The sequence below is a fragment of the Mustela erminea genome, chromosome 9 (assembly GCF_009829155.1).
Source record: "Mustela erminea isolate mMusErm1 chromosome 9, mMusErm1.Pri, whole genome shotgun sequence".
NCBI lineage: Eukaryota > Metazoa > Chordata > Mammalia > Carnivora > Mustelidae > Mustela > Mustela erminea.
Window position 1 is genome coordinate 60,224,907 of NC_045622.1, and position 72,089 is coordinate 60,296,995.

At 40.6% G+C, this 72,089-nt stretch overlaps 4 protein-coding genes across 4 annotated transcripts; all 4 read left to right on the forward strand.

The window, feature by feature from the left end:
* The first annotated feature begins 9,993 nt into the window (after positions 1 to 9,993).
* On the forward strand, positions 9,994 to 10,932 carry LOC116600236 (olfactory receptor 52H1-like). Its single transcript, XM_032360370.1, has one exon. The coding sequence runs from the start codon at positions 9,994 to 9,996 to the stop codon at positions 10,930 to 10,932; it is 939 nt and encodes a 312-aa protein (XP_032216261.1).
* A 13,046-nt stretch (positions 10,933 to 23,978) lies between these two features.
* Positions 23,979 to 24,929, forward strand: LOC116600152 (olfactory receptor 52H1-like). Its single transcript, XM_032360275.1, has one exon. The coding sequence runs from the start codon at positions 23,979 to 23,981 to the stop codon at positions 24,927 to 24,929; it is 951 nt and encodes a 316-aa protein (XP_032216166.1).
* Positions 24,930 to 35,743: 10,814 nt separating this feature from the next.
* LOC116598166 (olfactory receptor 52D1-like) lies at positions 35,744 to 36,694 on the forward strand. Its single transcript, XM_032356505.1, has one exon. The coding sequence runs from the start codon at positions 35,744 to 35,746 to the stop codon at positions 36,692 to 36,694; it is 951 nt and encodes a 316-aa protein (XP_032212396.1).
* Positions 36,695 to 46,464: 9,770 nt separating this feature from the next.
* On the forward strand, positions 46,465 to 47,442 carry LOC116599804 (olfactory receptor 52E4-like). Its single transcript, XM_032359777.1, has one exon. It carries the CDS (start codon positions 46,465 to 46,467, stop codon positions 47,440 to 47,442), a length of 978 nt encoding a protein of 325 aa, XP_032215668.1.
* Positions 47,443 to 72,089: the final 24,647 nt, after the last annotated feature.

A 72,089-nucleotide genomic window follows, 5' to 3' on the forward strand; every position in this document is an offset into this window, starting at 1 on the left:
GTAGCAGAATGGGAGTACTAGGTTTTGAGGATCAACAAATAGGGGAACGACCTATAGAGTGATGGGTGCTGAAGAGGTAAGAGTAGGAGTGGTTATTTCGAAAGGGTGAGAGCTATACAGATGAAGCAGTGGACAGGTTGCCCATACCAGAAATGTTAGTTAGAGTAAGACCTTGTTGAATCAGTTTAAGCCAGGAAAATGGGTCAGAATCCTGAGTAGGAGAGGGGAGTAGGACACATCGGATTGTGTGTTCCTGGGCCTGGATGGACCGTGACTGGCTCTGGAGGTCCTGAGGATTTTGGGGGAGTGTTTCTAACATAGGCCCGGTAGATGTGCAAGGAGGCCGTTGGATATGAATCAGAGGGTCATGTGTAAAGTCTGGCCTCAACTCCAGTAGCCCGTTGTGGATCCCAAGGGTTGGGGATGGTGAGGTACCAAGCACTACTTCCATCAGTGGTGAAGCGATATTGGGAGCACTGGTTTCCATAAATATCTAGTCAGGCCTTATGCATTTTGCAGTAGGTATATGGGCAGCCCCCGTTTGTCTGGACCCAGTATGTTCGGCAGTTAGGATGAGTTTGGTCATAGACGAAGCAGATAATGGGGTTGGAGTGCCCCCTCTGAATGGAAGGAGGGCATGAAGTTGATAGAGGCCTGGCACCCTCCAAACTGGCAATCGGTAGTAGCTAGGCTAGACCGGGTAGTCTCCCCATGGGTCCAGTTTTCCCTCAGGTAAAAGCACCACCTGAACTCAGGTGTGATGGACAAGTGGCTAGAGAGGGTTAGGAGGAAGGGGAGAGTGAGGAGAAGAAGTGCGGGAAATCTGCATCTGCATTGACCCCAGGGTTTGGGAAGTCCAGCCATCCTGTGGTGGGGCTGGTTTTAGATTGGAAATGTGTACCCACCGGTGGTGTCCTAGGAGTTTTGCCACTGTGGGAATTGTGAGAATAACAGTATGGGGGCCGGTCCACCTGGGCTGTAAGGACTTTGGGTGAAGTTCTCATAGGAGAACTTTGTCCCCAGGATTTAGGGCCTGGGGGAAGTCTCCCCCCAGGCTGTCAGGGGCGCCCAGGCTGTCAGGGGTGGGGATGGTTGAATCTGCAGGAGCCCTTAGGAGGGCTCGTAAGAGGGTCAGATAGGGGAGGGGTGGAGGAGAGGCAGGCAGGTTGTGATTAAGCAGGAAGGGCCTGCCGTATAGGAGCTCAAAAGGGCTGAATCCTGATGGGCTGCGAGGCAAGGCCCTAAGGCAGGTGAGTGCTAATGGGAGAAGGGTTGGCCAAGAGAGGCAGGTTTCAAGAGTGAGTTTGGTGAGTTGTTCCTTGAGGAGACCATTGGCCCTCTCCACCTTACCCGAGGATTGGGGGTGATAGGGGATATGGAGTTTCCAGGTGATGTTGAGGCTCTCGGAGATCTGTTGTGTGATGCTGGAGATGATGGCTGGTCCATTGTCTGATTGTAGGGTTCGAGGGAGTCCAAACCTCAGGATGATGTGCTCAATGAGAATGGGGGTGACCACGTCTGCTGTTTCCCTAGCGGTGAATGCCTCGATCCAGCCTATGAAGGTGTCCACAAGAGTTAGCAGGTATCTGAAGGTTTTGTGTTGAGGCATGTGAGTGAAGTCAAGTTGCCAGTCCTAACCTGGCTGATGCCCACGGAGCTGGTGGATGGGTCCCGGTCTGCGGAGGCTGCCCTGGGCATTGACCGTAAAACAGGTTCTGCAGGCCTGGTGTACCTCCTTAGTGGTCTTTTGGAGGAGGGGGTGGTGAAGGAGAGGTTGGATAAATTGGTATAGGGCCTTTGTACTGATGTGGAGAGACTAGTGGATGTCAGTAATGAGGGTGTGGATTAGGCTGTTTGGGAGGGCAATTTTGTCCTGGACAAAATACCCTTCCTTGTCATCCAACCTGCCACCTTATGTTTTAAGGGCCCGAGTCTCCTCATCAGTGTACAAGGGACTGTGAGGAGTTCTGAGAAACAGGAGAGGGGCTGGAGAGGAGTTTAAGGCTATCTGTCAGGCAATAGAGTCGGCCTTGTTGTTCCCCAAAAAGATGGGATCATTGGAGGCCTGATGGCCATGGCAGTGGACAATAGCCACCTCAGTAGGGTAATTGAGAGCCTCGAAGAGTTTGACAATAAGAGGTCCATTGACTATGGGGGTTCCGTTGGTCGTGAGAAATCCCCTTTTCTCGCCAGAGGACAGAGTGAGTGTGAGTAATAAGGAAAGCATACTTGGGAGTCAGTATAGTGACCTGTTGGCCCTCAGATAAGTGAAGGGCCCTGGTAAGAGCCATGAGTTCTGCCTTTTGAGAAGTAGTCCCAAGGGGAAGGGGGGCCACTTTTATGACTGCGTCCAGGATGACCACTGCATTGGCCGCTTGTCGCCATCCACCTGGAGCTATGAGGGAGCTCCCATCCACGAACAGAGTGTGATCAGGGTCAGGCAGTGGCAGGTCCAAAAGTCCTGGATGGGAGGGAGAGAGTTCTTCCAGGAGTTGAGAGCAGGAATGGGAAGGAGTGGGGGTAGATGAAGATATCGGCAAGAGAGTGGCGGGATTTAGGCGAGGGGAGACAGAGAGTGTGACCTGGGAGTATTCTATGAACAGCAGGTGGTAGAGTTGGAGATGGGAAGGAGTGAGTTGTGCCAAGGATTTGTGGCTAACTAAGTCCATAAATCGATGCGGGGAGAAGACCATGATGGGCTGTCCTAAGGTAAGTTTGAGGGCTTCTTTTGTCAGAGAAGTGGCTGCCGCTAGGGCCCTGAGGCAGGGCTGCCATCCCTGGGCGGTGACATCTAGTTGCTTGGAGAGTTAACGGGGATAAGGAGACCCTGCTGCAGGAGGCAGTCAATGATGGGCTTAAGTCCTCGCGGATGGGTTGCTACTATAGATCAGGAAATGTCCCATACCTGTGGGTCTACGGAGGGGAGACAGTCTGGGATAGAGGATGAGTCAGAGGGGAGTAGAGGGAGGATGAGGTGAGCAGAAGTCGAGGGAGGGGGAGAGAGACGAATGGTGGCCTGAAGTTTGTGGAGGATGTCCCTGCCTAGAAGGGGAACAGGGCAGGAAGGGATGATGAGGAAGGAGTGTGAGAAGGGCAACCCATCCAGGCTGCATGTAAGGGGTGGGCTGGCCTTTGGAGTGGAGGAAGTACCGTCAATTCCCATAACAGCAACTGAGGAGGGATGAGCAGGACCCTAGTAGGAAGGCAGGACAGAATACCCCCGTGTCCAGCAGAAAGGAAATGGACTTACCTGCTACCTGGAGCATGACCCTGGGCTTGGCATGGGTGAGGGGTGTCTGAGTCTGGGCTCCATCAGTCATCCTCCAATCTGAGAAGTTGGAAGGCAGGACTTACCATCTCAGGGTCTCCCCCACATGGAGGCACCAGGAATCCCCCAAGGCTGGGGCAGTCCGATTTCCAGTGGCCCATCATGCAGCATTGAGGGCAGGGCCTAGTAGGCGCTTTTGGATTGGGGCATTGATGGGGCCAGTGTCCCTCAGCTCCGCACTTGAAACAGGCCCCTGGAGGGACGCAGTTAGGTGCTCCCTTTTTTTGACCCCTAGAACCTGCCAGCCTCAGGGCTGCTACCAGGGATTGGGTCTGCAGTTGGACCTTCTGTTGGAGTCTGGCTTGGCGCTTAAGTTCTGCTGCCTCCTCTTGGGAGTTAAAGACTTTAAATGCCATTTTCACCAGATCAGAAATGGGAGTTTGAGGGCCCTCCTCCACTTTCTTTAATTTTTTTCTAAATGTTGGTGGCTGACTGAGAAATGAAGTGGGTAGTTAAAACAGTTGCCCCTGCCAGAGAGGCCAGGTCTAGGTGAGTGTATTGAGTCAGTGCCTCAGTAAGTCAGTTAAGAAACATGGCCTGGTTTTCATTGTGTTCCTCCTGAATGATTTCCCTTCACAAACCCTCTACAACTTTCCTTCACATTCAGGTTTTGTCCCAAACAACCATCTCATTTAGGACAAAATTATCTCCTTTTACTTTCAATAAAATGTACTCCCATTCCTTAAATCTTTCTTATATATCTTCTACTTTCCTACATACAGAGTGGCTTCCTTTATTTCCATCACTCTTACAGTTAGCAGAATTTTGTACTCTTAGAAATACCTTTAGTTATTAACCTCCAGTCAGTTATTAATCAATTGTGAATGGTTATAACAGAATTCTTTAGATGCCAATTTATGAATCAGTTAAGCACAAACCATGCTTACTAACAGATTTAAATATTCTTATTTTCTTTGCTGTAAGAAGTCAAAAGCACAAACCTATGTTCAGTAATCAATGACTTGGCATTTTATCCTCTTTGAAAAAGAATTAAATGTCCAACAATTTAATTCCATTTGTCATCCAAGAAAAAGTTTAAACTTTCAGGTTACCAAAGACTTTGAAAGCTATCTCAGCAATTACCCATTAAAACTTTGAGACAGACAACTAACCATCAGTTTAGTCATTTCTTTGCTAACAGATTTTTAACAAATAACATGAGTTTATTTGACCTTCAGTAAACTTTGATTGAAGTTTCATGTTTACTGTGGATAACTTTGTCAGGAGTTGGGATAGGAGTGGGGAAGGGGAGGGGGAGGGGTAGACGAGGGTGCCGGGTCAGAAATCCTGAACATAAGGGACCTTGGCCCATCTGCCTTGGTGTCTGCTGAGGTTATTTAAGTCCATGAGAATCTGATAATTAAACGTGCCTTCTGGAGGCCATTGGGACTGATTGTCTAATCGGTATTGTGGCCAAGCTACAGTACAGTAACGTCATTTTCACAGGTCCTGGTTTTGTTCCAGGGTTTTAAGATTGGCCAACAAGCCTAGAACACCCCCGGGATGTTTTAGGGTCGAATTTGGATTGGGAGGTCCCCACGATTCGTTGCCGGGCAACCCAATTGCTGGAGGAAGGCGTCCCCTCATCTACCACTGGGTTGAAGAAGAACTGTTGACTGCCATAGAGCTTAGGACATCTCCCAGACTCCCGGAGTCACAGAGGTCACCTGGTGACCGGCGGGGTCTGCCCTGATGTGGCCGTGATTAGGGCAGGGCTTTCCAGAAGGAGGTGAGGAATGGGGGGGTGGGCGGAGAACTCACCATGGCTTCAGAGGTGGCGTTGGGAAAGGCAGGTCCAGGTCTGCTAGTGGGGAGAGGAGAGAGCCTTCCCACTGGGGTGGGGGCTCAATCTTCTCCCGGGTTTCCGGCACCAAATGTAAGGTTTTGTAGGCGAGATAAACACGACACCAGGCAAAGTGGGTGCAAGGCAAGATTTATTAAAGGCACTCTCCAGTGAAGTTTCAGGGCTCAGGAGAAGGGGAGCCAGGAAAGTTGTGCTGGGAGGTGGGCACCCTCGGGCGAGGTTCTGGGACTCTGGAAAGCAGGGTGGGGGAAGTTGCGCTGAGAGGGAGTTGGCGGTGGGGGGTGGTGGTGTGTCTTTTATCTGTTTCCTGCATAGGTATCAGGTTACCTATGGAGACGTGACCTGGGCATACATCCTTTTGGTGGGAGAGTCAACGGTTAGGAGGGGGGGTAGGCTGGAAGACGGCAAGACCCTGTGGCGGTGAGACCCTGCAGTGGTCATTTCCATTGCTCTTCCTGCACTCCAGGAGCCTCCGGAGCAGCTGGTCATTTCTATTGTTCCTCCTGAACTCCCGGAGCCCACCGACCCAACAATAAGAAGTGGTTTACTTAGGGATGTTACAAGATAGAGACACATTCTGCCCCAAGGAACCGAACAAATCTTCCATCTGTCCCAATGACCATCAGTGGTCTCCATGAAATGATTGCTGATCAGGATCAGAAGACAACACACTAAACTTTGGCTTAGGACAGAGTGTTTAGGAGAGTCAAATGAGGTAACTAGAAGAATGAGCACACCAAAGAGGTCAAAGAGAAAGAGAAGAGTCAGAGGGACTCTCCCCCTCAGAACCATGCTGCAAACTACCAGGACTTGTGAAAAGAGGCATTATATATACACACTACAATATCCCCTCAATATGCAAAATACTCACTAAGAAGCAAGGAGAAATAAACAAAACAAAATGAGATGTTTAAATGCATCTATTATTGTCAATATAACTAGATATTAAATTAATCAAGAACAGTAAGTTTGTTTGACAAACATAATTTGCAGATTCTGAAGCTTTGTGTGGTAGATGTCCCCATCTTAAACCTCTGTGATTATGTTAGGTTACATAGCCACGAGGAATTAAGATGACTATCAGATGAAACTCATCAGTAGACCTTAAAATATGGAGATCATTTCAGAATATGTAGCTGGCTCAAATGGGAACATAGAGATTCTTAAAAGTGGAAGAGGAAAGCTCAAGGGGAGAACCGGAGGGGAACTGAGTACAGCAGAAGGGCAGAAGTAATATTGCTTTCTTTAAAGACGGAAGAAGGGGGCTTCTAGATACCAGAAAAAGGAAGGAAAGAGTTTCTTTTCTAGAGCTTCCAAAAAGAGAAGCCGCCTTTTCAACACCTGGATTTTAGCTCAGTTAGACCTAGGCTGAAGTGAGCTACAAAACTATAAGATAATTACTGTGATTTGTGGCATTTTAAGCCATGGAATCTGTAGTAATTTTTATAATAGTATAATAAAGAGCAAATATTCTGCATTCTGCAAGAAAAGAGTATATGTATTTTTAATTGAGTTATAATTGATATATAACATTGTATCAGTTTCGAGTGTACAACACAATGATTCAATATTTGTATACACTGCAATTGTTCACCACAATAAGTCTAGTTAGTAATTATAATTATGTCACCTTGCTGTACCTTACTTCTTACTTGAAGACTTATTTATTACATAACTGGAAGTTTGTATCTTTTGACCACTTTGCCCATTTTGTGCACCCCTCCCTCCTTGCCTCTGGCAACCACAAGTCTGTTCTGTGTATTTATAAGTTAGGTCATATAATATTTGTCTTACTCTGACATATTTTACACTTTCTGACATATTTCCGACATATTTCATCATGCCCTCGAGGTCCATCTGTGTTGTCACAAATGGCAAGATTACATTATTTTTCATGGCTGAATAATATTACACACACACACACACACACACATGTTCCATATCTTGGCTGCTTTGAATATTCCTGCAATAAATATGGGTATACAGATATCTTTTTGAGTTAGTTTTTAAACCTATTATTAGGGAAATTAAAAGACTACATGAATAACATAGTATATCATATTTATAATATAATGATACAATATTATAAAGGTATCAGGTATTTCCATATTGATAGACCGATTCAATGCAATCAAAACAAAAACTCTAAGTGTGTGTGGTTATAAATCTAGAAACTGCTTATAAAGTTTTGGGAATGCAAAGTGCAAAAAACAGTTAAGTTTTTTTTTTTTTTTTGGATGGGGGAGAAGGGCAGTGAGAGAGGAAAAGAATCCCAAGCTCACGTGGGGTTCAATCTCACGACCCTGAGATCATGACCTGAGCCCAAATCCAGAGTCAGATGCTTAATTAACTGAGCAATATCACATGTACAGGAACATTCTCAGGCCTCTGAGAATTCTGTCTCAGCCGACTGGGTCTAAATTGTCTAGACGGACTCTCCTAGGGATCCAATATCCACAGCTTACTGAAACCACCAAGCTATGTTCCATCTCAGAGGAAAAGAGGTAATATGATTGACCTCATCCCTTCTCTGGGGATGGAAAAAAAATGGTGGTACCCACATAACATGAGTTCTATCTTCTGGGAATATAAGGTAATGCATAAAAACTTTCATCTCACTTCTATGGAACATGTCCCAACCTAAAATTTTACTTGTTTCCTTCTAAACAGATATTTTCCACTACTCATGTAAAGCAAGAGATAGAAGACAATTTGGTGAGCTGAAAACTACAGCCATTTAGGGAAGAGAAAAATGCTACACTGGTTCTTTGATTTTTATCAAACAGTGTAGCCTTGGGTCTGCTCAGTGTCCAAGTAGGGTCTCTGTGCTAGAGGACATGAATCTGGGAGAAAGGAGTTCTGCTGACACCAGTGATTCCATAAGAAGACAGCTCCTCACAGAAAACGACTGACTTCATGAGCAGACCAACTAATGTGACCAGGAATACAGTGGGGAACCCAGAAGGAAAGAGGAGCTCTTTGGGTAAAAGAAGTGAAGTCAGACTAGATTCAGACTGAAGCAGCAAAACTTGGTGTGTATGTTTTCTGTTGACCTCCTTTGTAGTTTTAATGATCAGTACTTTATTTTTTCCCCTTTAAATGTATTCCCTGAGACCCTGATCAAATGTGCTTCTTTTCAGAGGCCGGGAGTCTGTGCTTCAGGAGACTGAGTTGCAATCTAGCCTAAATTTTGACATTTGGGGGCTTTCTTCGGCTACCTACATTTTATGCCACAGAAGAGGAGGTGGCCGTCCTTTTAGGTACAATTTCATGAAGACTCTGATGTCTTCATGTAAATGTAATAAGTTCAGTGCCCACTAGCTGTTAGCCTGCATCAGACCTGCAGGTGGAACTTAGGGCATTCGTTCTTCTGGGCGTGGAGGATGAGTCATGGTTGGGGAGAGGCAGACGGCTGCTTTTGGACAGTGGGAACAGTTACATTCCTCCCAGGTTGATGTCTTGTTCACTTTGGCTAATTAAGGACTCCAGATGTCAAAATCATCTGCTACATCATTGAACCTTGCTATATAAAGCTTTGGCTGGAATTATGGCTGAGATATCACAAAATCCCACATGGCTCATCCCAATTTTCCCTCCTTGCCACACACCTACAGAGTCCTGCCAAACACAATAATATAGAGCTGCTGGGACCCATCCTCAAATCCCACTTCCTTTCCATCAAAGCTTTTTGAATGACTTTGTAAATTTGTTAGAGAGGGTAAGAACCAAACCTATTCCAAACTGGCCGAAGGATGGCTCCAGGTGTCCTGGCCTCTTGCGCTGTACTCCCTGCTTCACTGTTACTCGTCCCCTTTGCCAAAAATACTTTAAAATAGATCATACACTGGAGTTAAAATGGAAATGAAAAAGGCAGGCTTTATTTAGTCCAAAGATGGGGTCCAAGCTCTGGCACACCAAACATGAAAACATTCAAGCAGCACTACTTTATTATTTTTAATCTTATCTCTAGGAGGTGAGACTCTGCTCTGCCTGATTTGCCCCAGGGCAATCACCCTGGCTGGTATCTGTTATGGAGGCATTGTCATACTCACTGGTGGGCAGAGCTTTGTCCCCTACTAAGTTAGGGAATGGAAATCCTCCAAGATTTAGGGAATCATCCCTGAGACCATAAGTCATCCTCTGAGCTCACTGCCCTTTGCCTGAGTCAGGAGAATGCTGCTTACCTGTCCCTACGCACTTGTTGGTTGATGCCATCTCTCATTTTCACATCCTGGGAAGCATCCCTCCTAGTCTAAACCATATTTCAAACCCTGTGCAACAAATCTCCTGTATCACCCACAGTTCTGGAATCTGTTCTTTCTTTTCCCTTCCCTTTTCATTACATTTTCTACCACTCTACTGAAATCCTTCAGTTTACTATATCAAAACTATTGTTGGAAACAGTATTTGCTGTATAAAAGTCCATTACTCGCAGCTCATCCCATGTAATAATTGTAGTATTTCCTGCTTGTCTCCCTCCCCCACTCTCTGTCTCACTGACATACACAAACCTCTGGTCCTTACATACAATATGTTTTCTGTTTTCCTGAGCCTGGGCCTATGCCGCATAGTCTACATTAAGAAAGGGACATGATTATTGAGGTTTAATCACATGAAATGGCTGACCTACAAAAATAACCCTCCGGTAAGATGTATTAATAAAGGTATAAAGGAAATCAAGTGGGGCCACTTACAAAGAAAAGGAACAATAACAAGTCCGTTTTATAGGTGCCAACATCCAGGAGACAGAGGAAACCTGAATGTGACAGTTGTTGTCCCCCACCACGGTCAGCCCCAGCCCATTCTGACAGCAGATTTGACTTCGGGGCTCCAAGACCAGAGGATCCCAGACTGAGAGATCATGTATAATTTGAGCTGTTACAATCCCAGTTCCTTCATCCTTGTGGGAATACCCGGTCTGGAGAGATTCCACAGCTGGATCGGGATTCCCTTTTGTGTCATCTATGTTCTGGCTATTGTGGGCAACTGCACCCTTCTCTACCTCATTGCTGTAGAGCACAGCCTCCATGAGCCCATGTTTTTCTTCCTTGCTATGCTGGCTACCACAGACTTCATCCTGTCCACGGACACAGTGCCCAAACTACTCAGTAACCTCTGGCTGGGCTCCCAGGAAATTACCTTCTCTGGCTGTCTCACCCAGATGTTTTTCCTCCACTTCAGCTTTGTAGTGGACTCAGCCATCCTGTTGGCCATGGGATTTGATCGCTATGTGGCCATCTGCTTCCCCTTGAGGTACACCACCATCTTGACTCCACAGGTGGTCATCAAGGTTATGGTGACCATCACCGTGAGGAGCTTCTGTGTCATCTTGCCAGATGTTTTTCTGCTGAAACGGTTACCCTTCTGCGGGACACGCATCATCCCACACACATACTGTGAGCACATAGGTGTTGCTCGGCTTTCTTCTGCTGACATCTCCATCAACATCTGGTATGGATTTTCTGTGCCTCTCATGACTGTCTTCTCGGATGTGATCTTTATTGCTGTTTCCTATGCCTTCATCCTTCGTGCTGTCTTTCAGCTCTCATCTCAGGGTGCCCGTCAGAAGGCCCTCAGCACTTGTGGTTCCCATGTCTGTGTTATTCTCATGTTTTACACACCTGCCACCTTCTCCATCCTTGCTCATCGCTTTGGGCACAGTGTCCCTCGAAATGTGCTCATCCTATTTGCCAACTTCTATGTGGCCATCCCCCCTGCTCTAAATCCTGTTGTCTATGGAGTGAAGAACAAGCAGATCCAAGACAAATTTATTCTGCTTTTCTCTTTAAGAAAGACATAATGAGTGGGGAGGGTCACTGAAGAAGACGTTGAGGTAAAATTCAAGTAGGTGAAATTTTATGTAAGATTGGAGACATAAAAATAAAGCTGTAGCTCCTATTAACCTGAAATTTTAGCATTCTATCCATGAGCGAAGTATGGGAAGGGAGGAAAAGAGAAAATCTTCTAGACTTTCAGAAAATCAAGCCTCTTCTTGGTTCAGTTTTCTCACCACTTGTATGAAGAAGGTGATGATGGGTACACAAGAGCATTAAAACTCAGGCTTCTATTTTTCCTGCTGCTAATTTTGAGATATTTGAAGGCTAGATATTTCCCAATATACAACTCACCCCTGTATTTTTCAGTTCCTGAGTTAAAGACAAAAGTTCCTGTGTTCCTCCTTTAGTAGCTATCAATGCTCTCAAGTATAACTACCAAACTTTCTGCTTTGAGCTTCAGTCCCGAGTCTATACATTATTAATCCCCTCTTCTCTGTCCTGTACCTGCTTCATTTTTTGCTTATCCTTCTCAAATTATATAGAGCTGATTATCTTTTATTTCTGTTTTCTTCAGTTGCATGTTCCAAGAAATTTTTCACTACCCTTGGTCCATATTTTAGAAGTATTAATTAATTTAAGTAAAAATAATTTATTTTGGGTGGCTCAGTTGGTTGAGCAACTGCCTTCAGCTGGGGTCATGATCCTGGAGTCCCAGAATCGAGTTCCTAGTAGGGCTCCCAGCTCCGTTGGGAGTCTGCTTCTCCCTCTGACCTTCTCCCCTCTCATGCTTTCTCTCACTCACTCTCTCTCAAATAGATAAATAAAATCTTTAAAATATAAAAACAAAAATAATTATCATAGGATAATTTTAGTTAATTCATTTCACAGATGAGGAAATGGAGATTTACAAAGATTACAGAAAGACAATTAGTGGATTTAGTATCCAAAACCAGGTCTGTCTGATCCAGAATTCTTTATCCAATTGCTTCCTGAATATCTACCCACTGAGTGGCTTACAAACGCCTCCCACTTAATTTTTCCAAAACTGACCTAGAAACTAACTTCCTCCACAAAAAGTGCTCTTCCTTTTCAGTGTTCTTTTATGGTGAATGATGGCACTACCACCAAATGCATTCCCAAGTCAGAAACCTGTTGCTTGTTCTTGTTTTATCCTATGTCATTCTCTAGCAAAATTAAGTCAATATTTGGGTTAAATGTTTTATTTCAAAGTGCTTAAAAGTCACATCAGTAGATATATACATGAGATTCTTACTTTTATCATGACCATAGAGCTTGCCTCTGTCCTTTTCTATGATCTGTCCCTCTGAGAGTATTTCAGAGTCGTCTTTTTAAAGGAGTTCCAATCCTGCTCCATTCAATCCACTCTCTCTATAAAAGCTAGAGTAGTCATCTTAGAATTCATAGGATTGTGTCACTTTGTACCTTGCATTCTTTCAATAATTCCGTTGCCCTTATATCAGTGTAAGGAATGGAAGAATCTAATGAAAAGAGTGACCTTCTGTAAAAATCAGAGCTTTACATTCAATTTAAGTTTATTTAACTTCATTTATGTTTTTTCACTTAATTTTCACATCCCTGACTCTTTGAGCAAGTAATTTCAGAAGCGATGTTTTTTGTGTGTGTCATACTCAGTGTCTGGTTCTTTAAAACAACAACAACAACAACTTGGTGTGAGTAGAGTGTGTATTAAGTAGGATCTGGGTAGGAACCATCTATGTTCTTCTTAAGAAACTCTCAGGATAAAAAAACGCCCATTTCCTACACTCTCCACTGAAAAAGAGGCCATAAATTTTATCAAGATGAACATGTTAAATTACTCAGTAATAAGAAGTAAATAATAAAGTTGGTATAAGGAGGTAAGATCCTCTGTGTGTGTGTGGGGTCTGCATGTGTTTTAACATTTTCTTTTTATATTTGTAAGCCCTAGGGGAATTCAGAAGATGCACAGGTAGGGCTGCTTTATCCAAACCACAATTATAAACCATCATACCTATTTGCCTATTTATTTGTCTATCCACACCTACAAGATGAGCTCCTTGAAGGCAGAAACTTAGTCCTAGGCATATTCTTATGCCCTTTTATATGAAAATATCTGACACACCATGTGTTCTCAATAAAGGTTTCATACACATTCAAACTTTATTAGGAACCCCTTCTTGATGTCATTATCCTTAACTTTTCTTTTTTTCCTTCTCTATCCAGTTTAGATTCCAGCATATGTTACTGCAGCCATTGTCTTGTTTATCCTAAACTCAACGTGTTCTAAACCGTACTGTCTCTCTTACATACTCAGTTGAAAAAAAAAAGGACTCTAATGAATCTTAATGAAAATAGCCCTGTATTTTGGGGAAGTTAGAGATAATGACTGCACAAGATAGACTGATACTACTGTTGATGAATGAAGACATACACCACCATAGTTGTCTACTTTCAGCTTCTCCAATGCATCACATTTCTCCTTGTCTCTTCTACCTGTGCTTTCTCTTTATTCTTTGCCTGGCAGTTCCAGTTTAGGTTCAACTAAAAATTCCCTCCAATATTTCTTTTTCAGTCCTGTATATTACATTAGTATCACTCCTATACATTCTCATTGCACAATGGACCTTTCATTGTAGGACATATCACAACTCTAATAAGATGACTGGTTGTATACTCGGTTGTTTAGTGTTGGTTTCTCCATTATATATCATCAAAGACCAGGCTCATGCCTACTTTGTTTACCATTGCATTCCTATCATTTACAATCTCATAGATTGTAATAGGCATTTAATAAATGTTTGTTGAATAAAAGAGTTGAATGGAATGAGGTCTTTTAAAAGATTTGTTTGTTTGTTTGCTTGTGTATGTTAGTCACCATACAGTACATCATTAGTTTTTGATGAAATGAATTAGTTTTAATGAATGAATAAAATCCTTTTTGTTTGGTGAGCATCTACCTGGATTTGTAACTCTGCATAATCAGAGAGAAAATTATGGAGAGTCATGGAAAAAGACTTATTTTCTCCACAATAAGGTGATAGTTGTTTCTCCACTTATTCTTCAGAGCCTTTCTTTAACTTAAATATTTCTAAGTTATTTTTTCCTTTTTAGAGATGCAAAAACTGATTTCTAGAACAGTGAAAGTACTTTGTTAGAGTACAAAGGAAGGGATGAGCAGAACAGGGAACATTCCAAATGGTCAGCCACTAGGCATTGAAAGTAGACATCCTTGTGGATCTGATGAGAGGTCATATGTGGGGTTCTGTTGGAAGGATGAGACTTATCCTGGCTGGCTTGCTATGATTTTCAGATATGTGTGTGCCTTGTGTTAGACATTTGTCCCAAACACATAGATTAGCAGCCTGTAGCCTGAAAAATTGACTAAATACTGAGTTAATGAGGATTCTCCACTGAGGGAAGATGGACAGAACTACCAAGCAAGACTGAACATTGAAGTGAATATTTGAGAAGACAGGCCTCTTCACACCTGGAGAGATGCAGCCCTAGGCAGAAATATCTCCAGGGTTTTGTTATATCAGGCTAGAAGCTGCTGTTTTTCAATCCAAATAGCTATTTATCGATTTTCCACTATGAAGTACCCTCAGCCAGGGATTCATAGGAGAATGAAACAGTCTATGCACATGAAATTTTAGGAGCTCTATAACTGGGCTGACACATGGTAGATGACTTTGCCAGACTTTCTTTGTCAAATTAATGATAAAGCTAGATCAAGACCCCACTGAGGTTCAGGTATTCTAACATCATTGATTCCAAAATTTCCAATCCACCACTAATATGAGCTGAGGTGTAAGTTTCTAACCTGGGAAAGTGTTAATTTGGTTGAATCCTTGTTCATGTCCCACACTGACTTGAAGCCTTAGGACCTGAAGGCCTATAGGTCCTCTGGGCTCACGAACTTCTGTTCTAACCTGTCTTTAATCCCTGGAGATGACAAGAGAAATAAATTTGCACTCCACTCTTCCAAGCTCGATGTTGGTCTTGCCTACTGTGGCCGTGGTCTATGTCTTTCCTTTATGTCCCTTTATATGTCTTTACTAATCCTGGAACTGCTTCTTTTGTTCTTTGGTGTGTTTTTCACCTGCTGTGTTTCTGCACACTCTGATCAGCACCTTGCCTTTGCAAAGCAGTTCCAGGACCAGGATCTGCAAGGTATAAGCCCTTGGTGAGCATACAGAACTATTAGGGAGTAATGGAATAGAGCCGATGAGAAAAGGAGCTGGTGAAGAGGAAAGAGGCAGGTGGGGAAAGAAGGGGCTCCAAGAAAGAAGAAAGGACAAGATTAGAATTCTACAGATAGATTATAAAGCTGACACTCATGCAAAGAGAATGGTGTGAAAGAGAGGTGTCTATTAGGAGCTTAATTCTGAGCCCCTCCCACTTATATTCCTAAGATGTTTCTATGATTTTTCTAAAGATCGGAAATGCTATGGATGTATAAACAAACAAAGAAACAAACATCAGTGGTCATGATAGATATAGAATTGGCCATTCCAGACTGGGGCCAGACAGAAGACACTTGGAGATTGAAATTTCATATGCTATCTCAGAGTTTTTTTTAAGGTTATCTTGTATGTGTAAGCATGGGTTATATTTGTGGATGCATTTATGAATGAGTGTCCTGTTGTCCTTTGGGATAATGTGGGCAAACACCAAGATATCCACCCACCTTGTATACCATAGCAAGACACAAATCCAAAATGAAGTCAAACAGTTGTTTTTGGAAGGGTCATAAAATAGTCCTTTTGTGACCCATGAACCAAATATGGATATTCTTTTCTCTACAATGGGGCAGAAGAAAGATATGCACATAGACACATTTAACACAAAAAAGAGAAATAATGTCAAGGTATGGATTATAATGCTTGGTAACTAAGATATTACTGAAAGACCTGTCCTTTATTTAGTACTGGAGGAGATGGAGTAGGTAGAGATATTGGGAGTGTCATTGCTATATCCCTAGCCTTAGGAGGGAAGAGAAAAAGGCTCAACAATCAATCAGAGGCCAGTAAATAGGGTGGGAGTAGAATGCTTGCTAAATGTAAAATCCTATTCAGTAATCTGTAATCAAAGAGTACTAATACTAGTAGACTAAATAGAATGTGTAGTAAGTGATACCTAAGAAGTTTCATGAAAGGATATGTAAAGCAACAGACCTTCTTTCGTATATAGGACTTTGAAGGTAGGTGAGGAAAGTGCTGCAGTTTCCCACATCTAGCTGCATCCTTCCTACCAAAACATCTTTTGGTATCTTGCAGTGTCAGTGGATGGCTTCGGTTTGTTTGGTGGGAGCCTTCATCCGGTTTGGAAGTATTTAAATATGAGAAGCAACATTTCATGCTTTTCCAGATCTTTAATTATCCAGTATTTAGGTGGAGGAGCCTAGCTTGTGTTATTATGGTAGGCCGTGAGGATATAAGACTGAGGGAGAGGTGGGTGAATGATAGGGTATTCACAGCACTATTTGGATGATCAAGTTCATTAGTGTGAAGTCCACTGGGCCCTCTGCCATGCATTTACTCAACAAGAACTTATTGAAGACTCTGTGACAGATACCGTTCCAGGGATAGAACCATGAAATAAGCTGACACGATATCTATCCTCTTAAAGTTTACCACTTCTTAAGTGAGAAAGCTAAGTAAAGTAAAATGAAAATAGTGTGGTAAGTCCTCTGATCGGATAATATGGAGTGCCAGGAGTGTACCTGGGAACGTTACCTAATTTGGATATTGTTCAAGAAAGCTTGCCGTGTGCTGAACATGAGAGAGTTAGCTGGAGAAAGAAAGAAAATGGGCCAAGCTGAAGAAACCTCAAGGACCAAATGTAGGAGGAGAAGGAATCAGACATGTGTATTTCCCGGAGCTGAAGATTACATGGGAGGTGTGGGTGACGTAGTCAGTGGACTAAAGTTATCTCCCTTTTGATATGGGAGAAGCTTTCTGGCTTCTTCCACTTTGATCGTCTCATGTGGTGCCTGGTGTTAGTTAATATAATACCTGTTTATAACTGGAGAAGGAAAACTATTGAAAAATATTGGAAGTCTTTAAAGTGACATTGAGGAACTACATGGGTGTTGGTAATACCATGGTGTTAGGTAGAGAACCATGAGTTCCTTGCAAATTCTTGTTGTGAGAGTACGCAACAAGAGATTACCGATGTGGATACTACTCCCACAACCAGGTAATGTGTCTTCAAGTTAAAATTCATTTGCTTACCTTAGTAGATAGTAAATAAGTGGGCATGTTATCTTAAAAATTATTCCCTAAAATCATGAGACAGGTGGTGCCCAGGTGGCTCAGTGGGTTAAAGCATCTGCTTTTGGCTCAGGTCATGATATCTGGGTCTTGAGATTAAGCCCCATGTCTGGCTCCCTGCTTAGTGGGGAGTCTGCTTCTCCCTCTCCCTCTCCCTCTGGCTCTTCCCCTACTTGTGCTCTCTTGTGCTCTTGTGCTCTTTTTCTCTTACTCACTCTAATAAATAAATAAATTCTTTAAAAAAAATGAGGAGACAAAGAAGAAGCCCAGAAAACAAAATAAAATAAGACAAACCGGACTTCAAGTTTGTAGAGATGGAAGAGTTCACTGATGTTTCCATACCTTTACTACTCCTCCATCACCCCTCTATTAACTGGCAAGTCCTACCGATTCTGTCTTCTCATCTTTCTGAAGTCCCTTAAGCTCTTCTGTTACATTGACTTAGGCTGTCATTTTCTACCTCACTACAGTAATTACACATGGTTCTTTCTTACAGAATGAGTTCCTATTCCATCTGGGCTCATATTAGTTCTTATAAATAGTGTTCCAATAAATGAATATATTTAGATTTCACAAAATAGTTTTACTAGCTTTTAAAATAAACTTAGAATATTTTCAGGCTTCTTATATGCTCAGAAATCAATTGTACCCTACATGAATTACCTGCTTTTTAATTTAAGGCATACTTGATAAAATTGTCTAGTTTGGGGACCATATGGAGGGAGATAGATCTCTGACAACCTTTTAATTTTACATAAATTGGTTTATTTAGGTTTTATGATTCTCATCAATCATGTTTGTTAATGTATATTTTCCTGAATGTCATTACATTTTGTCAGAGCATGAGAATTGATTTCAAAATACCATTATTGTTAAAAATGTATCTGCCTTGTCAGTAGAATTTTTTGTCTTTTTATCTGGATTTTTAAAAACTTTTTAAAAAACATTTTATTTATTTATTTGATAGACACAAATCACAAGTAGGCAGAGAGGCAGACAGAGAGAGAGGGGGAAGCAGGCTCCCTGCTGAGCAGAGAGCTGGATGAGGGTCTTGATTCCAGGACCCTAGGATCATGACCTGAGCTGAAGGAAGAGGCTTTAATCCACTGAGCCAGCCAGGGGCCCCTTATCTGCATTTTAATCATTACGTTTATGTAGTTCAGATTGTGGCTTTAAAGAATTAATTCTACTGATTGTATTTTTTACTCTTTTCTTTTTAAAGTAATTGATTTCCAATTGTGGATATTTAATATACTTATATTATTTCTTATTCAATTGAAAATGTGTTTAAGACTAATATTTTGCATCTTAAAGCAGTTTCTACTACTTTTTGAAGGTTTGCTCCTTAGTGAGTCCTTGGAGACATTTTCTAGTCTGTATCTACCTTTTTGTCTTTCTGTCTTATTTGATATTTGCTGGTTATTTATTCACCTAAATAAGTTTCTTAAAAACCTCAGTCTCATACACATTTCAGGTGTATACACTTTTTTAAAAAAATATTTTATTTATTTATTTGACAGACAGAGATCACAAGTAGGCAGAGAGGCAGGCAGAGAGAGAGGGGAGGAAGCAGGCTCCCTGCTGAGCAGAGTGCGCAATGTGGGGCTCGATCCCAGGATCCCAGGATCATGACCTGAGCCAAAGGCAGAGTCTTTATAACACTCTGAGCCACCCAGGCGCCCGAGGTGTATACACTTCTAATATAAGTTAGTGGTTTTAATAATTTACATGTATCTCTTCGATTCTTGAGGAATTTTATTTTACTTGGTATGAATAATTTTCAAGCTACTTGTGGGATTATCCAGTATTTTCTCACTGATCCTCATTCATCCAATTGCATACAGTATTATAAAAATTGTAGCCAATTTTAGGGCCACAAATTCTGCTCTTTGGCATATTTATTCTTGAGCCAGCCGTATACTATGTAATTTATTCACATGTTTCATTTGTTTTATGTGTTTATTCATTTATTACATATATTCAAGTTAATCATGCCATTTTATTTTATTTTTTTGAGATAGTATTTTTTTTTCATTTATTTATTTTCAGCATAACAGTATCATTATTTTTTCACCACACCCAGTGCTCCATGCAATCTGTGCCCTCTATAATACCCACCACCTGGTACCCCGACCTCCCACCTCCCCCCCCCGCCACTTCAAACCCCTCGGAGTGTTTTTCAGAGTCCATAGTCTCTCATGATTCCTCTCCCCTTCCAATTTACCCCATCCCCTTCTCTCTAACTCCCCATGTCCTCCATGCTATCTGTTATGCTCCACAAATAAGTGAAACCATATGATAATTGACTCTCTCTGCTTGACTTATTTCACTCAGCATAATCTCTTTGAGTTCTGTCCATGTTGCTAGAAAAGTTGGGTATTCGTCCTTTCTGATGGAGGCATAATACTCCATAGTGTATATGGACCACATCTTCCTTATCCATTCGTCCATTGAAGGGCATCGTGGTTCTTCCCATAGTTTGGCAACCGTGGCCATTGCTGCTATAAACATTGGGGTACAGATGGCCATTCTTTTCACGACATCTGTATCTTTGGGGTAAATACCCAGGAGTGCAATGGCAGGGTCATAGGGAAGTTCTATTTTTAATTTCTTGAGGAATCTCCACACTGTTCTCCAAAGAGGCTGCACCAACTTGCATTCCCACTAACAGTGGAAAGAGGGTTCCCCTTTCTCCACATCCTCTCCAACACATGTTGTTTCCTGTCTTGCTAATTTTGGCCATTCTAACTGGTGTAAGGTGATATCTCAATGCGGTTTTAATTTGAATCTCCCTGATGGCTAGTGATGATGAACATTTTTTCATGTGTCTGATAGCCATTTATATGTCTTTATTGGAGAAGTGTCTGTCCATATCTTCTGCCCATTTTTTGATATGATTGTCTGTTTTGTGTGTGTTGAGTTTGAGGAGTTCATTATAGATCCTGGATATCAACCTTTTGTCTGTACTGTCATTTGCAAATATCTTCTCCCATTCCGTGGGTTGCCTCTTTGGTTTTCTTGACTGTTTCCTTTGCTGTGCAGAAGCTTTTGATTTTGATGAAGTCCCAAAAGTTCATCTTCGCTTTTGTTTCCTTTGCCTTTGGAGACATATCTTGAAAGAAGTTGCTGTGGCTGATATCGAAGAGATTTCTGCCTATGTTCTCCTCTAGGATTCTGATGGATTCCTGTCTCACATTGAGGTCTTTTATCCATTTTGAGTTTATCTTTGTGTACGGTGTAAGAGAATGGTCGAGTTTCATTCTTCTACATATAGCTGTCCAGTTTTCCCAGCACCATTTATTGAAGAGACTGTCTTTTTTCCACTGTATATTTTTTCCTGTTTTGTCGAAGATTATTTGACCATAGAGTTGAGGGTCCATATCTGGGCTTTCTACTCTGTTCCATTGGTCTATGTTTCTGTTTTTATGCCAGTACCATGCTGTCTTGGTGATCACAGCTTTGTAGTAAAGCTTGAAATCAGGTAACGTGATGCCCCCAGTTTTATTTTTGTTTTTCAACATTTCCTTAGTGATTCGGGGTCTCTTCTGATTCCATACAAATTTTTGGATTATTTGCTCCAGCTCTTTAAAGAATACCGGTGGAATTTTGATCGGAATAGTATTAAAAGTATAGATTGCTCTAGGCAGTATAGACATTTTAACTCATAAATGGCATAATCCGTCTTTTTATTATCACTTAAAACATTTTCTTTACATAGTTTTTACTTTTAGAAAATATTCTGAATTATGTTACCCTTTAATTATATTACCAGGTAACCTTCTCTGTATCATTCAAGTTTCAGAATGGGTGCTGGAGAAGCCAGCACTATTTTGTCATCTTTTGACTCCTATACACATATCTTTACCTCATTCTTTTTCAAAGCTATATACTCTTCCAGTGTATGAACATATGTAAATGTTAAAATCATTCCCATATTAAGAATTAAACTGTTGTTAGCATTTCAATTTGTTTTTTTATAGTTATTTCAATCAAATTTCTTATTATATATCTTGCTGCTATGAATCTCTTTTTAAAGAGATTTTATTTCTTTATTTGAGAGAGAGAAAGAGCGTCCCTTCGTGCATGAGAGAGAACATACCAGCAGGGGCAGAAGGAGTAGGGTGGGGAGGCAGAGCGAGAAACAGACTCCCCAGTGAGCAGGGAGCCCGACAAAGGGCCTGATCCCAGGACCTCAGATCATGACCTGAGCCGAAGGCAGATGCTTAACTCACTGAGCTACCCAGGTGTCCATGCTGTGAATAGCTTTGTGTCTTTTTTTTTTTTTTTTTTTTAATAACTGTGTATTTGGAAGCATTCCTATATTTGGAACTTCTGGGGCAATAGGTATGTGCTTTTTATGTTTTTATACACATTGGCAAATTACTATCTAAGAATGTTATACACCAAACCCTTCTAAAATAGTTGTAACAACTTACTTCCTCAGACCCTTCACAGGACAGATATTATCAATAATACCATTGGTCTTTTGCAGTCTTTTTTAATTGATAAATAATATGTCTCATCATTCATGTTTTATTAGGTTTAATTACTTATGAGACTGAGAATATCCTACATGTGTATTATACTTTAGAATTTCTTCTAATATGACTTTGTTATTCATATCCATTGTCAATGTTCCACTTGATCAAAGGGCTTTGTTTTAGTGATCTGTAAGAATACTTTGAATAAATGTTTACGTAATTCCATATTTCCCATTTGGATTAATCTTTAATTGTGTTGCTTTTGCCAAGGAATTTATTGTTTCCTGTTTTATTATTTTTTCTCTGCAATAGTTTGTCCCTCCAATTTCCATTTTGTCCTCCTTTCCTCCTTTAGATATTATCTGGGTGAATATGTGATGGGGCATATGGGATGTGGCAAGGTGGGCTATACATGATTTTGTGGCAGTAAATAGGAAACCAAAATTCTGGATCTGAAACCTAGGTGAGGCTTTTCTATACATTGGCCTCTGCTGTAACTCTATTTTTTTTTAAAGATTTTATTTATTCATTTGACAGACAGAGATCACAAGTATGCAGAGAGGCAGGCAGAGAGAGAAGAGGAAGGAGGCTCCCTGCCCAGCAGAAAGCCTGATGCGGGGCTCGATCCCAGGACCCTGGGATCATGACCCGAGCCGAAAGAAGAGGCCTTAACCCACTGAGCCACCCAGGTGCCCCTGTAACTCTATTTTTAATGAAATGGACACCACCTAGGTTTGAGCAGCGAGGATATTTTCTGTTGCTGACTGCCAGTCTTGCCATTTCTTCCTATCTGAAATTATAGTCTTTAGATTTTTCTCTTCTTTCTAGTTGGAATAAACTTTACATCACATCTGCCTTTAATTACTCAAGGCAAATTGGTGTATCTGAGTTAGAATGCAGAGGTCTTGATGGGAGATGATAGCCTGTGGGAGAGAGCAGTCAATGCAAGCATAGAAATAAGAGGATGTAAGACAAAGATACTTAGGGAATGAGCCCCTGTAACATGAGCTTGTTTGGAAGGTGAGTGAGATGATTGCGTGTGAAAGAAGAATTGAGATAATTTCAAGGTATCCAAATTGAGAAACCGTGCTATACTATCATTTGCTGAGTTGGGAGATATTATAAGAGAAACAGATTTGGAGCAATGGAAAGAGAAGTAGGGTAGTTTGGAACATGCTGAACTGGATACATCTGTGGGATTTTGAAGATGGCAGGCATGGGGTAGCTAGTTTCAAACCAAAGAGAGAGGAATAGCTTCAAAACTATAAACATCAGAATCTTAAACATAGGAATCACAAAGTCATGGCATTTGGGGATATCACCCAGGTGGAGGTTGTTCACCTAGAAAGCAGCAGACATAGATAGAGCACTATAGAGTATCAATATTCAAGAACAAGTAGAAAGAAAAATGAGAGACTACTGAAGTTGGAGAAAAAGATTTGTGTATCATGTCACAAACAGAAGAATTTTGTAGGAAGGACACAACTGTTTCAATGAAGTCTCACAAGAGTGAGTCGTTATATAGATTAGACTGGGGAAAGAATGTTGTGGTCTAACTTTATCCAGAGACTGGGCTCCCCCTGCTGAGATATCTTCTGTGAGGGGAGGAGGGTTCTGATCTTTCCTTGAGACCAATCTGACATAGTGAGTTCTTGGTGGGTGTCTTTTCTTAGAAATTTTCCAACCTGAGAATATCTGAACGCATAGTAAATCACCTCAACTTTAGCTCTTAGAGGAGAATATTTGTCTCCTCTTTATGTTGGTGAACTTTGTTGCAATACTGGTAAGAGCCAGGGCAGATGCTCTGTTGTGGAGAAAGAGTGAATAAGAAAAGAGAATGCATGGTCTACTTTGGTGTTAGACATGGGGCATGTCTTTGTTTAACCCCTTGACCCCCAGGAGGGGGTCTGTTATTCAAGTTCACCAGGGCTGGGACTTTACATTGAGCTTTGTTCCAAATCCCTATCTAGTCATTGTCTTTCCATCTAACTGTATTTTGGGCCCTTATTTTCCTAGAAAACCTTCTGGGCTGCTGTTAACTTGGCAGGTCTAAAATTATATGCCAGGAGTTATGTGATTTGTGTCTCTGGGAAAAAAATTATTTTGATATCATTTGTATTCTGACTGAAAATTGTAATGACAACTTTGTCAGGTATTTATTAGTAAAGAGAAGAGACAAGTGATAGTGTATCACTTTACAGAGCTGAAAGTGGGGGATAATATTGAAGAAGGCTTAGAGGGTTATCTGTAGATCACTGTAACAATAAGCCATGATATTTTTATTTTCAGTCTATGAGACATATCCAGTCCAAGACCATGGTGGCCTCATTCAACTTGAGCAGCTTCAATCTGGGCCCCTTCATCCTGCTGGGAATCCCAGGGCTGGAGGAGTTCCATGTCTGGATTGGGATTCTCTTCTTTATTATTTACCTTGGGGGTCTTGCAGGCAACAGTGTCCTTCTCTACCTTATTTCCATGGAGCGTAGCCTTCATGAGCCCATGTTCTTTTTCCTCTCCATGCTGGCTGCTACAGATATCATCCTGTCTAATACATGTGTACCCAAAACACTCAGCATCTTCTGGATAGGTCCTCAGAAAATCACCTTTCCTGCCTGTCTTACTCAGATGTTCTTTCTCCACTACAGCTTTGCCATGGATTCTGCCATTCTGCTGGCTATGGCATTTGATCGCTATGTTGCTATTTGCTTCCCCCTAAGATACACCACTATTCTCACCCGTCAGAGTATTACTAAGATTGTAATGGCTATTGTTGGCAGAAGCTTTTTGATCATCTTCCCATGTGTGTTCCTATTAAAGCGACTCCCTTTTTGCCGAACTTCCATCATACCACACACATACTGTGAGCACATAGGTGTTGCCCAACTCGCCTGTGCGGACATCTCCATCAACATCTGGTATGGCTTTGCTGTACCTATACTGACTGTTACATCAGACCTGATCTTTATTGGCATCTCCTACAGTCTCATCCTTCGTGCCATCTTTAACCTTCCATCCCAAGATGCCCGTCAGAAAGCTCTCAACACGTGTGGTTCTCATGTTTGTGTCATTCTTATGTTCTACACACCAGCCCTGTTCTCTGTTCTCACCCATCGTTTTGGTCACAAAATTCCGCACTCCTTCCATATACTGGCTGCCAACCTCTATGTAGCCATCCCTCCTGCACTCAATCCAATCATCTATGGGGTGAAGACCAAGCAGATTCGGGAAAAAATCATCCTACTCCTCTTCCCTAAAGGGAACCAGTGACATGAGACTGAGAGCTTGGGAAAGGAAACAGGTAACTATATTGACTTTGGAATGCATTTCATTTTTTTACAGCTAAAATATCTGTAATGGTGATTTAAATACATATGAAATCCTAAAAGTTCTCCATGTGCTGGAGGAATCTGTAAGATAAAGTAAGGAGGTAGATGTCAAGAAAGGCAATAAAATAAGTTGAAGAAGATATGTCCGCTTGAAAACATAGATCACATGGAAATTTCTATCTCATTTTGAGATAGATTTCCAAGATTTATGGGATAGAATATTGATTGTATATAATGTGGAAAAAATAGAATATAATTCTTAATTAACAGATTAAAAGAGATAACTAAGGGTCTAACAATTTGAGCTATCTTTGTTGCATACGTTCCAGATGAAAGATGGTAAAGCTAACAGCAAATGATTACCATCCTTAGGAATCATCCAGGAAGATTAATCATCGAAAAGCCTGGTTCTCAAACATAGATGAGTACCAAAATCACCTGGGGGATTTGGTAGAAATACGAAGTCCCAGGTTCTATCCTACTTCAATGGACCTCTCTGTTCTTTAACAGCTCTCTAGGTGATTCTGATACCTAAGAAATTCTGGATCCTTCCAAATCTGAAAAGTCCTAGTCCTTTGAAATACCCATATACTTGGTTCTTCTAGTAATTTCCTAACTTGGAAGTAAGATAGGTGTCTTTCATGCTCCCCATAATTGCCTCTTGCTTAGTATTAGTGATCCATCTTAAAATTCCATAACTGTAAATATCGTATCATCAAAATATATTATCAGTTGTCTATCTTATTATAGTCTTTGAAGGATTTCACTTCTGGCACAAAAAATTCTTCTCATGATGATTTTAATGAACGCAGAGATGACCCATTAATAACTTTGTGTTGTAGCCTCTAAAGAGAGCCATGGTACTATATTTCATCTCCCATGCTTTTCTGCAGTGTGAGCTTGCCATTCCCACGTTACAGTTGGAGTCTAATTCTACTTGTCTTGGATCTGGGTTAAACATAGGGGCTCCTTGGGGCGCCTGGGTGGCTCAGTGGGTTAAGCTGCTGCCTTCGGCTCGGGTCATGATCTCAGGGTCCTGGGATCGAGTCCCGCATCGGGCTCTCTGCTCGGCAGGGAGCCTGCTTTCTCCTCTCTCTCTCTCTCTGCCTGGCTCTCTGCCTACTTGTGATCTCTCTCTGTCAAATAAATAAATAAAATCTTTAAAAAAAAAAAAAAGTAGGGGCTCCTTGATAAACAGAATTCAGTGAAAGTGACATTCTGAGCCTTCTGAGGTTAGACCACAAAAATCTTTGCAGCTTCCATTTGGGTCTTTTGAAATGATTTATCTTGGTATGGTCTGTCTTAGAACCCAAATACTGAGCTACAAGTATCCCAAGCAAATGGGAAAGCCACGTCTAAATATTCTGGGCAACGACTCCAGTTGAGATCTCAGCCACCAGTCTGCAAAAACTACCAGTCATGTTGGTAAAATACCTTGAGACTTCAGGTATCTGTAGGCTCAGTTGGCATCTCTTGGTAATGTATGAGGGACTGAAAGAGAGAACTACTCAACCAATCGAACATTAGTCATAGAACCACATGAAGTAATAATTTACTGTTTTAAGCTAATAAACTTGGGAATGGTTTTATGCAGCAATAGATAAATGATGCAGAACTTGGGTGCTAGTATAGCAAAACCTAAAACATGTAGCATTAGCTTTGGCATAGACAGCAAGCAAAAACTGAGAAGGCCTAAAAGAAGCTGTTAATGGAGGCCAAAGACAGTGAGGAAATTGTTATTTGAGGCTGGAGAAAAAGGTATAGGTGCCATGTAGTTATCAGAAGTTTGAAAATACCATAACTTGGAAAGCAGAAAATAGGCCTAATTAATTGATGCATTTGGCCAAGGAGATCTTGAAGCTGACTACCGAAAATATCAACATTATTTTTATGCTACAGATGACAAGTACAGATAGATGTAAGCTAAAGTGAAATTTTTCAGTGTTTCAGCATAAATTGGAGTAAATGCAAAGGAGTCATGGCTGGCTAAAATCAAATGAAAAAGAAATCTTCCCCAAGCCTCTCCAAATGACAAAAGACTCTCAAATGGGAAAAATATGTCCTCATGGGATAATACCATTTCTAGGAGGAGACTATAAAATCCTTTGCTAAGAATAGAAAAATATTTAAGGGTATGCCTATTTAATTTTTTCAATTAGACAAGAAACTTGTAGGAATCTTAACGCTGTTTTCCCAGAGAACCATAACTTTTCAGGCAAAATCAGACAGGGGGCAAACTGGGAGATATTTGGGGGTACTTTTTTTGTCTAAAGGAATAAACCCTAAAGGATTCATAAATAACTACAGTTTTTATGAGAAAGTTACAGAGGTAAGCACCATCAGCTTTGACTAAAAGGGACTGTTAATGCAAAATGAAAAAAAGGCCTTTGGATCTCCAACTTCACTAGGCAGGAAGCAGGTGAAGAAAAATACTCAAGAGGTAAACACAGGGCATTACTTATAGAGCAGCAAAGATGACAGAGAGTATAAAGCCAATTGCCCACAGGTTAAATAAAAGCTATGGAAAATCATTCCCTGGGAGTAGGAGTAGGATTGGGTCCTTGTTAAGAAACCAGTAGTATTACCCTCCTCCTGGATTTTTAGAAACTATAATGGACTAGTGACTGTAATGTGACTCTCCCAATATTTTCATATGAGGATCAGTTGCAGCTCTCTATCTCAGCATCACCAGAGTGTGCTGGCTGTGTAGATGGCAGATTTTTTCTTATTTCTTGACTTCTTAGGTCTTCAGATTGAAAGGAACTGCGTTCAGGGATCTGCATACAGGGAACTGAACTGAAGGAGCACTATTCACAAATGCCCTGCTAAAGAAGTTGAGATCCTGGATTTTTGAACTAGTTGCATAATAGGAATGAGACCTTGGGAATCTTAGGGCAGAGGTGAACGTATTTTGTTTTTATTTTTGTTTTGTTTTGTGACTGTTTTTGTATGTAAAAGGAGATCTGTGCTATTATGGCCTAGGGTGCCCTGTTGCTGGTGATGAGTTTGAACAAACGGATGTGATAGATGTGACATTTCAGGATATCCAAGGGTGGGTTATAAGAACCCTTACATCTTCTTCATTGGTGTCCTTGGGTAGATATTTGCATTTTTGGACACTCTTCCCAGAACACAGCCACCATCCCATGAGAATCCCAGACTGCACGTAGAGTTTATGTGCTTAACAGCCTGGATGAGCTACTAGTTACCAGCTGGAAAGAACTGCATCAGTTGCTTAGAATGAACTGCATCTCCATCCACAATCTGACTGCAGCCTCAGGAGAGAAAGAGGGAGAAGGAGAGACCCCAAACAACTGCATGTGTGATCCCAGGAGATCTATAGAATCATGAAATAATAATAAATTGAATGAAACCACTACTTTTGGGGGTAGTTTGTTATGCCATAATAAATAATTGGAAGAACCTGACTCTCAGTACTCTGAATTTTTCTCTAAAGATCTTGACCATCCTACCTCAACTACTTCATTCCTTATAAACACCATAGAATGTGTGTTTCCACAAATTCACGCCAATTATAATAATCTGAATTTTAGGCATTCAGTTCCTGACCCATTACCATCTATTTTCACTCTCGTGAATCCCAGTTCAATAATCTCTCTACCTTTTCAATGCATTTATAATGAGTTGATCTTACTATCTTCTCACATTTCCCCATTCTTCTCCGTTTTCTCTCCTCTTTACCAGCCTTAATTTTATGATTCATTCTTAGAATTACTGTCGAATACAAATTATTTCTCTCCTTTCACCATCTTCTTGCAACACACCCACACCCAGAACCACACATACTTCACTGTGCTTTTCCAGTAATTGATTTCTAAATCTCACTTCTCACTCTATGTCTGCAGGTAGGGAGTAAAAATTGTAAATACGCTGACTCATGATATTTAAATTTAGCATTGCTGAACTAAGAATGTCTTTTTAGTTATAAAGAGACCACAGTAACTTGATAATGATAGGGAAACATAATTTCACTTAGACAACAGAAACAAATTGGGACTTCTCTGTGCAAGCTGGTATATATGCACCCAAGTTTTATAATTCATGGCAATCATATTACATTTCTCTATTTATTTTTGTACTCATTTTTATGGTTTTGTTTTGGGGTTATTGGGTTTTTGCCTCCCTCAGGCCCTAAGATCCCCCAGCAAGTAGCTGCTTCTTTGGGCCGTGTGAGTGGCTTGGGCAGTTTTCTGGCTCTATATGCTGTTTGGTCCTGCCAACATTCAATATCTGGAGTTAGGGCATCTCAGTGATATAGAACCTCTCAGGCCTTGCCTGGTCCCAGACAGAGCACCAAGCACCATCATCTGATTTAATTCTGCTAAGGATCCTCTGTATCAAGTGCTATTATCTTATTATTAATATAATATAATTAATATAATAATATTATTACAACATCCCCATTTTGTAGATGAAAAACTGAGGCTCAGAGAAGGTCTTACTTTGCCCAAATTCACACAGCTAGTAAATGGAGGACCTGGGATTTAACCCATACAATCCAGTCTCAAAATCCACATTCCCAATCACTAAACCTTAAGGCTTGGGAAAGGCCCAATTTGGGGAGTGGATTACATTTTAAATGCTATGCACTTGCTTACCCACCTTTACTAAATTTAGTTTCTTGAAAAAAAAAATTTCCTCACCACTGGTGTGTGTATACGTGGATCTCACTAGCTTTGCTTGGACATTGGGACTATCTACCTCCCAGTAACATAGCCCACCTTCCCCCCGCAAGTGGGTAACTTCCAGTCATTTCTGAAGACCCTCCGGCTGCCATCACTGGTGACTACAGATCCGCACCAGTCCAGAGCCATGACTGTCCCACTACCAATTAGTGAAATGTCCTTATTGCCTCAGTATCCATGCCTCTGTCCATGGCCTCCTGCAGCTCCTCTGCCCATTGCAATCTATTCAAAATTTCTCAGCTAGTAAATGTCAGACCTGGGATTCAAATCTATATCTCTTTCATTTTAATTTCTTTTATTTTATATAGAATATAAACTCTATATTATAGAGTTTATATATATTATATTATATAAACTCTATAATATAGAGTTTATATAAATATAGAATATAAATTCTAATATAGAGTATAAACTCTATGAGTTGCACTAGATTATGTATAAGTTTCTTTATACTTCTGAATTGCTTTCTAAAAATCTTGAACTAATTTACACACCAACTTGCATGAAAGGAGTCACAGAGAAATGTTAAATATAATTGTGCTCTGAATATGTACTTCTAGTTCAATACCATGAGTCAGATGTTTAGGGTTGGAATGAGGGAGGGAGGGGAGGGATAACTAAGATGTTTACAGTTCTATGAGATCTGCTTGGTGAGTACAGTTGAAGTGAATCTGAGTGCACTTTGTCCATACTTCCTTAGAAATCTATCTTCCCATGGCTCAGATATACCCTAGTCTTGGGTAGTTCCAGATGACAATCCAGTTCTGAGAGGAAATGCTATTGTAATTTGTAAGAGTCTCTCCCAACCCAATCATTTCCACTTCCAATTTTGCACCTTTCTTCTGTAGGTACTTAGATACTTGGCCTGAGTGAAGGAGAATATCGAGGTACAATTTAAAGGGCCACCATGGTATTACCATTACCTCAGTGTGTTATAGGAGAAGAATGTTGGATCTTTGGATCAGTAGCTTATTTTCTTACCTAATTAGACGAAGGAGAAAAGACAAATAATTACCCTAACAAAGTCATAAACTGTTAAAGGGAAATAAAGACTCCAGCTCAAGGTCAGTGTGGAGAAATTCAGATGAAGTAGAGTGGTGATTGTTTTCTTGTTTGAAAACAAGAGAACAATCTTGAGATTGTTTTCTTGAGGGCAGGTAATATGTGGTATTGAATTAGGAAGGAATTGAAAAGGAAGCCATGCAAAATCTAACTCAAGGTATATCTCTTCCCAGTCTATCCTCATCCTGTGTCACCTCCTTTCTTCCTAACTTCCCCCCCCCCCCGCCCCAACCATTTGACACAGTACGGCTACATGTTTTTGTTGTTGTTGTTGTTTGTTTGTTTGTTTGTTTGAGAGCTGGGCAGATATTAACTTACTATAGGATAGTGATTACATTTCTCCTGCTTGAAAAAATATCCATCCTTTATGAGAAGACTCTGATATGACTGGCTATATGTGCCAGTCTCCCCAGGGATCTTATTTGCAAATTCACCACTCCTTTTAACAGCTAGGACCTTTGTTGCTCTGAGCCACACTATAGCCTCCCTGGGTCAAAGAAGCCTTCAAAAGGTGGAGATAAATAAGACCAAATCATACATCCAGGAACTATGTTACTTGTGCTGGATCAAGATTTTTCCAGTATGGTTAACCACCAAAGCTGGGGTGAGTGTTAAATGGATGAAATGGACAAACAACATAAGGTTGAGGACAATTCTGTAAAGCCAGGAGGAGCAGTAGGGGAAAATACAGAAGGAAGACAATCATACAAAGTTATTGATGTCCTTGGTCACTTTGGAGGTCCTATCTGATTGCCCCCTGAGTCCATTATTAAAGGTATGGTTTCTTTAATTCCTCAGGTGTTTGCATAGCCTAATTGCCTATACTCCATCTTTTCTTTGTGCTTCAGTCCTTTATGTTGCTGTTAGAGATTTTAGTCTCTTGCTGTTTCCTTTGTGGGCTCAAGGCAAGCAATTCAGATAAATTTCTGGGGACAGCCTTTCTTAAATCAATGATGAATTCAGAATTTCTTAACAATAACTGCATTTTGTTCTCACTCATATCACCTTGGCAGGAGTGAATCTATTATCTATCTCTCATCTATCTATCTATCTGTCATCTATCTATCTATGATCTATTTATCATCTATCAATTAGAAAGTAATCTTGTGCTTGAGTACCTAAAATCCTCACAGTGCCTCCAGAAAGCCTAGGGGATCAGCAAACTCATCTGATTTCCAACCTCACCAGGGTCCAAGTACAGCTATCACCCAAATTTCAATCAAATTCTCTAATTCTTTCCAGTAATTTCACATGCAGGAATCTTAGAAGCCCACCAAACCAGGAATCTCTGCTTCAGTATCTCCAGCTTCTATTGTCTTTTTTGGGGCAAAACCAGATGACTGTCTTACTTAACAGCCTAATAGAAATTCTTCCTTTCACTCAAATAAGATACAAAATTTTCTTCATCTTTGCTGTCTCTTGGTGGCAGTACAGAACACGTCCATTCCTATTGTACTGAAGGATCCCAAATACCACAATTGTTTCTCTGTCCCAGAAGGAGACTGATGAGGGGAACACAATGACATCATCATATTGATGGGATTGGGGTCAGGGAGGAGCGATTCTTATCTCAGATCTCAGGAGAGTCCACCAAACCCAGTTAAACGAGAAGTGGTCTGGGATATCTCTGAAGATCTTAACTTAAAAGTGCATGAAATCACAGTGTCTTCACCCTTGGATTACAGACTCAAGAGAAGTCAATATGTCTTTCAACTTGAGGAACTAAATGACGTTTCTTCTTCTGACAGGCAAGTACACAGACCAATGAACTCTGAGATGTGCAAAAATATGAGAAATATCTGTATTATAACACATGCTTCTTAAATTATAGAAACTGTTTTATGATGTTTTCTGTGATTTTTCTCAATTCCCTGACAACCTTATGAAGTAAGAATTATCATCTGCATTTTATATTAGCAAACTGAGAACAGAGGGGAATAAGACAACTAACAAGTAACTGCAATCAGGCCAGATTTTGAACCCAAGCAGTCTCAATTCAGTCTCTGATCTCTTATTTTCCAGGCTACATAAAGAGGGTGACAATCACAGGAAGTGAGTTAACACAAGAGTTGTCTGAAGTATTTGAGGGAGACTCAGATTAGGACACTAAATTTTATTTCCCTTGTGAAGCTTTCTCAAATAAGAACGGCTTATATATCTTTTCTTCATAGCATACATCAGCATAGCATTTCCACATGTATATTGGAGATTATTTGATTAATTATGTCTTCTTGTTAGCAAGCCCAGTGTAACATGGATTATGCATATTCTTACTATTTAGCATGTACAACACATCTAGAAATGTGTCTGTACATAGTATGCTGTTAATAATGCACTTTTTGACAAAGTAATAAACTGAAAGAGCAACTTAAAAAACTTTAATATTAATATTAATAGAAATAGTAATATAAGTATTAATAGAAATATTAATTTCATAAAATTGGAAACCTGAGACACTGAAGAGGAATAGTGCTTGTCTGATGTAGATTGTTTATATATATAGACTTAAGGAAAGGAGAAATACTCTCAGAGTCAGAGGTCCGGACATTGAAAATGGGTGCCTCAAGAAAGCATAGAATTTCTGCCATTCGATTTGTACAAGCCTCTTCCAGATGACTGCTTCTCAGGATATCACATATGGGACCTAAGCATCATAAAATTATTGAACTATACACGCTTTGTAACTGATTTCCCAGATAGGTGAAAGATTATATTTCATTAATTTTTCTATTGTTTAGAAACCACAGGTATTCTCTGGATAGAATTAAAACAATTTATACTTTCCAAGATGGACATTGAAATGTTTATTGTTTATTATTTCATTATTTTATTATTATTATTATTATTAATTTATTGAAATGTTTATAGTTAGGAATTATGACACTGACTTCACCTACAAGGATCTCTCAAAGCAAGATGACTCCAGTGAAAGATGCCTCCCTCACTCTTTTCTGCTTGGCTGTTGTCATAATTTCAATCTATAGCTCAGTCACTCCCCCAAACCTTCCTTTACTTAAGTCACCTGTGAGCCCCTGGTCTGGGACTTTCTACTTCCCTTCCTATGGCATGCTTCAGTTGGAGACTTCGGGGCATGCTTCACTCACACACCTGTGAGGCTCGTGGCCTGGCCATTTATATCAAGGCTCATACTTTAAGGCAAATAAAACACACTAAGTCAGATATATCTTATAATCCAACTAAATCATGTGGCCAATCAAGAAAGCAGATAGAAATGTATTATATCCGTAGTTTAGATTAGACTACAAATGTATTGAAGAGCTAAATAGGAGCACATTCTAGAGTATATTGAGTGAAAAGAACATGATGAGGATCTGGTGAGAAAAAATCTTGTTTGAGCCAAAGAAACACAGTTTTTCAATTGTGATCACTTAAAAAAAGTCTGTTAAATTCATTTGTTGTGTTCAACCTTTTATCCATTTCCCAATTAAATGCTGTTTTTTGGTCTTATGTATATAAGGCATTAATGTCAATTGTAGAAAAAATGAGACTCAAATTTTGTAATGTATGTGAGATACACATACACTATGGGGCAGGAGACATACACATTCAGAAAGCAGTTTATATTTCCTAAGGGAGGTATGCTGAAGATGTAGGACTGTCTCACCACAGCAGCAGGGATCATAGAAGGGCCATGATCATAGAGGGGAACATAGTCATGTGGATTTTGAGTGACTGTTAAATAGTGGTTCGCCAGGTGACCAAGGGGAATAGTTATTCTGTGCCCCCAAAAGGCAGCATGTAAAAAAGCACACAGATGTGATAAAACGTGATTTTGGACATTTCAAAAACACTTAGATATGGCTGGAACATGAAGTATGTGGTGGAGTAGGATTGTAAACAATCTAAGGTAGATGAGGAAGAGCAAAAGCAAGAGATTTGCATGCCATATCAAGATCCTAGCAAGATGGCTGAATAATATTCCATTGTCTATGTGTACCACAACTTCTTTATCCATTCATCTGTTGAAGGGGGAGAAATCAGAGAGGGATACAAACCGTGAGAGACTATGGACTCTGGCAAACAAACTGAGGGTTTCAGAGGGGAGGGGGTGGGGAGAGAGGGTAATAGGGTGATGGGTATTAAGGAGGGCATGTGTTGTGATGAGCATTGGGTGTTATATGCAACTAATGAATCATTGAACATGATATCAAAAACTAAGGATGTACTATAAGTGGGTTACTGAAGTTAATAAAGAAAAAAAAAAAAAGATCCTAGGAGGAAATGGAGCTCACAGTTACATTAGGAACATTCAGGGCCGTGTAATACAGAAACCATTTTCTGTATTAGGTAAGGGTAGGATTGATAAGGGGAGGGAAGTCACTAGTGTTTGTGAAGTTCCTGGATTAGTGACAGCAGGCACTGTTGTCATCCCTTGGACTGAGGGAACAAGAGGAAGACATGGTTATAAGAAGAAACCAAGGCCAGAGAAGGATATTTATAGAGATAAAACCAGCTTGCAGCAATCCTTTGGGGAGGGAGTTGAAGGAATAAATCCCTCACCTGCCTTTAATCCTCTGTTGGTGTTTCTTATGGTCAATGCCAATCAGAAGTGAGAGAGCAAGAGAATCTGGACTGGACTATTTCCAATGTCCCAGGAACTAGAACATAATGGGAAGTGGTGGAGTGTAGACAAGAGGAGGTCAATACAAAGGATTCTGAGTAGCATACAATAAGAAAGGTTATATTTGTGTTATTGTTAATGAATTTCACATGATAAAATATTTCCTAGCAATGTAGAGTCTTCACTGAAAGATGGAAAACCTAGAAATAGGCATATTAGTTACAAAGCTATTTTAATACCCCAGGCAAGAAATGAGGAAAGCATGAATTGGAGTAGAACTGCTGGGAATGAAAGAGAGGCAAGAAACTGAATGGTTATGTGGGAGGAATAAGTGACATCTAGGATGATCCATTTCATTTTCTAACCACTTTCAGGAAGACAAAGCCGTGTGTTCTCTTCATCATTATGCTTTCTGCATTGGTCACCAATGACACTGCCTTCCATCCTTCCACATTTATTCTACTTGGAATCCCTGGGATGCAAGACCAGCACACGTGGGCTGCCATCCCCTTCTGCTCCATGTATATTCTTGCTCTCATTGGCAATGGCACCATCATCTATATCATCATGACAGATAGAACTCTGCATGAGCCAATGTACCTCTTCCTGTGCCTACTTTCTATCACTGACCTGATTCTCTGTTCCACCACGTTGCCCAAAATGCTAACAATATTCTGGCTTAGGTCCCACATAATTTCCTACCATGGCTGTCTCACGCAGATGTTTTTTGTTCACACTGTCTTTGCCACAGAGTCAGCTGTTCTACTGGCCATGGCTTTTGACCGCTATGTGGCTATCTGCAGACCGCTTCATTACACATCCATCCTCAATGCCGCAGTGATTGGGAAGATTGGTCTGGCATGTGTGGTCCGTGCCCTCCTCTTTGTTTTTCCCTTTGTCATCCTCATCGAACGCTTGCCCTTCTGTGGACATCACATCATCCCCCACACCTATTGTGAGCACATGGGCATTGCCAAGCTGGCTTGTGCCAGCATCAAGCCTAACACCATTTATGGTCTCACGGTGGCACTTTCAGTCACTGGCATGGATGTGGTCCTCATTGCCACCTCCTATGGCTTGATCCTGAAGGCTGTGCTGCGCCTGCCCTCCAAGGATGCCCAATTCCGAGCATTTAGCACTTGTGGAGCCCACATCTGTGTGATTCTTATTTTCTACGTACCTGCCTTTTTTTCCTTTTTCACCCACCGCTTTGGCCACCAAGTACCTCCTCACATCCACATTGTACTTGCAAATCTCTATCTCCTTGTGCCTCCTGTTCTCAACCCCCTGGTCTATGGCATTAATACCAAACAGATCCGCCTGAGAATATTTGGCTTTTTTATGGGAAGGAGGTAGCTAGACTCTCTGTGTACCCGAAGGATTAATGGGAAAAATTACAATTAATCTGTCACCTTCCTTGAGCTAGAGATTTCGGTGTCTGGTAATTCTTGCAAGCCAGTATCACGTATTATCTGAAAGAGTTTGAAGTGTTTAGAACAACACATTTATACTTGCTGAATCTGCAGAATACTATTTTCCTGTTAGGCTATTATGTGGCTCATCATGTGGCTGTAGGTTTTGAATCTTTGTAGGAAAACATCAGGAGGCATGGTAGTAGTACTTTTGACAGTAAGAACCAGTAAGTTACTCTATTTTCAGAAAACCCAGCCCTGGAAAGAGGAAAAGGGATCAAAAAAGATTTACTCACGTATAGCTTCAAGAAATTGAGAATGGCACATACACATCCACACTGATTGATTGTCTGCCAGAACTTTCTTAGACCAAGACTGTTTGCAGTAACAGTGTCAACCTTAGACAAAAGCTGGGCTGAGGCAGCCCAGGATCTTCTGGATCTGGCATTAGATTTAAACAGATGGAGAACGATGACTGCTAATCAACTCTTTGTAAGAAGTTTGGAAGCACATGTATCAGTGGGAAAGCCATAACTCAAGTTTCTCAAAGAATTGTTCCAAAAAATGACACTGTGAGCTAATATAGTCACTTCGTTTCTGATGAGCTTTGTATTTTTGCCCGATATTCTCTGAGCGATGAACTTTACATGTAAATGATTTTGTGGGCCCTGATGGAGGTAGTCTGACCTTTTGTTTGCCTCATTTAGTCAACACCCTGGGTATATACAAAATACCAGGACATAGAGTTTTCTGCTAGAGCTAGCCAGGGTAACCTAGGTTAGTCAGAGTTAACAAGTAGCTTTCTCCAAAGAGCTGGCCCTCATGATTTAGCACAGGCTTGCCTTCCATAGGAGCTGGGGTATTTATCTTTGGATACCTTGAAAGAGATAAAAGCAGATAACCAGTTTATCCTCATACACAATACATCTGTCTTCTCCTAAGCCACTTTTTCACTGTATATTGTCTTTGATCAGAAACTCTCCATCTTCTAAGGCATTTGTACCACTTTTCAACTTCAGTATCCATGTCTTTCTTTTTCTAAGATCTGAGATTCAACTTATATAGACTTGACTTAATTTCTAATGTGATGTTTGAAGCATAGGGTCATCTAAGAAGATTTTTATTGTGCTATTATGAAATATATCACATAAAACCTGCCTTTCAAACCAGTACGTTATATAGCCATCAGCACTATGTGTTTCCAAACATTTTGTCACATAAATAGTAACTTTATAACCATTATGCATAACTCCACATTCTGACATCTGCCCAGTCTTTGGGCATCGCTAATTTACTAAGAACAACAGCAACAAGCCTTTTGCAAGAACTTTAGAAAGACTGCTTATTTATTTACCCTTTTAGTTGAACATTCATTCAAAAGTATATATTGAAGATCCACCATGTAATAGGTACAGTAGGCACTGAATTTCACAGGTGGATAAGACACAGTGTGTGACTTCAGGAAATTTGCACTCTAAGGAGAGAGGAAGTAAAGTAATACAGCAGAATATGGCATTTACAGTGACAAGGTATAACAGATCCTATTAAAGAAGAAAGTATACACATGTTAAGATAATTCTATTTTTTTTCTTACAATGAAATAATTATTAATTTATGATCCATCCTAAAACTAGGTTCTCTTGCCATTGGGCTGAGGCAATGGTCTGACCTGTTTCTTGGTTTTAATCTTCTCATGGTTCCCATGCCAAATAACTTAGCCATCTCTAAAAATTATATTAAAAAGTAATTGCAATAATGTGCTTCCTATATTTTGGGGAAAAGACAATTAAGTAACTGTGATAACTATCTCCCTGTTAAAAATTACTAAAACAAATTTAAGACTGGGTAAAATACACAAAATTATGATAATATGGAAGATGAATAGTAAAGCAAATTAATAAAAGAGAACAGAGATCTCAAAAATTAACTTAGTTTGTTTTCTTTCTAGAGGCTGGACATTGTATCATCATCTGATAATAAGAAAATTTGGGGTAAGCTCTTGCCCTCAAAAGATTATCTGCTTCTGGAAAATTCTCAAGGTTCCAATATGTGGATGCCTTAACAATTTTCCTTAGAAAAGAGATATTGTTTGCTGGAAGCATGTATTCAAAGATCAATTCCTCGGAGCCTCACTGCTGTCCTGGTTATTTACAATACCTGAGAAGTCTTCTCTAGTGAGGATCAGGGCAATCTTTTTTTGATGATGTTTCCAAAGTATCCCGTCTCTTCTTTTAAGATTGTACGGTAGAGGGTAAATAGGTGGCTGGTGGGGGAAGGCAGGCCTTATTTGTAAACTTAGTTTTAAGTTTATCATCTTAATTAACATTATCAAAGTGGAAGAAAATGGAATTCCCAACTGATACATAACACACAATTAACTTTTAAGGATTTTTAATCTGTGATTACCCTTTTAGTATCACATAAGTATCCTATTAGTAAGAATGAATTATGGACTGTAAAGACATTACTAAATCTTCAAGGTTCTTGTTTATTCCATTATGTATGTTACCAATACATTTTTAATATCTTTAAATGTAAAAATGAATATGTTTTGTCTAATCTAAAAAGTGAACAATCATCATAAAGTTTATCTTACATGGATAATGAGAGACCTCTCACAATAGAATTACAATTTGTAGAATGTAAAACCATAAGAGATTCTTAACTATAGGGAACTAACTGAGGGTTGCTGGAAGGGGAGTAGGGGGGACATGGGGTAACTGAGTGATGGGCATTATGGAGAGCACTGGCTGTTACATGCAACCAATGAATCACTAACTTCTACTCCTGAACACATAATACACTATATGTGAACTAAACTGAATATAAAGTTTAAAAAAATTTAAAAAGAGAAAGCAAAACAAACCTAATTATTTTTATTATGCTTTTTTTTTAGAAAATTATGCAAGCAAATCTTTGTGATAAGTAATGGTCATTTAGACAGCTCAAAGATAGTTTAAGTATCAAGACATCTTACCATTTTTCTTATTTTGAAATCAGGGCCTTCCTTTGGGAAATATAAAGTCAAGGAAAATTATCAGAGAAGACAAGATATGAATATAAGATATAAATGACAAAAGGCAATAAATAAAGGTAATATACTGAGAACACAAATCCATAAGAAACTTGCTTATTAAAACCTTTACTATATTTTAAAAAAATGAACTTTTGATGAAGCAATTTAAAGGTAAAAGAGAAAATGTTTAAAGATCTATATTTTTTAACAGTTGTATTCTTTTCTTCATAATTTATAGATTTTAAAATTATTTTTAACATATATTTGTATCAATATAGTTAGAATTACAGAAATATAAATATATTTTTAAATACACAAACATAAAATCATAAGTTTAAAGCTATGAAACTAAGTTTAAAAGCATAACCAATGATATCAAGGTAATAAATAATGTATACATTATATAGAATTTATAATGTTAATACATTATAGCTATTTTCTAAATAGAAAAAATAGGTTAATTATCTATTATATAAATTAGAATTCTCTGGAAAAATAATCTTAGAGTGGGCACAAACCAAAAGAACAATTTTGGGAATCAATTAATTCTCAAACTTTTTTAAAAGAGAGGAAGAAACAGAAGGAATAAAAAGGGAAAGAGAAAGAGCCAGAGAGAAAGAGAGAAAGAGAAAAAGTAGGAAAGGAGGTGGAAAGAGAGGAGGAAAGAGGGTATCAGCCACAGATTAACAATGGAAAAATGTTACACTTACATGTTGGAGCAGACAGAGAGTAAGAGATATGTTAGAAATCCTACCACTTTAAATTATTTTCAGGACCATGTCAGTTATTCTTCTCCAGTCACAGTTTTGGATCTTCTGACTCTACCCAGAATGCAGGAACTTAACAGGTAGAACCTCTTCAATAGGCTTTTTCCTTTTTGGTGTGACTCAGGAAGATAACAGGAAGGAGACTTCTGAATCTATTATATGATTACAACTCTACTCATTCCAGTTAAAGAAAGCAGATGATTAGCTACATTATTTACTTTTTGATTTAGGTGTCTCAAAAATGAAAAATCTTGTGCACATCAAAATTTCTTCCAAAAACTAACCTTTGGACAGCTTATATTAGAGCACAAAATTTTCTATTACTCAGGTTTTCCAGGGAAACCAGACCAATAGGAGATAGACAGATGATAGGTGATTACAGAGATAGATAGAAACATAGATAAGTCAGTAGATGGATGGGAACATGATAGATAAACAGACAGATAAAAGAGGAGATTTCTATGTGGGATCAGTTATGTACTAGGTAAAATGGACATTGAAATTCACAGGTGAATATGGCACAGTATATGACTTCAGGAAACTCATGCAGTAAGGAAAGAAGTTAAAAAAAAAAAGGCTCATACAATTTTAGAGTCTGTGAAGTCCCACAATCTGCTGTCTGTAAAGTGGAGTCCTGGGAAAGCCAGTGGTATAATTCAGTCTGAGACTAAAGGCTTGAAAACTAAGGAGCTGATAGTGTGAGGCTCAGTAGGAGACCTGAGGCCTGAGAAGCAAGAATGCTGATGTTCAAGGGAAAAGATGGATGTTCCAGTTCAAACAAAGAAAGCAAGTTCAACTTTTCTCTCCCTTTTAGTTCTATTTAGGCCCTCAGTGGATTGGACGGTGCCTGGCCACATTAGTGACTACTATTATTACTTAGTCCACTGGTTTAAATGCTAATCTCACCCCCACCTCCAGAATGCTCCCAGAGACACACCCACAAATAATGTTGTATTAACATTTTAGGCCAGTTAAATTGACACATAGAATTAACCATCATACATCTCTTAGCTCAGTTAAGTTGACACATAGAGTTAACCATCAGAAATTCTTATTGGGTTTGCAATTTTGCCTGTGCTACATTATTTTTAAAAAGAATCAGAAATATGAACCCCTTATTGGATATACCACTTGCAAATATCTTCTCCTATCCAGTAGGCTGCCTTTTCATTTTGTTGATGGTTTCCTTTGCGGTGCAAAATATTTTGGATTGATATAATCCCACTTGTTTATTTTTGCATTTGTTTCCCTTGTCTGGAGGACATATCTAGAAACATGTTTCTACTGATCTTGTCAGAAAAATTACTGCCTATGTTTTCTTCTAGTAGTTTTATGGTTTCAGGTCTCATATTTAGGTCTTTAATCCATCTTAAGTTTATTTTGTGTAGAGTGGAAGAGGATGGTCCAGTTTCTTTTTTGGTTTTGTTTTGTTTGTTTTTTGCATGCAGCACCATTTGTTGAAGAGATTGTCTTTACCTCATTGCAAATTCCTTTTTTTTTCTTTTTTTTCTCATTGCAAATTCTTGCCTCCATTGTTTTAGATTAGTTGACCATATAAGCATGGGTTTATTTCTGGACTCTGCATTATATTCTATTAATCTGTGTATCTATTTCTTTTTTCTTTTTGCCAGTACCATAGTGTTTTGATTACTATAGCTTTGTAACATATCTTGAAATCTGGGATTGTGATTCCTTCGGCTTTGTTCTTTTTCAAGATTGCTTTGGCTATGCAGGGTCTTCTGTGGTTCCATAAACATTTAAGGATTATTTTTTCTAAATTTGTGACAGATGGCATTGGTATTTTGACAGAGATTACATTAAATCTGTAGATTGTTTTGGGCAGTATGGACATTTTAACAATATGAATTCTTCTAATCCATGAGCATGGAATATTTTTCCATTTGTTTGTGTCATCTTTAATTTCTTTCATCAATTTTTTATAGTTTTCAGAGTCTAGGTCTTTCACGTCTTTGGTTATGTAAAGAACTTCGACAGCTCAACACCAAAAACCAAATCATTCAATTAAAATAAGCAAAGCCCCTTGAGTAGACATTTTACTAAAAAAGACATACAGATAGCCAGCAGATCCACAAAAAAATGTTCACCATAACTCATCATTGGGGAAATGCAAATCAAAACTACAATGAAATATTGCCTCACACTTGTCAGAATGGCTAAAATGAACACTAAGCAAACAAATAAAAACAAACAAAAAACAAAACCACAAGAAATATCAAGCACTGGTCAGGATGTGAACGAAAAGGAAACCTCTTGCCCTATTGGTGAGAATGCAAATTGGTACAGCAATGTGGAAAAGAGGATGGATGTTCCTCAAAAAACTAAAAATAGAAGTACAGTACAATCCAGTAATTCCACTACTGGGTAGTTACCCTCTCCCCACCTTCAAAAAAAAAAAAAAAATCCCCACGCTAATTCAGAAAAAGAAAGATAGTAATTCCACAACTGGATATTTATCCCCCAAGAAACAAAAAGGCTAATTTGAAAATGTTCATTGCAACATTATTCGTCATTGGGAGAAGAGTTTTTTATCTTAGTCAAAATACGGAAACAACACAAGTATCCCTGCATAGATGAATGGATAAAGAATAGTGTATATTCTTTGCACATATATGTATATGTAATGAAATATTACTCAGCCATTAAAAAAGAATGAAAGCCTGCCATTTCTAACTACATGAATGGACCTAGAGGGTATTACGCTAAGTGAAATAAGGCAATCAGAAAAAGACAAATACCATATGATATTACTCATATGTGGAATTTAAGAAACAAAACAATAGAGAGACAAATGAAAGAACAGTCTTTTAAATACAGAGAACCAACTGGTGGTTACCAGAGGGGAGGTCCATGGGGGGATAGGTGAAATAAAAAGACTAAGTCATTGAAATTGGATTGGCCCTGATTTATGAATTCATTGAAGAAGAAGGCATAACCTTTTGGTAGCTGTGTTTTTGTTCTTCATGAACACATGAAAACAAACCATGTAGGATCTCATAAATCAGGATACATAATGAGTTCATGTTTAAAGAATTTATTTATGGGCTGTTCATTCCCTGATTCCTTTATTTGGCTCTTATTATCTGCCTGCTGTGTGATAAAATTGATGCTAATGATCAGGAGACAGTACCTGGGGAGAAACCGGGCCAAGGCTATTCTCCCTGAGTAGTGGGATTATCCAAAGAGCAAGCTTAAAACTTGAACTGAGAGGTCACAGATTTTGGGCAGTACTACCTCATTTGAGAGAACTTGGGGAAAGAAGCTAAAAGATAAGCTTCTTTAGAAGTTGTAGACAAGGAGTGTTCAGGATCATAAAGGTAAAACTAAGACAATAGGTAGGGCTAGAAAAAAAGGAGTCTTTCTGGTTACTACCTGTTATGATGATCCTTCAGCATCTCCCTGGGGCATAGAGGATTGAATGACAGAGCCCAGGATTTTGGTATGGTACGAGAACCAGCTTTCTGCAGGGGAAGCTGTGCAGATGTGTTTATGAGCAGATGTGTCACTGCTAGTCTATTTTTGTTTGTGATTCTCTTTGTTGATTGATATGTTGTGTCAGGCCCTTCATTCTGCTTCTCCTTCCCTAAGCCACTGCTTCCGTTGACACCTGCCTCAAGAACAAAGACTCCCTACAGGGAGGAAACAGAACTTGCACTATATCATTATTTAGAATCTGGCCCTCTGAGTCCCACTCCTGAAATGACTTTGCATGATTTTGACAATGTTTGGTGTTGGTTTGTGCATTCTGCAATGGACATGACAGAATTTTTTAAAAACTTTTTTTCTTTGAACTAATAATAAAGAAATATGGCCACATCTGGACTCAAAAGTTGATGTGATGTTGGAACACAAGAGGTGGGATTGCAGAAAATACCATGGGGCAGGGGGAGAGGAAATGTCCAAGGTAAAGCCATTGGCCAGGGAAATAAGATAGAGTAAGGGATCTGGAGGATGCTAAGGACAGATAGGACTAGAGCTACTAATAGCATTTTATCAGGTGTCCAACAACAGGGGCTGTGATACCTTCAGAAGCATGACTACTCCAGCCAAGGAGTAAGAAGCGAATGGGCTCCCACACCTACACAATTTGGGAAAGAGGGCTCTGGGGATACAACCTCCCAGGCCCTAATCTAGTTTCAGATTCAGTTTTAACTTTACCCTCTTTCTAGAGGCTCATCCATGACTGCCGAAGACTGCAACATATCCAGAACCCTAGGGTCAACCAGCCCCATCTCCTTGGGAGCTCAGGGAAAACTCCAGGGTCAAGTTTGCACATAATAGCTGTGGTTCCTGATTAGTGTGTGTTTGGGGAAGGAGGGAGTGGCAGAGAGCTAATTCTGGACACCCAGGGGATCTTCCCTTAGGTGACTTAAAGAACCACACTAGGGTTTCTGGGTGCCCAAGAGTTAGGAGTGTGGACATGCAGGGCCCTGAGTGTACTATCCAGGAGCCATATGGTTGTGCATGTGTGTATTGCTACAGTCAGCTCTCCACACTCAGACACATAAGTTTGAAGAAGTTGTGTGGGCCCGGCTTCCCATACTCTGCCTCACACTCAGGTGAGTGTTTTCCTGGTGTGGTGGGCTTCACAGTTGCATTTGAGCAGCCTAGTCTCAGGGTCCCAGAAGCTGCCACCTGCTCCCTTTGGTCCTCATTGATCAGTTGTCATGAGAGTCCCTGCAAGTACCTTATGTGCTGCAAATGTGGATCCTTCACGTCTTAGTGAGCATTTTGTTGTAAGCACTTAAGCTATCCTATTTCTGAAAAACTGTTTTATTGGCCTATCTCATCTTATGTTTATTGAGCATGGTAATAAATATTAGGGCATTTTGTAAGGTATGTCTATCCATTTTTTTTTCTTGTATTCTTCAAGTTCCCTTCTTCAAGTGTAGTCACATTCAAAAATTCACAAAATATATTTTCATGTACTTAATGACATACTTTAATGGGAACAATGATTAATAAAAATATTCCAAATGGAATCGATTCTCTAATTTCCCTTTCTGTATTTTCATTGTTAGTGTATAAGAAAGCAACTAATTTCTTTTTTTTTTAAAGCTTTTTTTTTTTTTTTTAGATTTTATTTATTTATCAGAGAGAGAGAGGGAGAGAGAGAAAGCACAGGCAGACAGAATGGCAGGCAGAGGCAGAGGGAGAAGCAGGCTCCCTGCTGAGCAAGGATCCCGATGTGGGACTCGATCCCAGGACGCTGGGATCATGAGCTGAGCCGAAGGCAGCTGCTTAACCAACTGAGCCACCCAGGCGTCCCAAAAGCAACTAATTTCTTTATATTGACTTTGTATCCGGCCACCTTACTGAACTGCTGCATGAGTTCTAGTAGTTTGGGGGTGGAGTCTTTTGGTTTTCTGTATAAAGTATCATGTCATCTGAGAAGAGAGAGAGTTTGACTTCTTCATTCTTAATTTGGATACCTTTTATTTCTCTTTGTTTTCTGATTGCTGTTGCTAGGACTTCTAATACTATGTTGAACAAGAGTGGTGAGAGTAGGCATCCTTGTCCTGTTTCTGATCTCAACGGGAAGGCTTTGAGCTTTTTCCCATTGAGGATGATATTTGCTGTGGGTTTTTCATAGATAGATTTTATGAAGTTCAGGAATGCTCCCTCCATCCATATACTTTGAAGTGTTTTAATCAGGAACGGATGCTGGATTTAGTCTGTGAGATATTAATGTTGGAAGACCACATTATTATTAATGGAATATTACAGTATGGTATATAATAAGTAATACAACATTTGGCTATGATGCGTAATATATATTGCCTTGATTTCAGAACAATTTTTGTGTATCTTAAAACTCCTTTTGCTTTCCACTTTGAAACCCTTTATGCTTTTAAGTTTGAGGCTCATGAAGGTTTTTATTGTTTTTCTCAGGAACTGCATGTGGGTGCCACCATGACCATTTGCAATGCCTCCCTGGGTCATCCTCCTTTCTTCATTCTCCAAGGCATCCCTGGGATGGAGGACAAACACAGATGGATCTCTATCCCCTTCTCTTCCATGTACTTTGTCACCATCCTTGGGAATTGCACCATCATCTTCATTATCTGCACAGAGCGCTCCCTGCACAAGCCCATGTTCCTGCTTCTCTGCATGCTGGCGCTTACTGACCTGGGCATGTCCACCACGACCATTCCCAAGGTGCTGTGCATCTTCTGGTTTGGCCAGAGTGAGATCAGCTATATGGGCTGCCTTGTCCAAATGTTCTTCATCCACTCTATATCTGCCTTGCAGTCTGCTATCTTGACGACCATGGCCTTTGACCGCTATGTGGCCATTTGTGAGCCCCTGCGCTATGCCACCATCCTTTCCAATAGTCGCATTGGGCTCATTGGCCTAGTGAGTTTAATGAGAGCCATCCTTTTCATTCTGCCCATGCCTGTCCTCCTCCAGAAGATGCCTTTTCATGCAAATCATGTCATCCCAACTACCTATTGTGAGCACATGGCTGTGGTGAAGATGGTGTGTGTGGACACCACAGTCAACCGGATATATGGTCTGGTGGTGGCCTTGGTGGTGGTTGTACTAGACATTTCAGCTATTGGCTCCTCTTATGTGCTTATCATTCGGGCTGTCCTGCGACTTTCTTCTAAAGAAGCCCACCACAAAGCAGTCAACACCTGCACCACACACATCTGTGTCATGTTGATCTCTTATACACCCTCACTCTTCTCTTTTCTCACTCACCGCTTTGGCAGGGGAATCCCACCCCATGTACACACCATTCTTGGAAACCTCTACTTCCTTGTACCTCCAATGCTCAATCCTATTATTTATTCAGTGAAAACCAAGGAGTTTCGTGACAAACTGACCAAATATGGCTGCTGGAAGAAGGAATCCATAAGTATTACCCATACCCAGAAGCCTGTTTGATCATCCAGCATTAGGGACTATGAGGAAAAAAATGTTTCTGAGCAAATTGGCAACTGGCAGAAATGTGTCATCATGTCTGATTAACTGCCAAAATCTTGAACAGAGAGGCTAAGTTACAGGAGACCTTCATACTCTCAGTAACTGCAAAGTAAGACTATCATCCCCTTTGATATAAAAGTAATGATGTAGTTTCTCCATAGTGGAATGGTAGTTTGGCAAATTATTTGTTTACAAAGCACTTTGAACAGAAACTCACACTGAGTGCATGTAAAGTAAGGTGGAGTGCTTCCTTCGCAGGTAACATAAACCAGACAATGACTTGCCTACCAACATGCCATACAAAGCCAAGGTCTGTTGGGTGTGAGTGTGCATTTGTATTTGAGTGGTTAGGAGGAAGTAAGATGTATGGATTGGGGACAGTGAGAAGGGACAAGGAAAGTACAAGATAGTATTAATAGTCACTATGATATTTTCTCTGCTGGCTGGCCTCAGCTGTGTCAAGACTGTGTCTTGTTTCCAAGAAGAACCAAGGAATATGCACAGGAGACATAATTTGTAAACTCAGACATTTCAGATGAAAGGAAATGAAAAGGGGAAGTTCCTGAGCTTAAAGGTTTAAAAGCATTTGACCTAATTTTGTACTTGTAAAAACTCCCAGAGTCATCTCTCCCACTCCTCTCAACTAATTCACTGTTTGGCAAGATTCTCTTACAAAGGGAACTTCTGAGAATGTCCTGTTACTGGTATTAGTTGTAAAAGTCCGTTTTATACTGGAACCCTTTGATTGCAAACATCTGCAAGGCAATTTCCATGGGCGTCTGGAAAGAAGGCCTGAACAAGTACTCATGGCAGCTGTGGAGCTCAGATCCTGGGCCCTGATGTGGGCATTCATTCCATTCAGAGGATATTCTTTCTTGCTCTAGAGAATTAATGTGGTTGTAATGGCAAGTATTAGAAGTTGCATGGATCTGGAAAGCAGAAAGCTTCTAGTGTGTCTAACATGTTGTAGAACTCATATATGAGGCAAAATTCAGTGAATAGGATGCCTACCCTTCATGCCATGTGGCCACTATTTGGATGGAAACTCTAACAATACTTCAACTGTGGGGCAATGGATGAAACTTCTTCAGAGAGTTGTGCTTGCTGTAAGAAATAGTAATAAACGATCCCGGTAGCCTGCACAGCTCAACAAGGATTGAGAAAGGTATGCTATTTCAGAACTTGAAATAAGGGGCACAACCTTCAGGACAGAAAAAGGATGATTGTGTAAGAAGTGCCATTTCTATGAATGGAAGAAACAGGAGCAGGGGCTGAGGAGCAGGGTTCTCCCTTTCTGAAAGGAGTACCAAGGTCAGACATGGAATCCTCTGTAAAATATAGACACAATTCAAACCAAAACAGAGCCCTGAGCACAAGGTTTTATGATTCACGATGTAACTGACAAATGAGTAGCGGGGAGTGAACAGGCCTGAGGCACTCACAATCTGAGGAGCTGTGTGATAGCATGAGCTTAGGTTTTGCGGAGATGTGAGAGTGATTTTCTTTCCATCTGATTTGAATGGATTTGGGGTATAGAAGGGAGTCCACCTGTGGTAAATATTTTCCCTTCTGGTTTTCGGTGAGTTAGTCTGTAAACAGGAGAAGACTTTCTTTGTTTTACTGAAGTTTGGGGCTAAAATTTTATTAAGTCTCAAACACGATACACTTGGGAGAACGTGTGGGGAATGCTGGCAGGAGCAGCTGGGAAAACTGGGGAACTAGAACAATCAGAGAAATCTCTGGAGGAAGCCTGTGTCTGCCATCCTCCCTGGGCTTTTTTCCTTCTTCACAAGTGTTATTAATCTGTGGTTGATTGTTTTTCCTGCAGGATGAGCTTGATTTCTCTCCTGTGGCCTTGCTGGAAATGTCCCAAAGGATGATATGGGACACAGTACTGATTCCCAACTCAAGGTTGGCCGCTTGCTGCTTGGAAAATCAATACCAGAGAGTCAAATGATGGTGGGGAAGGTTGCTTTTTCCGAAAGCCTGCAATTTGGGAAGGTGGAGGACTAATGTCTCCAAGACATCTTTCCTACCCAGGTGCAACCAGAAGGCTTTGGAAATGGTCGGGGGTGTCTGTGTAAGAGAAGGAAGTTATTCTCATGTGGATATCTGAACAGAGGCTCTGGTGTCCCTGGAAACTGTTTTTCAGTATAGTCAGGACATATCTCCTGGGAATGGTCTGTTCCTTGATTTCTCAAGGCTAGTGGTCTACAAATCTCAAAAGGAGTAAATTTGTTCCACTACAGAACAAGGCACCTATGTCAGCAAGCAAGGGATGTGTAAGCTTCCAGCTAGTTAACCTTCATACTGGTTGCAGTGTTGTTGTGTTGACAAACATGTTAACTGACTAGTTTACCCTTAACCCTATAGAATTGTTCCTAGCCATGCAAAAATTAGAACAATGTTCATATGTTCTGGTATCTTGGTCAAATTTAAGTCACTCTCTTCTTGGCTGTCAGGTCTTTAGGGGCTGAATCAATGCCAAATCCATTTCATTTTCATTATCTTTCCTGTGGGATTTCTGCCTGGAGATGTCCTAAGCCCCAAGTAAGTTATAAATTATTATACCAGTGATTGTATAATGATTTTGTATATAATTAACTCCTAAAAATCTCCAGGGGACGGAAGAGCTCTCACTGGAGTCTTAGGTCCTGGGGCAGAAGCACTGGAGTTTTCACCACTGGGGAATGTAAGCTGGGTGTCCCAGAAAGGAGGGCTTAAGACAGAAGCTTGAACACTGGCAAGTTATTTAGAAAAGTTATCACAGGGGATGCAGTGTACAAAACAGGTGGAGTGAAATCTGAAAAGAGGAAGAGCCAATACAGGGAATTTTTTATTCAGTTGCACAGGATTAGTAGAGACTTTTGTCCAACCCTGCAGGACTAGCTGTAGAGCCTTAGAAGACATGTTTCACAATTGTCATCTGTGAGAGATGAGATGATTTTACCCAATGACTCCTGTGGAGCTCAGGGTTCCTGTAGGGCTCATGTCCTCAACCCCAGGTATTCGTGGTTGTGCAGGCATGACAGCGGATCTGGTTGTTGGGCTGTCCCATGCCATGGAGCTGGGGAAATCCCATGGCAAGGAGCTCCACGTCCTAGGTGTGACCTGATGTCCAGTATCTGATTACAGCTGTCTGGACCTGGTTACAGCTCCAGTGGCTGAATAGGAAGTCTGACCAAAGACATTAGGGAGTGACATGGAGATTGTCTACTGAAACAGTCACATCACTGAAGCCTCACATGAGGCCTGTGGACTGACTTTGAGATTAACAGGGAGCTCACATCTTGAGCACATCCAACAGAATTATTATCAGGATTTTCTAACTTCTAATAACCAAATTGTCTATCATTATTATGATAACTCAGTTTTCACAGTTACAGCTGACTCAGGTAACCTAAGCAGATATTCCCTAAAGATAATCCTTAAAAATATTTCAAGGGTTCCTAAAAAAAGCTTCTAATGATGTGCATGGCTCTCCTCAATCCTTATTTTTGTCTGAGTTTTCTTTTTCACACTGAACTAAATAAGAATGTTGTTAATGTTTGCTATCTCAGGTTGTGTTGTTGCTGTCAAAATAATACATGCACTCAAAAAGGCAATCAAATGTGGTAGGATACACAACCGGATATAAAATTGTCCACCTACTTCAACATGATATTAGTTCCCAAAGTCTGTCCTTTAGACATGTGTTATGTCTACTCATAATTGCCTTATATATTAAAATATTAAAGCATAAATACAAACATCTGGATATAGTTCCCTTTCTCACAATGATGACTCTCCCATCCATATTCCTAGACACTTATTTAGCTTTCATCTTTTACTTGCAGCAGGTTTTTTGCATTTTGCTTTTCTGCTTGTGTGACACACAATTTCATAGTATGAGGCTGAATATGCTTTTCCCAAACATCTCTTTGATGAGTTAAGATGAATATTCAGGTGAGTTTTTCTGCTTCTGCTTAAAGTACCACTGCTTTGTAGTTCTGTTCTTAAAACTTCAGTCCTGTGGCTGCTGTTTTAGTAGACCACTACACATGAGAATATGCTAGTATCTTTATAACTTCTTAGCTTAATTGAGTTTGTATTAGCAAGCCAAATCTATTGATTTACTCTGTGTCTCTTGTTGTATTTTCCCGATTGTTTTTAAAATATCATGTTCTTTGTTCTTGGAAACTTACATGTTAGCAACTGTGTGAAACAGGTCAATACTCCATTCCATCTGCATCCATATGCATATATAGACATGTATACATATATAAATCTGAGAGATTGATATTTTGAATATATGCCACCAACTGAGGACCTTTGTCCAGTGGTCTGTTCTGCAGCCTTTGACAGACATTGCTTTATTTTGTTTGTTTGTTTAAGGCACACAGTTCAAAGCAAAAAAAAAAAAAATTCCTTTTATCATTTTGGGCACTATTAGGAAGTTCTCAGAATTTTTATATTATAGTTCAATGGAAGAAGCTACAGATTTGATATTTTCTCAAATGTATACAGGCCAGAGGACAGAAATTGAGTATTTAAATACTAATTCAAATAGTTAATAAAACAACAGAAGTGCAGTCAAACAGGTCATGCAAAGTGCTGCTGACTATTATGTTAAAAATAATGTGATGAGCACTAGGTGTTATACACAACTAATGAATCATTGAACATTATATCAAAAACTAATGATGCACTAACTCTGGGTAATTAAATTTAAGTTAAAAAAATAGAACTACCCTATCATCCAGCAATTGCATTACTAGGTATTTACCCAAAGAATACAAAAATACTAATTCATCTTCTTTATCCATTCATCTGTTGATGGACATCTAGGTTCTTTCCATAGTTTGGTTATTGTGGACATTGCTGCTATAAACATTGAAGTGCGCATGCCCCTTCAGATCACTATAATATACAATGGAATATTATGCAACCATCAAAACCCCCAAATCTTGCCATTTACAATGATGTGGATGGAACTAGAGGGTATTATGCTAAGTGAAATAAGTCAATCAGAGAAAGACAATTATCATATGATCTCACTGATATGAAGAATTTGGGAAACATGTATGAGGATTATACGGGAAGGGATGGAAAAATAAAACAAGATGAAACCAGAGAGCAAAACAAGCCATAAAAGACTGTTAATCTCAGAAAAGAAACAGGGTTGCTGGAGTTGAGGTTGTGGGAGGGATGGGGTGGCTGGGTGATGGGCATTGGGGAGGGTATTGCTATGGTGAGCGCTGTGAATTGTGTAAGACTGATGAATCACAGACCTGTATCCCTGAAACAAGTAATACATTATATATTAATTAAAAAAAGATAAACTAAATATGAAACTTATAGCCATGTAGAATATAGGAGAAAGGGGACTTAGAGTCATTTATCATTCGTGTAAAGGACAATATACAAGTTAAATAAAAATTAAAAAAAAAACAAACCCTACAACAATGAATTCAAAGGGAATAGGCACACTGATGTTTATAGCAGCATTATCTACAATAACCAAATAATGGAAATAGCCCAAGTGTCTACTGAATGACAAATGAATAAAGAAGATGTTATCATCAATCTATCTATGTATATACACACACATACATACATATATATACACACATATACATATATATACTTATATATATTATATATTAAATATATAATGGAATATTACTCACTATAAAAAAGAATGAGATCTTGCCATTTTCAGTGATGTGGTTAAAGCCAGGGAGTAAAATGCTAAACAAAATAAGTTAGTCAGGGAAAGTACATTATTTCATTCATATATGGAAATTAAGAAACAAAACAAATGAACAAAGTTGGGGGATGGGGAGAGTGCCAAACCAAGAAACAGACTTCTAATTATAGAGAACAAACTGATGGTTACCAGAGATTAGGTGGGTGGGGGATGGGTGAAACATATGAGGGGATTAAGAGCGCACTTATCATGGTGAGTACTGAGTAATGTATAGAATTGTTGAATCATACATTGTACACCTGAAACTAATATAACACTGTATGCTAACTAACTTGTACTTAAATAAAAAACTTAAAACCAAAAACAAAGTAGGTCTCTTAAACAATTTTTTTTCTCTCATAGTTTTGGAAGCTACAGGTCCAAAGTCAGGATGTCATTAGGGTGATATTCTGTCTAAAGATTGAAGGGGAGAGTCTTTCCTTGCCTCTCTTCTAGCTTCTGATGTGTGCTGGCAATTCCTGGTATTCTCTGGCTTAAAGACACATCACTCCAACCTCTGCCTCTTTCATCACATGGCTTTCTCCCTTCTGTTTCTTCACATCCTCTTCCCTTTGTGTTTGTCTGTGTCCATATTTTCTTCTTCTTAAGAAGGCCCCAGTCACTAGATTATGTCCTACCCTAATCCAGTATAACTTTATCTTAATTTGATTACATCTGAAAAGACCCAAATAAGGTCATATTCTGAAGTTCTCGGTGAATATGAATTTGGGGGACACTATTCAACTAAGTAAAGCATGCATCTGTTCAGACCAATTCCTTATGTAAATAAAATTCTATAAACATTATTACCACCTACATAATTATGGAGAAATTACAAAGAAACTGAGCTTCTATAACCTGAAAAATATGATTATACAACTTGAGTTAGAGTGGAAGTGGTTCCATGAGCTATTATATATAAAAATACCTAGAATAACTAGCATAGATCCACTTCAACAGCTGGTATGTCTGCTGAGATTAGTAGGATGTCAGAAACATAAGACTCTTCCATGCAGTCCTATTCTAGGACAGAACTACCTCAGTTCAGGCAATAGCCCCGAACTTAATGGTTTCTTACTATTCAGTATCCTCACATGTTTATCCAAGGTTTAAATGTTATCATTCTTCTCTATCATTAATATTATGCTGATAACAGTAGAATACTCATTCCTTTATTTGCTTAGTTTTTTTGAACTCTGACATGCCAATCATGATGATGGGCAAAAGTCAGTGCCAGGCCTAAATTCTCTATGTTCCACCAAGCAATGGGAAATCTGTGTTAAATCTGGTTTATGAAGTACACAGAGGCATAGGGAAGCCACCATAGATTGATTATCTGACTCTACTCTCTTTCCTTCCCACAGAACAAACTTTCTGCAACACATCCTTCATAAGAATAACATCTTCATAGTTAAGAATGAATTAGGAAATTTGTTTAGTAAGAGACATAAATGGCAGAATAGATGGAAGATAATGATTTATTTCTTTTATTATAGGGGTAATATGATTATTCCCCCTGTTTTGTAAGCATCTTCCTACTCTGCAGGATAGGAAAGACCACGGAAAACTAAAGGAAAAGGAATATTTAGGACTGAGGGCTCTCTCAGTCAAGGTAACATGAAGTGAAGATGTTCTTAAGATCTATAGATGAGCGAGCAGAACAGAGTACAGAGGAGATCAGGAGTGGTTAGAAGTCCTTGTTAGGTTTAAAAAGTACATACACAGCTCCTATCCCCAATGTCATGTATTTTTAAGAATCTCAAGCACAGGGATAGAGATTTAAGAAGGATTTAGAAATTTAGGATTCTTTTTCCTGATTTCGCAGTCAATAATCACAATTGTTTAAGACTGTGCTAAAATTGTGACTATCTTTTTTTAGATTATTTATTTATTTATTTGTCAGAGAGAGAGAGAGAGGGAGAACGGGAGGAAGAGAGGGAGAGAGAAAAAGCTGGGGAAGCAGCAGGCAAAGGGAGAATCACGCTTCCCACTGAGGAAGGAGACTGAGGCGGGGCTCTGTCCCAGGAACCTGAGCCAAAGGCAGACACTTAACTGATTGAGCTCCCAGTGGTCCCAAAACTGGGACTACCTTATTTTTTAGTATTTCTTACCCCATGGAGTCATTTTAACTTTTAGAAATTGAGTTACAAATGGGGTAATTTCTGCCTAACTATCCAATCTTGTATTTGGCTTACTACATTATGCAATCGACCCTATGATAACTATGTATTCAAAAATGATTGGATAGAAATCACTACAATGCTTTAAGTATTTCAGCATAGCAAATTTCATTATATAATTTGGTCTTTGTGGATGATCTAAGTCATAGTGGAGTATCACTTGAGGAAGAGGTAGTTTCCTGTTAACTTATGCTTTTTTTTTTTTTTTTTTTTTTTTTAAGGATAAGTTCCTAGTCTCAGAACTTCTGAATTAGTCATCTGGATACATGTTTTCCTTTGCAATGAAACCTTCTGTGATATGCATTTCAATAGTCCCCACACTCTGAGTCTGTAGATATTTTTCAAGCTCCTTCATTTTTGTTATAAGCATCCACATCATGGCAATCATCCAATTGATATTGTGAACATGTTGCTTTGCCATTGTATTAAAAACAAATCCTATTGAAAAGATCAGTTTCCTGAAGAGTTATTACATGTTAAGGTGGTATCCAAATATAATGAGTATATCAGGTCTCTTTCAGTACTAAGACATTCTTTAGAAACAATTTAAAAAAAAATAGAAAATAGAAAACCAAAGCAAATACAAACTTTCCACCTAGACAAGGAAAGATGATCTTGGCTCATTTACAGAAAAAGCTTGTGTGTAGCTTATGAACATGAACACATATGTGAAAGTCATCAGGAGACCCATGCTGCAAGAGGACTCTTGTTAAACAGACATAGAAAGAGCCATCTTGGCCTCTTCCATTTTAGTTCTTAATTCAATGAAAGCACAAATATATTGGTTCTTTATTCAAACCAGAACAGAACATGCCAGAACATAAGAAACCACCCTACACAAACACTCTTTCAGGTCTATTTGTTTCACAGCTCATTGAGAGATACAACTAGGTCTTAGATATTTGGGCAAAGGCAATGTCAGTGGTCCTCACTGTTAGTTAATTTACTGATGGGTATATTTTCTATGCTCACAGCCTATGCAGGTCCTCTGCAAAGGCATTTGGCCAACTTGTGCCTTATTTCCTTCACTTTTATGCCATAGATGATAGGGTTGAGTACTGAGGGTAAAAGAAGTTATAGATTGGCAAGGAGAACATGAGCAAAAGGTGAGATATTGTGATCCAGGCAGCGGGTACGAGATGAAAAGAGTGCAGGCGCATAAGTGACAAGAATAACAAAGAAGTGGGCTGAACAGGTGTTGAGGGCTTTGCAGATAACATCTAGAGAGTTGAGATGTACCACAGTCTGCAGGATGAGTCTGTAAGAGAAGCCGATGAGCAACAAATCAAGTCCCACCATGAGCAGAATCACAAAGAACCCATAAATATGTTTAGGTCTGGTATGGCCACAGGCCATTTTCACCACAGCCATGTGGTCACAGTAGGTATGAGGAAGACCAAGTGGCAGAATGTCAACCCTTGAAATAGAAGAAGCATGGGCAGAATAAGAATCACACATTTGACTAGGGCCACCAGTCCCAGGCGTCCAACTAAGGTATGACTCCAAATTGTGTTGTAGTGTAATGGCTCACACACAGCCATGAAGTGGTCAAAGGCCATTGCAGCAAGTAGGGCTGATCATACTACAGATACTTCATGGATGAAAAACATCTGGGTGAAACAGGCAATGGCAGATATGTCCCGATCATTGAACTAGAAGAGGTAGAGGAGCTTGGGCAACAGAGCCAGGGTAGTTATGAGGTCAGCCACCATCAGTAAGGCTAGGAACAGGTACATGGAGCTGTGAAGTCTGGGCTCTGTGACAGACAGAAAGAGGATAGCACCACTGCCAATGAGAAAAGCCAAAAGCATAGAGGAGAAAGGAAGAGATAACCACAAGTGGTGTGACTCTAAGCCTGGTATGCCCATCAGAATGAAGGTCAGGAAGTTGGGATGGTTGAATATTAGCATGGTATAAACTGTTGGTGGTTGTTAAAGCAAGTCTAGATGTCTACCTGTCAATGAGATATCTATGGTGTTTTGTTTATACGAGTTTGGCTTTTCATGACTTGCTGAGATGGGACTTAGAGAAAGATGGAAAAATACCTCTGGGGTCATGGAATCTGCAATCTGGTTTCACGTATATCTGTAAGCAACTTTATTGTTTTCACACTCATTTCTTTTTGAGCTGAGCTTTGGGATTCTTTTCTGTATAGAGGCTGTTGTAGTGGACCTTTACTCTTATCTGTCCCAGTTCAGCAATTCTACACTTCAAAAATTTTTTCTGGAGTCCTAAGTAAGAATAGAAGATGGAAAAATCTGATCCATGATCCATGATCTTCTCATTGGGAAGCTTCCGAATTAGAGAAGAAATATGCTTACTCACCCTTTGTTGCAGAAGAGCTAAGCTCTTGGAAATTTGCCTCGAGTTTTTTTTTTTTTTTTTTTTTGCTTTTTATGTGTTGTTCCTCTTTTGGGGATCCACACTCTCTGGTCATGAGCCCGTTTCTCCTTCTGGGGTCCTCTGCTTTTCAGACAATATATGAAAGATATATTGTCTACATAAGGACACCATCAGATGGCTGCTTCCCACTAGCTCTCAAGTATTTACGCATTCAGTAAACGGTCCTTTGAAGTTTTTTGCATGAATTGTGCATCTTTCTTTCATTTACAACTGTCCCTCATTCATGTATATATTGAATTGCCTTTATTTTAAGATTTTATTTATTTATTTGACAGAGATCACAAGTAGGCAGAGAGGCAGGTGTCGCTCTCACCAGCAAGAACGACCAGGAGACCTCAGCGAAGCAAGCTTTATTACTGCGTAGCTGTTGGGATCCTCCTCTCCCCTGCCCGTGCATGTCTATATATACCAAGGTTGCACAACCATTCACTCACAGCCACATAGATACAAAATCCTAAGTTCCGCCTACTGGCTCGCATCCAGCCGCCATCTTAATGGCGTGTTTACTTTCGGGCACCAAAAAAGTCCTGCGGCGCCCGGGCCCCCCGCGGGCCCAGCCGGAGCAGCTCCGCACCCTCGCCACCCAGCGGCGGTGATGGCTTGAGGCAGCAGCGGCCGAGGCAACGAGCGGGCACGGCGGAGCCCAGAAGCATCACCGCGCATGCGCTACAAGCCGCTGGGGCACCGACATCTCCCCCTTTTCTTTTATATTAGGCATGCAAGGCAGGAGATCATGCCTGTCTTAGGTTGTCAGCTGCCATGAACATGCTTACCCGTCATCGGATAATTCCCCCTGGTTGGAGAACTCCTGGCTTAGGTTGCTATGTGCATGCAGCCAATCTTACCCGTCATTGACTACCGATCTAGCGCTGCTAGCCAGATTTGGGGAAATGTACCAGCTTCCAGTGCCATGCAAGCTTGTACTAGCGCCAACTGTTGCCTACATTGTTGTTTACATAATGATGCAAAACGGCGGAACATAAGGATTTACAACAGATACCCAATCCCGTAATGGAGCTATGTCAATCTTATCTGCTTAACTCTTTGGACAGATTAGCAGCAATAGAAAGGTCATTATAGGCCACGGAGGTTATGCAAAGTCCAGAAAGTGATTGGATGCATCCGGTCGTCAATAGTTTCTGGAGAATGTCCACTTGTTACAGATGTGGCGAGAGCTACAGCCGCTGCAGTTGCTGCAGCTGCGGAGGCTGCTACAGCAGCAATAATGGCTGCAGCGATCCCAAAGTCTCTTTTATATCTTGAGAGCAATACAGGCGAATTGTTAGGATTTACAGAAACGAGCATGGGAATGAAAGTAGGTATACAGGAGGGAGGATGGCGGACTCATTCGTCAGTGGCATGGGGAACGGCCAGGCTTTCACTATTGCCCATTGGTGCATCTGTTGAAGGGATGCTGGTGTCACCAGGATCGCTATCAGGCCGAGCATCAGGACGGGGCGGGCCATGTTGATCGATTCTTCTAATCAGTCGCTCCAGGACTCAGATAGGCACTTGGGCATCCTGTGGAAAAAGACAAACAGAACCTCGGTGCCATCTTAGGACCGGGTCAGGGCCTCTCCATTGGCCCGTGAGTATATCCTTCCACTTTGCCTGGGCCAGAGTGCGTTCGGTAACCGCCGCATGCCTGTCCGCTGCAGATGTACCATTATGGTCCAAGGACAAAAAATTTAAAATGTAAAGGGTGAGAGATGTAAGATCACGGGGTGACTTGTAGTCATCCCCTATTCCCCCTTTTCTTATTTTTTGTAAGCATCGTTTGAAGGTGCCATTGGCGCGTTCAATTATTCCTTGACCTTGTGGATTGTAAGGTATACCTGTAGTATGGACTATACCAAATTGACTTAGGAATTGATGGATAGATTTTGATGTATATGCAGGTCCATTATCTGTCTTTATTTGTTTTGGGATACCCCAATCTGCGAAGCATCGTAGGCAGTGTGTGATGACTTGCTTTGAATTCTCCCCCGTGAGGGGAGTAGCCATTATGATACCCGAATAAGTGTCCACTGATATATGTACGTACTTTTGTTGCCCGAATTCAGGTACATGTGTGACATCCATTTGCCATAGGTGATTAGCTTGAAGGCCTTTGGGATTTACCCCTAAGGAAGGCTGAAGGAGTAATGTGGCACAATTCCCACAGGTCCTTACTATATCTCTTGCCTGTTCTTTGGTGATATGGAATCTATATCTTAAGGTATTAGAATTCACATGCCATTTGCTATGGAACAGCTTCGCCTGTTCTAAGGTAGGGCAAATAAGTTGGAAACGACTATTGTGTTCTGCTAGAGCATTGCCCTCGGATAATGGTCCTGGTAGGCTCAAATGGGCTCTGATGTGATCTATAAAAATTGGTGCAGTGCACAGTTGCACAACCTCTTGTAGTTGCCTTAAGATCCATGGAATAGGTGAATCACTTAAGGAGAGGATGGCTGTTTCAATATTTTTTTGTTGCATTTACCACGTATTGACTATCAGAAATAATATTTAGGGGAGTGTCTGAAAATCTTTGGAGCACTAGGAGCACTACTAGTAGCTCTACTTGTTGAGCCGACCTGGCAGGAACTATGACTGGGTTCACGATTCCATTTATGATATAAGCTCCTGTGCCCTCTTTACTTCCATCTGTAAAGACAGTAGAGGCTCCTTTTAGTGGTGTCGATCTACTAATTTTTGGTAGTATGAATTCAATACCCTTTGTGAATTCTATAAGTGGGTGTGAAGGATAATGATTATCAAATTCTATTGAGTAAGAGGTGGTCAGTATCGCCCAATCATCTAGGGTAGCACATAGTAGGCGAATCTGTTCCTTAGTATACGGCACGATGCAATTGTCAGGTATGATTCCAAGAGTAGAAATACAAACAGTGATCAATTTGTTAGCTAGCATGGCTACTGCAACTGGATATGTTGTGATTATCCGAGGAAGAGTGTTTGGGAGGTACAGCCATTGTAAGGGCCCACCTTGCCATAGCACTCCAGTAGGTGAAGAAGGGGATGGAATCACTATGGCTTGGACTATCTGGTTAGGATCACATCTATCTGCTGAAGTCAAGGCAAGCCTGTCCTCCACAATTTTCAAAGCCTGTTTTGCCTCCAGAGTAAGGCTCCTAGGAGAGTCTAGACGGGCATCACCCTTCAGAATATCAAACAATGGTTGTTAATTCTCCTGTAGTTATTTTCAGGTAGGGTCGGATCCAATTTATGTCCCCCAATAACTTTTGGAAATCATTGAGTGTTTGTAACTTGTCAGTTCTAATGGAGGCTTTTGAAGGTTTTACCATGGTATTGTATAGTTTCATGCCTAAATAGTCTTTGATGTTGGAAGCCTGTATCTTTTCCGGGGCTATAATTAACCCCCATGAATTTAGCTCCTTTTGTAACATTACTAAGGCTTCCGAAACTGTAGTAGAGTCAGATCCACACAACAATATGTCATCCATGTAATGGTAACACATTAAATCAGGGTAAGTCTCTCTAATAGGCTGTATGGCTTTAGAAACATATAATTGACACATAGTGGGGCTATTAGCCATGCCCTGAGGGAGGACAGTCCACTCATATCTTTGGTTAGGCTCTGCATGATTAATAGAAGGTAGGGTAAAGGCAAATTTAATTGTATCCTCAGGATGCAGAGGGATAGAGAAAAAGCAATCTTTTATGTCAACCACTATTGATGGCCAGTTTCTCGGTAAGGTGGTTATCATGGGTAATCCCAGCTGTATTGGTCCCATGTTCTGCATTTGATATTAATTTTTCTAAGATCATGTAAAAGTCTCCATTTACCAGATTTCTTTTTAATAACAAAGATAGGTGTATTCCAAGGTGAGGTAGAAGGTTTCATATGGCCCGCCTCTAACTGTTCCTGTACCAGGGCTTTAGCAGCTGATAGTTTTTCGTTAGTAAGGGGCCACTGAGGCACCCAGCAGGGCGTATCTGTCTTCCACGTTATTTTCATTGTCTCAGTGGCCCTTACCGAAAAGCCAGGCCTTGCCCCTTATATTCTGAGGTGAAAGGGATGGTGTCTATTTTACCTTGCTCCTGTTTCCCTAACCCTTTTCCTGGTATGTATCCCATTTTTTGCATCATAGCTATTGATCGGGGGCTGTATATAGTTTCAGTTGTCAGGCGGACGCTCTTCTGTTCCAAAACGTCTCGTCCCCAGAAGGAAATACGAATATTGCAGACATAGGGCTGAAAAGTTCCCCTATGGCCTTCGTCATCCTCCCACTCAAGGGTAGCTGCGCTTTGATCAGGACTTTGAGCAATTCCTAAACCCCTGAGTGTTTGTTTTGCTTGTGTTAGGGGCCATCTCGGAGGCCACTCTTGTTGGCTGATGATGCTCTTATCGGCGCCCGTATCCAGTAACCCTAAAAATTTCCTTCCTTGCACCTTGAGGGTAATTATGGGCCTATCAGTCATATCCAGGGTCAGGCATGTTAGGTCAACTCCCGTAGACCCCAAACCTCTCGTACCTTTTTCTTTTCCTTTACTGGGAAAGGCTTCATGATGGCTAGGGAGTATGAGAAGTTGAGCTATCTGATCTCCTGGGCTAATTGCAGTAACTCCCCTTGGTGACGACACCAGTATCTTGATCTCTCCCTCATAATCTGAATCTATTACCCCAGGGTGAACTATCAGACCTTTGAGATAAGTGGAGCTTCGGCCAAGTAATAAACCTACAGTACCATGAGGGGGGCCCCCTCTTAGATCGGAGGCCAATGCTTGAATGCCCATCTCCGGAGTTAGGACCATTCGGGCGGCTGCTCTGATATCGAGCCTTGCTGATCCAGAGGTTGCACGCCTTTCTCCGAGGGAGGATACCATGTCCTGGGCATTTGCGTTAGTGCCCCATAAATTTGTGTTGGGCCCTGGGGCGCGGGGCCCTGCTTCCCATTTTTTGAGTAATTGGATTGACTCCAGTTATTCGGAGGCAGGGGATTTCCTTGAATATCTTTCTGGGACCTACATTCATTAGCCCAATGATTCCCTTTACGGCAACGAGGGCACAACCCAGGTGCGGGCTTGACTGGTCTAGGAGGTCCTTTACCCTTTGGACAATCCCTCTTAAGATGACCGTCCCTTCCACAAAGGAAACAAGCCTTGGAAGAACTCCTGGTTCCTCCATTGAAACTTCTTATCCCTTGGGCTACTGCTGCTGCCACAACTTGGCCCTGAACAACTGTATCAGTGATGTCTCGACACACTTTGATATATGTAATCAGGTCCTTGGACTTCCAAGGGCGGATAGCCTCTTTACACCATTTATTTGCTTGTTCATAGGCTAATTGTTTAACAAGGGGCATTGCTTGGTCCACATCCCCAAATATGCACCTTGCTACTTGGAGCAGATGATCTACAAAGTCAGCATAGGGTGCATTAAGCCCCTGCAACACCTTGGAAAGTTGTCCCTGCAAATCGCCAGAACCCTGTATGGTCTTCCAAGCCCTAGTGGCTGCAGCTGCTATCTGTACATACATCCCTGGGGGGTACCCAATCTGATTGTTTTGTCCCACAAATTGACCTCCTCCCATGAGCATGTCAATATTCCAGTGGGGATTCCCTGACGCGGCATTACGCCGGGCAGTTTCTGAGCTACACTCTTTCCAAGCAGTTTTCCATATCAAGTATTGTCCACCAGACAGAGTTGCTTTTGCCATGTTAGGCCAATTGTCTGGGGTAAGGTTCATGCTACCGACTGCTTCCAAAAGTGAAAGTGTATAAGCAGCCTGTGGCCCATAAGTAGTGACTGCTTCCTTAAACTGTTTAATAAGTTTGAAGTCTAGTGGTTGATGAAACCTCTGTTGATTTTGATCTTCTAACACTGGGTATGCAAGAGGGGAGGGTTTAGTAAAGTCCATAATGTCCCTCCATCCTGCATTTCTACATTCTGGACAACCGCATGCCCCTCGGGAGCATGAAGTGTTATATGGTGGCGGCCATTCTGCAGGTGGCGCTATAGGCCTACATTCAGGGGTAGGAATTCTTGACCTTCTGACAGAGGGCGCTAGGGAGTCATATTTTTTCCCTGCTTCTTTATATGTCTTTACTTTAAAGGTTCGTTAGGGACATCCTCTTTTAATTTTAAGTGTGTCATGGCTTCCCCAAGCTCATCTTCAGAGGAGCTCTCCTCTGAATTTTCTCCCCCTCTGCTAGATCCTGCCTTAGAGGCTTCTCTGACCTGCTCCTCGATAACATTTTTAACCGTTTTATGGTTAGAGTCTAGCGGAGTGCCGTTAGCCTTAAGCACCTCCGTCAGTAATCCTCCCATCTTAGTAAACTTTGATCCCATTATTTCTTGTCCTATGCCTAGGAACCCTTTTACTTCTCGTCCTATACTTAGGAACTTTCTCACTTCTCGTCCTATACTTAGGAATTTTCTCACTGAAATTTTGTGCACACTTACCGGATCGTTGCGTTCACTGAGAACTCCTCGGTGTAGGTTTTGGGTCTCCCGGGTTTCGGCACCACTTGTCGCTCTCGCCAGCAAGAACGACCAGGAGACCTCAGCGAAGCAAGCTTTATTTCTGCGTAGCTGTTGGGATCCTCCTCTCCCCCGCCTGTGCATGTCTATATATACCAAAGTTGCACAACCAATCACTTGCAGCCACATAGATACAAAATCCTAAGTTCCGCCTACTGGAAGGCATCCAGCCGCCATCTTAATGGCGTGTTTACTTTCGGGCACCGAAAAAGTCGTGCGGCGCCCGGGGCCCCCCCACGGGCCCAGCCGGAGCAGCTCCGCACCATCGCCACCCGGCGGCGGTGACGGCTTGAGGCAGTGGCGGCCGAGGCAACGAGCGGGCACAGCGGAGCCCAGAAGCATCACCGCGCATGTGCTACAAGCTGCTCGGGCACCGACAGGCAGGCAGAGAGAAAATTGGAAGCAGGCTTCCTGCTGAGCAGAGAGCCAGATGTGGGGCTCGATCCCAGGACCCTGGGATCATGACCTGAGCCAAAGGCAGAGTATTTAACCCACTGAGCCACCCAGGTGCCCCTATTGAATTGCCTTTGATCCTGAGGCATTTACTTCAAATTAGAGCCCACTGGCTCTTTTATTCTTCAGTTCCTATCATGAATTAGTAGAATTTCTCTTTCCTTCCAAAGACCTGTAGACACTCTAAGCAGTAAAGCAAAAATCCTTTCCACAAACACCTGCCTGTGTTGTATCTATTTTTTTCATCTCCCACATGTTGTCCATTTCAACTATTTTTTAGGTTATGTATCCAATTTGTGCCTATAGCCTCTACTCACAGTCTCACATTTTAGGGAACTTAACATAATCACGTAAAATTATATTTAGAAAATCCCTTGAGCTGTTGTAGTCATGGAGATGATTAGTGATTCCTATAGGAAGTAGGTATGCCTATATTTGCATTAAGTTGGAAATCTGTATTAAACTTAGGCATCTGAAATAGCGAGTCAAGATGGCGGAGAAGTAGCAGGCTGAGACTGCTTCAGCTAGCCGGAGATCAGCTAGATAGCTTATCTAAAGATTGCAAACACCTGAAAATCCATCGGCAGATCGAAGAGAAGAAGAACAGCAATTCTGGAAACAGAAAAACAACCACTTTCTGAAAGGTAGGACCGGCGGAGAAGTGAATCCAAAGCGACGGGAAGATAGACCCCGGGGGGAGGGGCCGGCTCCCGGCAAGCGGCGGAGCAACGGCGCACAAAATCAGGACTTTTAAAAGTCTGTTCCGCTGAGGGACATCGCTCCAGAGGCTAAACCGGGGCGAAGTCCACGCGGGGTCAGCGTGGCCTCAGGTCCCGCAGGGTCACAGAAGGATCAGGGGTGTCTGAGTGTCGCAGACCTTGCGGGTTTTGGAACGGGAAAGCCGGCTACAGAGACAGAGCCGACAGTAAGCTCACAGCTCGGTGTTACCTTGAACTGGTCGCAGGCTCGGTGAGCTCGGAGCGCGGCCGGAGGTCAGGCAGCGGGAGTAACTGGGCGCTGTTCTCTGAGGGCGCACTGAGGAGTGCGGCCCTGGGCTCTCGGCTCCTCCGGGCCGGAGACAAGGAGGCCGCCATTTGTATTCCCGTCCTCCGGAACTCTACGGAAAGCGCTCAGGGAACAAAAGCTCCTGAAAGCAAACCCGAGCGGATTACTCACCCCGGCCCCGGGTAAGGGCGGTGTCATTCCGCCTGGGGCAGAGACACTTGAGAATCACTACAACAGGCCCCTCCCCCAGAAGATCAACAAGAAATCCAGCCGAGACCAAGTTCACCTACCAAGGAGTGTGGTTTCAATACCAAGGAGAGCAGCAGAATTCCAGAGGAAGAGAAAGCCAAGCAAGGAACTCATGGCTTTTTCCCTGTGATCTTTTTTTAGTCTTGCAGTTAATTTAATTTTTTTCTTTTTCATTTTTTGTTTTTTTTTTTTCCTCGCCTTCGGGTAAAATTTTTTTTTTTTTAACTGTTACCTTTTTCTTTTTTAACGATTTTTTACTAGTTTATCTAATATATATATTTTTTCTTTTTTACATTTTTCTTAGGTGTTTTCCTTTTTTTTTTTTTAATTCTTTTCTTTTCTTTTTTTTTTTTCTTTTTTCTTTTTTTTCTTTCTTCCTTTTTGAACCTCTTTTTATCCCCTTTCTCCCCCCTCACGATTTTGGATCTCTTCTAATTTGGTTAAAGCATTTTTTCCTGGGGTTGTTGCCACCCTTTTAGTATTTTACTTGCCCCTTCATATACTCTTATCTGGACAAAATGACAAGACGGAAAAATTCAACACAAAAAAAAGAACAAGAGGCAGTACCGAAGGCTAGGGACCTAATCAATACAGACATTGGTAATATGTCAGATCTAGAGTTCAGAATGACAATTCTCAAGGTTCTAGCCGGGCTCGAAAAAGGCATGGAAGATATTAGAGAAACCCTCTCGAGAGATATAAAAGCCCTTTCTGGAGAAATAAAAGAACTAAAATCTAACCAAGTTGAAATCAAAAAAGCTATTAATGAGGTGCAATCAAAAATGGAGGCTCTCACTGCTAGGATAAATGAGGCAGAAGAAAGAATTAGTGATATAGAAGACCAAATGACAGAGAATAAAGAAGCTGAGCAAAAGAGGGACAAACAGCTACTGGACCACGAGGGGAGAATTCGAGAGATAAGTGACACCATAAGACGAAACATCATTAGAATAATTGGGATTCCAGAAGAAGAAGAAAAAGAGAGGGGAGCAGAAGGTATACTGGAGAGAATCATTGGGGAGAATTTCCCTAATATGGCAAAGGGAACGAGCATCAAAATTCAGGAGGTTCAGAGAATGCCCCTCAAAATAAATAAGAATAGGACCACACCCCGTCACCTAATAGTAAAATTTACAAGTCTCAGTGACAAAGAGAAAATCCTGAAAGCAGCCCGGGAAAAGAAGTCTGTAACATACAATGGTAAAAATATTAGATTGGCAGCTGACTTATCCACAGAGACCTGGCAGGCCAGAAAGAGCTGGCATGATATTTTCAGAGCACTAAACGAGAAAAACATGCAGCCAAGAATACTATATCCAGCTAGGCTATCATTGAAAATAGAAGGAGAGATTAAAAGCTTCCAGGACAAACAAAAACTGGAAGAATTTGCAAATACCAAACCAGCTCTACAGGAAATATTGAAAGGGGTCCTCTAAGCAAAGAGAGAGCCTACAAGTGGTAGATCAGAAAGGAACAGAGACCATATACAGTAACAGTCACCTTACAGGCAATACAATGGCACTAAATTCATATCTCTCAATAGTTACCCTGAATGTTAATGGGCTAAATGCCCCTGTCAAAAGACACAGGGTATCAGAATGGATAAAAAAACAAAACCCATCTATATGTTGCCTCCAAGAAACTCATTTTAAGCCCGAAGACACCTCCAGATTTAAAGTGAGGGGGTGGAAAAGAATTTACCATTCTAATGGACATCAGAAGAAAGCAGGAGTGGTAATCCTTATATCAGATCAATTAGATTTTAAGCCAAAGACTATAATAAGAGATGAGGAAGGACACTATATCATACTCAAAAGGGTCTGTCCAACAAGAAGATTTAACAATTTTAAATATCTATGCCCCCAACGTGGGAGCAGCCAACTATATAAACCAATTAATAACAAAATCAAAGAAACACATCAACAATAATACAATAATAGTAGGGGACTTTAACACTCCCCTCACTGAAATGGACAGATCATCCAAGCAAAAGATCAGCAAGGAAATAAAGGCCTTAAACGACACACTGGACCAGATGGACATCACAGATATATTCAGAATATTTCATCCCAAAGCAACAGAATACACATTCTTCTCTAGTGCACATGGAACATTCTCCAGAATAGATCACATCCTCGGTCCTAAATCAGGACTCAACCGGTATCAAAAGATTGGGATCATTCCCTGCATATTTTCAGACCACAATGCTCTAAAGCTAGAACTCAACCACAAAAGGAAGTTTGGAAAGAACCCAAATACATGGAGACTAAACAGCATCCTTCTAAAGAATGAATGGGTCAACCAGGAAATTAAAGAAGAATTGAAAAAAATCATGGAAACAAATGATAATGAAAATACAATGGTTCAAAATCTGTGGGACACAACAAAGGCAGTCCTGAGAGGAAAATATATAGCGGTTCAAGCCTTTCTCAAGAAACAAGAAAGGTCTCAGGTACACAACCTAACCCTACACCTAAAGGAGCTGGAGAAAGAACAAGAAAGAAACCCTAAGCCCAACAGGAGGAGAGAAATCATAAAGATCAGAGCAGAAATCAATGAAATAGAAATCAAAAAAACAATAGAACAAATCAACGAAACTAGGAGCTGGTTCTTTGAAAGAATTAATAAAATTGATAAACCCCTGGCCCGACTTATCAAAAAGAAAAGAGAAAGGACCCAAATAAATAAAATCATGAATGAAAGAGGAGAGATCACAACTAACACCAAAGAAATACAAACTATTATAAGAACATACTATGAGCAACTCTACGCCAATAAATTTGACAATCTGGAAGAAATGGATGCATTCCTAGAAACATATAAACTACCACAACTGAACCAGGAAGAAATAGAAAGCCTGAACAGACCCATAACCAGTAAGGAGATTGAAACAGTCATTAAAAATCTCCACACAAACAAAAGCCCAGGGCCAGACGGCTTCCCAGGGGAATTCTACCAAACATTTAAAGAAGAACTAATTCCTATTCTCCTGAAACTGTTCCAAAAAATAGAAATGGAAGGAAAACTTCCAAACTCATTTTATGAGGCCAGCATCACCTTGATCCCAAAACCAGACAAGGATCCCACCAAAAAAGAGAGCTATAGACCGATATCCTTGATGAACACAGATGCGAAAATACTCAACAAAATACTAGCCAATAAGATTCAACAGTACATTAAAAAGATTATTCACCACGACCAAGTGGGATTTATTCCAGGGCTGCAAGGTTGGTTCAACATCCGCAAATCAGTCAATGTGATACAACACATCAATAAAAGAAAGAACAAGAACCATATGATACTCTCAATAGATGCTGAAAAAGCATTTGACAAAGTACAGCATCCCTTCCTGATCAAAACTCTTCAAAGTGTAGGGATAGAGGGCACATACCTCAATATCATCAAAGCCATCTATGAAAAACCCACCGCAAATATCATTCTCAATGGAGAAAAACTGAAAGCTTTTCCCCTAAGGTCAGGAACACGGCATGGATGTCCATTATCACCACTGCTATTCAACATAGTACTAGAGGTCCTAGCCTCAGCAATCAGACAACAAAAGGAAATTAAAGGCATCCAAATCGGCAAAGAAGAAGTCAAATTATCACTCTTCGCAGATGATATGATACTATATGTGGAAAACCCAAAAGACTCCACTCCAAAACTGCTAGAACTTATACAGGAACTCAGTAAAGTGTCAGGATATAAAATCAATGCACAGAAATCAGTTGCATTTCTCTACACCAACAGCAAGACAGAAGAAAGAGAAATTAAGGAGTCCATCCCATTTACAATTGCACCCAAAACCATAAGATACCTAGGAATAAACCTAACCAAAGAGGCACAGAATCTATACTCAGAAAACTATAAAGTACTCATGAAAGAAATTGAGGAAGACACAAAGAAATGGAAAAATGTTCCATGCTCCTGGATTGGAAGAATAAATATTGTGAAAATGTCTATGCTACCTAAAGCAATCTACACATTTAATGCAATTCCTATCAAAGTACCATCCATCTTTTTCAAAGAAATGGAACAAATAATGCTAAAATTTATATGGAACCAGAAAAGACCTCGAATAGCCAAAGGGATATTGAAAAAGAAAGCCAACGTTTGTGGCATCACAATTCCGGACTTCAAGCTCTATTACAAAGCTGTCATCATCAAGACAGCATGGTACTGGCACAAAAACAGACACATAGATCAATGGAACTAATAGAGAGCCCAGAAATAGACCCTCAACTCTACAGTCAACTAATCTTCGACAAAGCAGGAAAGAATGTCCAATGGAAAAAAGACAGCCTCTTCAATAAATGGTGCTGGGAAAATTGGACAGCCACATGCAGAAAAATGAAATTGGACCATTTCCTTACACCACACACAAAAATAGACTCAAAATGGATGAAGGACCTCAATGTGCAAAAGGAATCCATCAAAATCCTTGAGGAGAACACAGGCAGCAACCTCTTTGACCTCTGCCGCAGCAATATCTTCCTAGGAACAACGCAAAAGGCAAGGGAAGCAAGGGCAAAAATGAACTATTGGGATTTCATCAAGATCAAAAGCTTTTGCACAGCAAAGGAAACAGTTAACAAAATCAAAAGACAACTGACAGAATGGGAGAAGATATTTGCAAATGACATATCAGATAAAGGACTAGTGTCCAGAATCTATAAAGAACTTAGCAAACTCAACACCCAAAGAACAAATAATCCAATCAAGAAATAGGCAAAGGACATGAACAGACATTTCTGCAAAGAAGACATCCAGATGGCCAACAAACACATGAAAAAGTGCTCCATATCACTCGGCATCAGGGAAATACAAATCAAAACCACAATGAGATATCACCTCACACCAGTCAGAATGGCTAAAATAAACAAGTCAGGAAATGACAGATGCTGGCGAGGATGCGGAGAAAGGGGAACCCTCCTACACTGTTGGTGGGAATGCAAGCTGGTGCAGCCACTCTGGAAAACAGCATGGAGGTTCCTCAAAATGTTGAAAATAGAACTGCCCTATGACCCAGCAATTGCACTATTGGGTATTTACCCTAAGGATACAAACGTAGTGATCCAAAGGGGCACATGCACCCGAATGTTTATAGCAGCAATGTCCACAATAGCCAAACTATGGAAAGAACCTAGATGTCCATCAACAGATGAATGGATCAAGAAGATGTGGTATATATACACAATGGAATACTATGCAGCCATCAAAAGAAATGAAATCTTGCCATTTGCGACAACATGGATGGAACTAGAGCATATCATGCTTAGCGAAATAAGTCAAGCAGAGAAAGACAACTATCATATGATCTCCCTGATATGAGGAAGTGGTGATGCGTCATGGGGGCTTAAGTGGGTAGGAGAAGAATAAATGAAACAAGATGGGATTGGGAGGGAGACAAACCATAAGTGACTTTTAATCTCACAAAACAAACTGAGGGTTGCTGGGGGGAGGGGATTTGGGAGAAGGGGGTGGGATTATGGACATTGGGGAGGGTATGTGCTTTGGTGAGTGCTGTGAAGTGTGTAAACCTGGTGATTCACAGACCTGTACCCCTGGGGATAGAGTATTATGCCTCCATCAGAAAGGATGAATACCCAACTTTTGTAGCAACATGGAGGGGACTGGAAGAGATTATGCTGAGTGAAATAAGTCAAGCAGAGAGAGTCAATTATCATATGGTTTCACTTATTTGTGGAGCATAACAAATAGCATGGAGGACATGGGGACTTAGAGTGGAGAAGGGAGTTGGGGGAAATTGGAAGGGGAGGTGAACCATGAGAGACTATGGACTCTGAAAAACAATCTGAGGGTTTTGAAGGGACGGGGGGGTGGGAGGTTGGGGTACCAGGTGGTGGGTATTATAGAGGGCACGGATTGCATGGAGCACGGGGTGTGGTGCAAAAATAATGAATACTGTTATGCTGGAAATAAAAAAAAAATAAACTTAGGCATCTAAAAGGAAGATAATGTTTTTAATAAAGTTCGTGTGGGGGCAGGGAGGAAACCGGGACCAATAACATAAAGAGACTTTTTGCCCAAATGAAGTTAACACTGTCACTAGCATTTTGTAGAA

Bases quoted from the DNA above. Each gene is read 5' to 3' on its own strand.
- LOC116599804 (XM_032359777.1), top strand. From the start codon at position 46,465: ATGACCATTTGCAATGCCTCCCTGGGTCATCCTCCTTTCTTCATTCTC.
- LOC116598166 (XM_032356505.1), top strand. From the start codon at position 35,744: ATGCTTTCTGCATTGGTCACCAATGACACTGCCTTCCATCCTTCCACA.
- LOC116600152 (XM_032360275.1), top strand. From the start codon at position 23,979: ATGGTGGCCTCATTCAACTTGAGCAGCTTCAATCTGGGCCCCTTCATC.
- LOC116600236 (XM_032360370.1), top strand. From the start codon at position 9,994: ATGTATAATTTGAGCTGTTACAATCCCAGTTCCTTCATCCTTGTGGGA.